The sequence below is a fragment of the Rissa tridactyla genome, chromosome 6 (assembly GCF_028500815.1).
Source record: "Rissa tridactyla isolate bRisTri1 chromosome 6, bRisTri1.patW.cur.20221130, whole genome shotgun sequence".
Classification (NCBI taxonomy): Eukaryota; Metazoa; Chordata; class Aves; order Charadriiformes; family Laridae; genus Rissa; species Rissa tridactyla.
Genome location: NC_071471.1, coordinates 68,444,816 through 68,515,733, shown reverse-complemented (window position 1 = coordinate 68,515,733; position 70,918 = coordinate 68,444,816). Strand labels below are relative to the sequence as shown.

The 70,918-nt window shown below is 45.4% G+C and overlaps 3 protein-coding genes across 3 annotated transcripts; all 3 read right to left on the bottom strand.

Moving 5' to 3' along the window:
- Window positions 1-15,274: 15,274 nt before the first annotated feature.
- Window positions 15,275-29,293, bottom strand: LOC128911163 (deleted in malignant brain tumors 1 protein-like). The gene is made up of 10 exons (XM_054205520.1): window positions 29,239-29,293; window positions 25,669-25,980; window positions 23,666-23,695; window positions 22,531-22,539; window positions 19,113-19,290; window positions 18,152-18,363; window positions 17,753-17,925; window positions 16,834-17,222; window positions 15,963-16,225; window positions 15,275-15,441 (listed from the first exon to the last, which is right to left on the bottom strand). The coding sequence occupies exons 1-10, from the start codon at window positions 29,291-29,293 to the stop codon at window positions 15,275-15,277; spliced, it is 1,788 nt and encodes a 595-aa protein (XP_054061495.1).
- A 4,920-nt stretch (window positions 29,294-34,213) lies between these two features.
- Window positions 34,214-54,040, bottom strand: LOC128911162 (deleted in malignant brain tumors 1 protein-like). Its single transcript, XM_054205519.1, has 14 exons — window positions 53,549-54,040; window positions 45,895-45,958; window positions 44,452-44,481; window positions 42,289-42,600; window positions 41,984-42,031; window positions 41,438-41,749; window positions 41,133-41,180; window positions 40,587-40,898; window positions 39,626-39,779; window positions 39,206-39,414; window positions 37,938-38,110; window positions 37,165-37,553; window positions 35,077-35,348; window positions 34,214-34,386 (listed from the first exon to the last, which is right to left on the bottom strand). The coding sequence occupies exons 1-14, from the start codon at window positions 54,038-54,040 to the stop codon at window positions 34,214-34,216; spliced, it is 2,988 nt and encodes a 995-aa protein (XP_054061494.1).
- Window positions 54,041-56,408: 2,368 nt separating this feature from the next.
- On the bottom strand, window positions 56,409-62,129 carry LOC128911161 (deleted in malignant brain tumors 1 protein-like). The gene is made up of 6 exons (XM_054205518.1): window positions 61,808-62,129; window positions 59,261-59,411; window positions 58,709-58,920; window positions 58,268-58,440; window positions 57,195-57,583; window positions 56,409-56,676 (listed from the first exon to the last, which is right to left on the bottom strand). The coding sequence occupies exons 1-6, from the start codon at window positions 62,127-62,129 to the stop codon at window positions 56,409-56,411; spliced, it is 1,515 nt and encodes a 504-aa protein (XP_054061493.1).
- Window positions 62,130-70,918: the final 8,789 nt, after the last annotated feature.

Genomic DNA, 70,918 nt, shown 5'->3' with positions numbered 1-70,918 from the left:
TACCTCCATGTATTAGCGTGAATTGGGCTGAATCTCTAGTCACGAAAATGTTTCTACTGGATCAATTTGCTTATAATCGGGTTTATTTTCAGTTTATTTGAATACCCGATTGTTTCCAAGCCTGAGGAGAGAATTAAAGCAGAAGACTGCTGGATTTCCAACAGAATGCATGTAAGGTGAGATTACTGCAGGGAAGATTTATTGTTAGATGGATTATATAAATATATTGTTTTCTGAAGAGTGTTTTGACATGAACAAACAGCGCTGTTAGCTAAGGTAAAAAGGCATGAGAAAGTCTCAGAATGAAAAAAATAAAGCAGCAGGTACCTGAGCAGACAACATTGGCATCTTCATTGCGGCCACAGTTATGTCTTGACTATCCGTTGTGGGAGCATTGACACAGATAAACTTCATTCCCTCAGCACTGCACATCGTCCGGGACAATAACTCCAGAGCCTTCCCGAAACTGGGCAGCTCCTGGTGGGCAGTCTCCAGGTGACCTGAGCATCACTCGTATCCCAGAAATCATGGCAGGTTGTTCCCCAGTGTCCTTCGTAAAAGTTTCAAGACATCCCTCGTTTCCCTTTCTGCCATTCTTCAGCTACAGAGATATTTTTAGCAAAGACAGAGCAGAAGTAAATTACACCCTGCCCTGACTGTAACCCTACACTTCTGCCAAGTGCAAGTCTGTGTTGCAAGGTGGACAAGACTTGAGAAACAGCTATTCTGCAGAAAAGGGCCATTCATGCGGCCTGACGTGGTACTTGGAGCAGGCAAACATCCCTCTGATGTTACGCTGTACTTGCACCACAATTAAACAATAAGGTACAGAGACCGGATTTTTGTAGGAAGGACAGAAGTGGCCATTTGCTCTATCCAGGTTCAGTGAATCTTTGGAGTAGCACAACATTTTCCGGAAGGCTGTGTTCCCTGAGAACCACTTCTAGAGAGTCTAAGTGGGCACGTGTGAGGGACACTTTGCCCTTCTGTGGTGAATTTCTGCCAGTGTGTCCAAGATTTTCATCTGTTTGCAATGGGATTTGCTGACAGTGAGGTAGGCTGAGGGAGTCTGATTTTCGTTCAGTGAGAAGTTCTGAATTGCACACCTTGCACCCTTTTTCAAGGTGGTTTCCCAGCATTTGAGTCCTCTATAATCATCTATGTCATTTGATGAACTATACCATGGCACTTTTCCATCCTCTTTGAGTAAGTGTTGTCTTTTTCTTTTTACGTCAAACAAAAGCAAAACATATTTACCAGTAAATACCCAGTTTTTAGAACAATCAGTGAAAGAAATGATAGGACTCAGGAGATGCCCTGTCTCCTCTAGAAGCCGTGGATTAGAAATGTGAAAATATGAACAACATGAAAATTGTTATCTTAGCAGCTTTGGTTGTATTTCAGAAAAAAAAATAATTAATTGCCAGCAGCAGCACAAATGCTACAACAGATCTTTGTGGTACCAAAATGTTACTGATGAGAACTTTGTACCTCAGTCTGCTTTCTGCAAGTAGTGAGGAGCCTTAGCAGATGTCCTGCCTCCTCTAGAAGCTGTGGATTATATTGGTTATTTTGTTCTAAATCTAAGTTCCTTCTTTATAATCCATCTTTAACTGTCTTAATCAAGACAAACATTTTAACTTGTGTTGAAAAGCCAGAGCTAGTGTTTATTCTTTAAGAATGCCTTCTAAGTTAACATAAAACCCAAACAACCCAAAATCTAGTTAAAAATCGTGTTCTGCAGAGGTACAGGAAGGGCTCAGTTTGAACACACTCCCAGGAATCTGGAAATCTGTTCTATAGCTGGTGGTATCTGATTTCCGTAGAATAATTATGGGAGTGACATCCCTGTGAAATCCGAAGTGTGAAGTGTTTACCAAGTCACTCCTTCCTCCAGTATCTTGCACAAAACATAACGCATCTCCTTTCTACGCTCCCGTCAATGTGGCTGACTCGCCACCAGTAGCACCTTCTGGGCATCCCAGACCAGAAGACCTTTCCTCAGGTGCAACGCCACCTCTTGGTCCCAGTAACCACCTCTGAGGCTTGTGGAGGAGAGCAGAAGGAAGCAATTGGGCTCTCAATTAACTTCTGCCTTCACTGTGCTTCTCTTGTGTCACACCCTGACAGCTCTGCTGGCTTTGTCGCTCTAAGACATGTCTCAGGCTGTTGATTAGCTTTTGCAATTTACACAATTCACAATTTTACATAAATAAAACCATACCAAATATAGCTGAGCAAAGCACGCTGACATCTCTGTGCCCACAGCGATGTGCTGACCATTCTGTATGAGAGCATTCCCACAGGTAGGATCCATTTCCGCGGTGCTGCACATCATCTAGGAAAATGTTCCTTGATCCTGGAATGAAATGTGCATTTCCCAGTGCGGGGAGATTTTCCACATCCCAGCTCTCTGCAAAAGATCTGCGCGTCATTTATGTCCCAGAAGTCATCACAGACTGTCCCCCAGCTTCCTTTGTAATAAGCTTTGACGCGACCTTCACATCTGTTTCTACTGTTTATCAACCTCATGGACACTTCTGTGAAAGAGAAGAGTGAAGGAGGTAAGCCATTGTAGGCCGTCAAACTGCTAAGTTAAAATTATGGAGTAGTTCTGGAGCTGATCCGGTATATCGTGGTCGCTATTGGATTCTCTCCTGGCCTTTCCCCTGCAGGGAAGGTGGAGAGAGCAATTTGATTAGTGCCAGCAGACTTGTTGTCACTGTTGGGCGATTTGTAATCACTTGGTGTTTCCTGGGTTGTTGTTTGAACCAAAGATCCCCTGCTTGGGGGGGATCACTGTTCACAGCTACCTAAATCAGGTTTTAATTCCCAGCTGAATACTGGTTATGAAATTAATAGTAGTGAAAGAAATGACCTATGTCAGATAAATGCTAGTGGGTATTTATCTATTGATATATTCACAATGAAGTACTAACATTAGTAGAGCAAAATCAAGGTTTTACTCGTGGAGACAAGTGTGACCAAGAGATGAGTTTAATCAAGACGAAGCACCACAAGTGTTCCCCCCATCCCTGGAGGTGTCCAAGGCCAGGTTGGATGGGGCTTTGAGCAACCTGGTCTGGTGTCCAAGGCAGGGGGGTTGGAACCAGATAACTTTAAGGTCCTTTCTAACCTAAACCGTTCTATGATTCTATGACTTTCTAATAACTAAATTCGCTTTTCTCCTTGCACTTTAATATCACTTTGAGTTTCATTAGAAAGTGGAAAAAAAATCTCTTAGATTTCTTTTGGTAAGGTAACTCTATCCAACAGATAAAATAAAAAATGCTGCTTTATGCAATGCCTTTTCTTTTTTAAGACTTTGGACTTTTAGTAACCTGGTCCAATGAAGAAATTTTTCATGGACAAAAAGTCCCATCCTTTCACTACTCTGGCAAACCAGATACATATTTCAGTTTCACTTATTAATTCTCCTTAAAGATTAAAAATCCACGGTAAGCCTCATGAAAGCTATGTAAACCAGTATTACTACTTTCATTGTTGTCAAAATATTCTACATTTTAAGACATTCTTCTCATGTGTAAACTATTGAAGAAACTAAATAAGATATAAATTGGTAATAATTTAAACAGGAAGTTGCTTATGCTAGAGAAAATTATTTCAAGGTAGAAATGGTTAAATAAATATGAAATTTAAATTGCCAGGTATTTCAGTTCCTATAGAAGCTGTGAGAGGAGGAAACAGACAAAATACACATTTTTGTAAAGTTAGCTATATTTTTAGAACAGGTTCTTCACTGAGAGGGTGGTTGGTCGCTGGAAGAGGGTCCACAGGGAAGTGGTCATGGCACCAAGCCTGTTAGAGTTCAAGGAGCGTCTGGAGGAGGCTCTTAGTCATTGGGTTTCGTTTCAGGCAGCCCTGCGAGGAGCAGGGAGGTGGACTCGATGATCCTTATGGATCCCTTCCAACTCGAGATATTCTATGATTTTATGATAGTACTTCATCTTTCTTTGCAAAACCTATTTTAGTTTCAGAAAGTGCTCAACAACTGGCTAATTGAGCTCTTTGTAATACATGTGTTCTGAAGGTGGCAAAAATGATGAGACATGAGATTATGAGCTGACTTTCCTTGCTAGCAACTTGAAAATCAGTGGAGGGCAGGATAAGACTTTGCAACTTTTTCACCATCTGACAGATATTAAAAAAAAGTTGCCAGGGTTAAATCTGGGTGAGGACCTAGAATGGCCAGAAGTCTGAGCATGGCACCAGAGCCCTGGTTCTTTCTCTTGCTCCCTGCCCCTGGGCTGCACAAGAGTCGCGACTCTAAACCTTTGGATTTGTTTTATCCTGATGATCTCACTCAAATAAGTAGTCTTAAGGCATTCAGTACGTGCTTTGTCAAGGTGAGGCATGTGGGATTAGGACCTTAAATTCGTGAAAAGTCTCCTGTGTGAAAGCTTGTTGGTTCTGTAAGGACAGAATGTACCTTGGGATCGCTTTTTAGTTCTTCTTCCTAGTCTTGGTAATAAGCAAATAGAGTTGGTTAATACAGATTACAGATGATTAAAATAATGTGATAATAGTATAAAAGCATTGGATGTACACTGAGTGACAAAGACTGAAATGCCCTAAAAGTTTATGAATCTTAGCGGAAGTTTGCAATGACAAATATTGATTTTTAAAAAAAGATAAATTCTCTATCTAGGAAAGAGCCTTGTTACTGGCAAGAAACCCATAATGCTGTTGAGAAAAGGGTTTTCTAGTTCATGGGAGCACTTTTTAATTTGACAAAATTAAAAATTAACTGTGACTCGTCTTGATAAAGCAAGGTTATTAGTGTGTACACAAGAAAATGACACTGGCATCATGGTGGCTGTCACACTTCTCTATACCACCCCTTGTAAGAAGGTTCCCACAGGCAGTTCTTATTCCCTCTGCACTGCACATCATCCTTGACAATCTTTCTTGGGCTGTGAGTAAAGGTGACATCTTCTGAAGATGATACAGCATGTCCACAAACCTACTGGTTGCAGACAACTTCTGCATCACTTATACCCCAGAAATCATCACAAATGGTCCCCCAGGTTCCTCTGTGGAATATTTCAGTGTGCCCTTCACATTGGTTCCATCCATTCACCAACCTCACTGACATTTCTTTGAAAGGAAAAAAGAGAATTTCCCTGAACCTGGGCACTTCACGGAAAGACAAAATCAGAGACTTATGCAGGTCGAAAGGGACCTTCAGAGATCTCTACCCTAGCCCCTGCTTGAAGCCGGTCCAGAGCAGGTTGTTTTGGGTCATGTCTATGAAAGCATTGAATACCTCCAAGGATGGAGATCCCATAGCTTCTCCAGGTCCCTGTTCCACTGTTTGACCACCTCATGGTAAAAAAAAATAATATTTTCCTCTATGTCAAGGTGGAATTTCCTGAGTCCTGACTTGTCCCTGTTGCCTCTTGTCCTGTTGCTGTGCACCTCTGAGAAGAGACTGGCTCCATCTTCTCTGCACCCTCCCAGCAGGTCACTGTAGATGGCATCAAAATGTCCCCTTCACACTCTTAAGACTGACCAAGCCCAAGTCCGTCAGCATCTCCTTGTACATCTCATACTCCAGTCCCCTGAACATCTTGATGTCCCTTTGCCGGACTTGCTCCAGGATGCCCATGTCTCTTTTGTATGGGTGCTCTTGTACCGGATGCTGTGTTACGAATGTTTCACCAGTGCTGAGGAAAGGAGAAGGATCACCTCTTTTGACCCTCTGGTGATGCTCAACGGGCATATTGTTGGCTCACGGTCAACTTGTTGACCACCAGGAACCCCAGATCCTTTCCTGCAGCGTTGTTGTCTATCCAGCTGGCTCTTTACTGCTGCACTTCATAGTCTTAGCTGATACTTAAAGATATTCTTAATGAAGGAGTAATTAGGGTGGTACAAAGCAGGTTATAAGACAGTCTTCTGTGCCATTCTCCTTTCACTAGTTATGTATGAACATGCTTTTTCAATCTGCTTAGGTGCTCCTGCTTTTCAGGGTCCCTGGGGCAAGGCCATACTCCTAAAGCACGTACCTACAAGACAGTGATATCCCTGAATAGTTCACCCCCTGTAGCACAGGATCCACACCAGTACTCCTCCAAGTAAACATTAGGTGTGAACTTTTGTGTAACTCTGTATACAGAAAGCAAAGCCTAACCTATTCCAACTTAATGTTTTGATGGATGTGATTTGGGGAAGTTCTTGACTTTATTCTCTGTTAAGCCCTAACAGAATAGAAAAGTTGCTCATCTGGTACCTGGACTACACTGGTCCCTACCTGGACTTCCCTATTTTAAAGGGAAGTCACATCCAACATCAAGGTGCTGGAGTGGGTCCAGAGGAGGGCAATGGAGCTGGCGAGGGGTCTGGAGCACAAGTCTTGTGAGGAGCGGCTGAGGGAGCTGGGGGTGTTCAGCCTGGAGGAAAGGGGGCTGAGGGGAGACCTTCTCGCTCTCTACAACTCCCTGAAAGGAGGGAGTAGCCAGGGGGGGGTCGGTCTCTTCTCCCAAGGGACAGGCGATGGGACAAGAGGAAATGTCTTCAAGTTGTGCCAGGGGAGATTTAGATTGGATATTAGGGAAAAATTCTACATCAAAAGGGTTATGAAGCACTGGGAAGTGGTGGAGTCACCATGCCTGGTGAATGAGGTCTTTTAAATGAAGATACGTAGGAGATGAAAATTACCAGGAACTTCCGACATCAAAGGAGCTGGAGAAAAAAAAAAAGAAAGAAGAGTGACAAAGCTCACATTTTGAACAACTCGCACTACATGAAAATGAGCAGAAACTATCTGTTTACCCACCCTGCCAGAAAAAAAAAATCTCACAAACTCAACTCTTGGTATATTGAAATTTTGTCCTTATAAACTTATTTATATTTTTAAATGCATAGTGGTATGTATTTTGCACATACAATGTGCAAAATATGTCTCATGAAATATGTTTTTCTACATCACATGAATAAATTGCTAGTTAGTTTCTCAATGACTCTTATGAACAACCAATAGAATTAATTCTTTAGCTAGGAAGTAATGGAAATGGCTAGATGGATAAACCTCCGAAAGGCATTATACTCTACAAAAAAAGGAAATGTAACAGTTGTGTTCCTTAGAGGTTATTATTTAAAGATTTTAAGTGTGGAGGCTAATGCATGGGTTACAGTATTCTCTTAAAAAGTATTTGGTGAAACGCAGGGGAATAGTTTGGGGGTGCTCTGAAGAACTTGACAATGATTTTGGTTCCCTTGGTAGTTTGATTCCCTTTTGCTGAGCAGCGGAATCTCAGTCTGGCAGATGTGTGCAAGATCCTATTGATCGCTGACGTCAATAAACCGTAAAATATCGATAAAATCATTATTCTTGATCAGATTCAATAAACCAGAAGTTATCTGCACAGATGACAGTGGCATCTTCCTGATGAAAACAGTGATTGATGCACTGTCCGTTATGGGAGCACAGAGGAAAGCTTCGCCCCCTCGGCACTGCACCTCGTCCAGGAGGATTTCCCCCATGCCGTCACCAAAATGAGCGTCTCCCAGAGCTGCAGAACATCTGTTCTACCCATTCACTAGCCTCAGGGACAACTCGTTGGAAGACAAAAGGTAATTATATCAACTATTAGAGTGACTGATGTGTTTTCAGTGACCCTGCAGTCTCAGGCTATTGGAGGAAATGCTTTACAACAGCTTTCTAAGGGGCCCATCAGCAGGGAATGTGTGCTCTAACCCGTGCTGCTCACCAGGCTTGAATTCCTGTGGTTCTAGGGCTGATTTTAAAGCAGCTTCCAAGGGTGAGGCGTCTGAGTGTCCTTGTGGCAGTTGCATAAAATTAGAGTAACACTGGCATAATTGCCATCGTCATCTAACGGGGACTCCAGCGTGTCATCTTGTGTTTTATCTGACCAGCTCAGAATAGCATAGCGGAAGGTCACTGCCTTCGGTATTTCACTTATTGAAGTAAAAATTGAACGCGTGTGGCCCCTTAGGGATTACTTTTGCCCTGGGTACGTATATACTGCGTGGGTTCCAGCTGAAGATCTGCACAGTGAAGACCACTGTGTTACTCCTTGGCTCTGAATTACTTACAAATTATTACATCCCTTGATTAATATTATTGCCAAAGCGCACAGAAACGCGGTCACAGACCAGCACCTTGCTGTAAGGAACAGATCTGCTCACGCTGGTGTATCCAAAGCAGTAATTCTGACCTAGGCTGTGTCTAACCTGCCGTATGTAGGCAGCTCACCAAGCTTTTACCAAATGCTCTTACCTGCTTGCTGAGGTCCCCTTTCAATATGTCATTTTGCCTAAAGTCTCTCCAGTGCGCTAAAGAAAGTTCATTAGTTATCATTATGTATTTTTTTCATACAATACATTCAAATACAATACAATATATTTGTTTTCTACATTACATTAGAAGAAATAATTAAAATGTTTGGTGGCATCTTCAGTCCTTCAAGCCTATGGAACACCCACGATGTCTACTGGTTTGAGTGGGCTTTGATACAGGTCACAAAATTTGCTAATATTGATTTTAGAGGAAAACACAAGAGAGAGGGAGGTATCGCTGAGCAGCGTAAGGCACAGTACCTGACCCCTGAGACATCCTTCGTTCAGCAGGAGCATCCAAACAGCGGTCAGCATGGGACTCTCGTTAACTGGGCTCCCTATAACGCTGATAAAACATGTTTCAGAATTTATAAGCATGTGGATTTAAGGGGTGTGCTCTGCAGTTTGACCAGCCTTATTATTTTTTTTAAGTTACTGATTTCATACAATGGAGGTCCTTTTAAAAACATTCTCTTAATTTTTTTTGGCAAGAGTTTGTTTATAATAGCTTGATTTTTCGATTACCTTAATTATTGTTTGAAGCCCTTCTCTTCTGTGGGAGCAGGGTTTAAACCCTGCCCTTGGCATATCCGATGGCAGCCACTGGCCCGAGAGGAACTAGCTGCATGCAGCCAGGGAGAAAACCAGTGATGCCAAGCGAAAAATGATGGCAGAATTTTTCCACCTCATTTTCTCCACTGTCCCGAAGTGGAGCTGGGGGTGGTTGTCTTCCCCCGTCCCCTCGCAGAAGAGTCCCCCCAGCCCATGTCCGCGGAGGTGGCTCTGCTCAGGGTCCATCGTGGTGGCTCTGTGGGCTGAGAGGGCTGCAGGGATTTGCCCGCTTGTGCTGTCCAGGAGCATGGACGGAGCGAGCCCCAGCAAGGACAGCCCTGTCTGGGAAACCTCTCAGGGTAGGGGTGCCACGAGCCAGCTGAGGTCCTAGCCCTGCGCTCCCGAGGCTCGCACAGCCATGCCCTGGGCACCACAGCACCTGCAGATATAAGCATTACCGGGCAACGGACCGCCTTATCTGCTAGGAAACAAACTGCTTTCCCCCCACCCTGCCCTTCCCCAAAATGCAATGCCAAATACCCCTCAAGACTGTACAAATTCCAGTCTGTATTTCAAACAGTTAGTTTTCAGCTTGGTCTGTAAGTGTCATCCCAGCTGTCACGCTTCACAGCCTTCGGGAAGCATCTCATGTGATGCCTGGATTAATCCTTGCGGCGCTGGCAGAGAGCAGTCCGCTTGTCTTCCTCAACAATACATTCCTTAGAGAAATCCAGTGAACTTTTATGACACAAAGAGGGCTTGTTCCGCGCTGGCAAGGCTCAGATCAAGTGTTTACTCTACAAGCACAGTGTGCGGCTTCCAAACGCGCGCGGCCCAAGCTGTCCCTGAGCTCTACGAGAAACTGAAGCAACAGGTTTTGGCCACCCTCCTGCAACTGGGGCTTCATGGTTGGCTTTCTGAGCCCGTGACTAAGGATGGCAGGATCCAGCATTTTGGAAAGAAGGCCTGGCTTTGCTACGTTAATATTAAGTCATGCTCCCTGCCATCTCTTTGCATGGGAAAGCAAAGCCGTCACATCAGCATAACTCAGTTTTCATCATATCTCGTGCAAAAAATCTCTGCTTGAATCCAGGATTAGCAATGGAAGAAGGTGACAATTAACGACAAATGCTTAAATGCTTCAGAAACACCTCGACATCCCTGGCCGAACCTGTGTATAAACCTTTGTGACCAGGTAACTTCAGCAAACCAGGAGCCCTCAAGTCAGGATCCTTTTGTGTTAGCAACTGCTCAGGCACAGAAGAAAATTCAGTCTTTGTACAGAGTGCCCAATTTTACTCAGTGCCTAAATTAAAGAGCAATTAGCAGAAGTGATGAAGGATATAAGGCAAAAAATAACAAGGTCTTGACATGCACTGGGAAGTTATCTGCATGGTAGGAGCAGGGACGAGAAGGAAGGAAAAGAAGCAGATAAGGAAAAATTCATATGGAAAAACGTTAAGGGACTGGCTTCATCTCCATTCCAGTAGCTGGGTTTCTTCTGGGCTTTCATCCCCATCCTAGTAGATGGGTTTCAGCCTCTAAGGCTACCAGGCAACACTCATCTGACTGCAAGTGTTCAAACCCCACAGTTTATCTATTCTGTTTAGATATTCCGTGCTCACACGCCCACGGAAAAGTTCCTTGGGCTCAACAGGTTTGTGTGGCCATGTCTGAGGACAAAACACAGCCCTCACAGTCTTCAAACAGAAGGAGGAGGAAAGAGAGAAGCCATCTTTCTGAAACTATAGTTTCTGAAAACTGGAAAAAAAAAATACAAAAAAAAGATGATGGGGGTCATTCAAACTTGGCAGGCTCTTTAGAAGAGCAGCAGTACAACTAATTTCTACATTCCAGCCCGTGACTGATTCAATTATTTCATAAAGAAGAAGGAAAAATCTGCTTGGATGGGTACCAGGTGATTCAGGGAAAAAGAGGTGATCCAAGTGTTATTCTAGGAAAAGAAAACAAATCTCACTCCCAATGATCCAGCTGGATCACTGACAAGTTTCCTCAGGTAGGCATGACTTCATTAAAATATGCTTTCGATGTCATAGTTCTTGAGTCTGAGATAGAAAATCTCCTAAAATACAGAAGCTGCTGTGAGAATTTCAAGATCTCTTTAGTTTTTCCCAGCTAGATATAAACTGCCAAAATGAATAAAAATTAAATTTTAAAAAAACAAACAAACATGAAAACAAAACTACCAAAATAAAGAAAAACAAATAAATGAGGAAAAATCTCTTCTCCTTGTAACATAAGGCGTTGGACAGAAATTGTGCAAAACAAAAATGTGCTTGGGTTCAGGGAAGCTGGAGAGCAAAGGATTGCAATTCTTTTTATCTTGAACTGGTCAAGACAAGGAAGGGCGGGGGTGGGTCAGCCTCAAGAAATGCGTTTGGTGTTTTCTCTGAGTTTGCGGAGCATTGTGGACAATTCGGCATCCCCACCGCGGTGGCTGTCTGCCTCATTTCCCGTTCAAGGTAGATGCTAGTGCAGTCCTGGTAAAGCAGCTTGCCCTTGGCTGGCGAGTCTGATGGAGTTATTTAAAAAAAAAAAAAAAAAAAGAAAGAAAATGATCAGCCGAGTGAAAGTGATCTCCAGCGTATATTAATTTAGTTATTTAATTGGAATTTTGTGCAAGTGCTCAGTCTCAGGCATTAAAGGACACCTAAGTCAGAACTGTGAGCAGAAGGTGCTTAATTCAGCTTGGTGCCAATGAATATCTGTGGGCTTCTGTGGCAAGGCATGGGGAGAAAGTAATGAAAACAAGAAAAATTGTGTTTCTTACCCATACCCTGCAAACCCAAATTAGCTTTTTTTTTGCTTTCAATCTACAAAACATGAGGATTTGTTAATAACAACTGGAAAATGAATCTACTTGCTAGCTATGGGATCCAGAAACAAAACAATGTTTATTTATACCCAGTTATAAATATTTTTATAGTATTTTCATGGGAAGGAGGACTATGGAGCTGAATTATCTCCTTCATAATCCAAAATTAGAATAGAAAGATAAACAGGACACCAAAGCCCAGGAAATTCAGTATACAAACAAGCAAACAAGAACTTTGTTTCTTTAACCCCAGTGCTGGCCAAATGACAACACCGGGAACTGGCAGGAACCCATAGAGTCTAAACAAATTTTTTTTTCACTAAAAACGGTGTACGTGTTTGAAACCAAATTGCTATGGATCCATTCGCTTTCCATTAAAAAACCTTCTTAAGTGCCGCTTCCGGGAAGTTCTCCAGGAGTTTGCAGTTTCGTTGGAGTTATGAACACTTGTAGCTACGTGGTCAGGACATACGAGGTGTAATTCAGTAATTATCCCCTGCCAACAGAGCTCACGCTACACAGGTTGACGCTGGTAAAGGATTTTAGCATGATGTTGCAAGCAACATCTTTGGTTGATGCTGAGGTTGTTGGTTGAGTACATACTACTGAGTACACATGTACCTACTGCATGGGTGAGTAGTGACAGACACACTAGGAAGAAATTAAATAATCTAATACCAAAAAGTCAGACAGCTACTCAAAGCAAAACCCTGCCCAGTGGTGGTTGGTTTTTCTTCTCTGATGATGGAGTAGGTGACAACAGAAGCTTCACTGCAGCCTCCAGAAAGCTCATTTAAAAAGAGCAAAGGCGGTGGCCTCCCCGCGCTCCTGGATCTCGACATCCCCGTGTTTGCAGGTACCAGGCGTCGCTACGTGGTTGGCATAACAGCGATCCCACACCCAACAAATAAACAAAAAAACAAAAACAAAAGACCAAACAAACACTTTTAGTTTACATTTTGGCTTTAATTCTCTGTGTTTTCAACTAGGACATGAAAGGCAAAAATCCCAGATCTTGCTTTTCATGTTTTCGTGCACCATTGGTAAATGTTTATGCGGGATTTGGCTGTTTGCATTTCCAGCGTATTTCAGCCTGATTTATGAATGTGCACAACACACTCTGAAGTCCTGAGAAGCCAAACTCCTCATAATGACAAAGCATAAAACCATGAGGGAAAAAAAAAAAAAAAGAAATTAAATAATTTTATTGTGATCAGCAACCAAAAGTAATAAAATTGGAAAAAAACCTCTCCCTTCTGGAAAGGAGACATGAAATGTCTTGCAACATTTCAATGATATTTTGTTGAGTCTCCTGGCTGAGATTTGATCTCTTGGAGGAGATTTACGTTAGGATATATGTCAATGGGAAGGCTTCAAATTGATTTGACAAGCCTTTATGTCAAATTGTGTGATTCAGCCTTAAATATTGCAAAGAAACAACCTGTAACAGCTCGGTATCTTTTGAGTTTGGATTTATTTAATCTAAAGAAATGAAAACTTAATGGAAAAAAAGTCGGTCTTCAACTAGGTAGAAGAGAAAGGGGGAAAAAATGACTCCCCGTGGCCAGGAGGGACAGGGCAAGAACTAATGGGCTTGAACTGCAACAGTGAAAATTGAGGATAGACATTGTGAAAAGCCTTTTCAATGGTGATGCTAATTTCAGTAGCGAGTCTCATTAAGCATGAGAAGAGATTGCCTAGGCAAGTTAGGGAAACATCTGTTGGGAAGACGTTGGGCTGAGGTGGTGGTACAGAGGGAAGCTCCAGCTGATATGGTTTTGGTGCTCTGGGTGAGCGGCAGTGCCCGTGGCCGAGGAGGAGGTGGCACGGGGGTGGCTGGCACGGAGGATGGAGGCAGCAGCAGGGACCTAGCAGCTCTGTGGGAAAGGTGCTGCGGTGTTCGTGGGGAGAAGTGCCACATCGTGGAGCGAGAGGGAGACCAGGGCTGCAGCAGGGATCTCAGGAGCAGGAGGTGCGTATCTTGAGACGACAACAGAAATAGCAGCAATGGTAGTTGCACTAAAATGGTTGAGGAACTTTTTCTAGACCTCTCAGGGCACGGTGATTTCTGCGCTCTGTTGCTTCTCAGCTTTGCAAATATGTCTGTCATCGCTGAGGAACCAAGGAATCTTTCAAGGCCTTCCCTGTGACATTTGAACGCCTTTACCTTTGCTGCTAGATTTTCTTTTATTTTTCAGCCACCCTTTACGGTTTAACTCTGTTAAAATGCCTTGCTGTAGCCGCACACACAGAGGTGGGCCCAGCACTCGTACAAAACAGGGGTGCCTCACACCTCTTCGCAGCAGTACGTGGAAGTGTTTCAAAATACAACCAATGGGCAGAAAATTGAATACTGGAGGGAAAGCTTTCTCTCCAACAACACGGAGAAACACACTGGCTGTAGAAGACAGCTATTCCTCACTGGCGTGTAGGGGTAGTTCCCGTCACCTTTCCTGAGCTCCTCACCTTTGGGGATGCTGTGGGAAAAGCAGGGGACGCAGGGTCCACTTGGGTGGGAGGGGATGCTGAGGGACTAGGTCAGCCATCTGCCCGGCAGGGAACACAGGGATGGGGGAAATACGGAGACACAGCTCCCGAGGAGTCCCCTGAACAAAGCGGGGCATTTCGCTTTTGTGCGTGACATCCAGGAGGAAAGTGATGGAAACCAAAAGAAAAGGCATTTCCAAATCAAGCGTCAGCAATCTGGCTTCCTAGGGGCAGATATTTTCTGTAGATTTGCATGTGCAGAAAGAAAAAGAATTGGCTCATTCCTCTTGAAGCCTACATGAAGGTATTTAATTCTGAAATACCATAAGTAGTATTGCAGAAGCGGGGGCTTAGTCCATCACTTGGCAAATTTTTAATCCAACAGACCACACTCTTCCACGCAGTAAAACATTAGTTTGTGTTTTAATCACAGAGACATTAATTTGAAAGACAAAATAGAATTACTGCTTTGTAAACATTCCTTCCTTTGATTTTAAATTACACTGCCCACATAACAGATTACTTTAGCTTGGAAATCTCTGCATTTTATAAATAAGCACAGATCCAGTATTGTTTCAATGAGAATTTTAGCATTAAAAACAACGCTCAAAGTTATTAGAATATTGTATAGCTACAATTCCAGATGCCATAGTAAGATCAATATTTATATTTCCTTTCCAGACATGACCTACTGCTTCTCCAAAAATTAAATCTCCTTCCCTTTTAATAAACCTTGAAATATTTATTGATGCCTCATTTGTATTTTCTCTCCAGCTCATGAAATTTTGAGGCATTAGATAAATGGTCTTGGAAGGATGTGAGAAGAGAATTAGAGAGGAGAAAAATGACATAATGATTGTGCCGAACAACTCGTGACATGAATGTTGAAATTACTTCTTAATCATTTAATAGGTGTTAGGATTAGAAAGTTATTTTATAACACTGTAACAGGCTAGGATTTGTTGTAGATAAAGATATCACAGCTTCTTACAAATGGCAAATACGCGACTGTCATCAATGAAGCATTTTGTGACGTTTGCCCTGTAATCGTTTAGCAGATGCTGCTGACCTTTGATCTCACATTATCCTCAGCGAAAGCGGTTTCTTCAGTGCAGGTCTCGCAACAAAACCGGCAAGAACAAAAACGACCACTGCCAGGACGGCGACAGCAACAACAAGTGGTGGGAGGGGATTGTCACCATCAGCGGGAACAACCTGGGGATGTGGCACAGAGACGTCCAGCCCTGCAAGAGAAGGCAAGAGGGGGTTTGGTCTCAGGGCACAGAGAGCTGCTGCGTTAAAAGGGATGGTCAGAAATAAGCTAACTTCTTACAGATCCATTGATTTCAACTATTTGAACAGGCTTTATATTAGCAGGGACGGCAACTTAACTAAGCAAACTTCATAAGCAGAAGGCAACTGAAGGAATGAAATGTTTCTCTGTTTGCTCCCAGGTGGCCATCACGTTACACAATCAGACAGGAGCTAATTAGTTCAATGGAGTTATAGCACTAAAACGGGTTAGACACTACCTCTCCTTTGGGACAGCCAAAGCAGCTATACTTTTTATACACGCAGGCAAAAACAGGGCATTTGCAAGGTGTTGAAAGAAGAAGAGATTTGTATATATTTGTGCCAGCCAAACAATCACCTTTTTATAGTGAAGTTACAAAAGCAGATTTCAGCGACAGAGGTCAGAAACGCAGAGCTATGGCTTTTCTAAGCAGCCTCAGCGTAAATATGAGAGATGTTCATTTGACTTTACCAGCATTCCTACTCCCTTCTCGAAGCTTGAGTGACCCGACAACCACATTCACTTTTTCCTCGGCAGAACTTGTCCCTCTCTTGGACCTGCTGATGCAGCCCCGGTAGCAGCGGGAGGAATAGTCCCCGAGCCTGCACACCACCAGCTCACACTGCAGGTAGACCAACGCGTGGCGGCTAATGAACTCGAAGGCATTAAATTTGAACCGAGCAAAGTGGCCGTAGGGGGAGTGGTACGTGGTGTAGGAAGAATCTCTAACGCATCTAGAAAGAAAAGGCAAAGAGAATTAGTCTGCATGGGTACATGCATGTACGTTCCTGCAAAAATGCAATAAATTAAAACAAAATTCTATCATTGCCAGGTACTAAGAACACAACGGGATAAAAATGCAACTTTTATAGCATAATATAGACTTTTAAAATATAGGCTTCTTTAAGCAACTAGAGCATTGGCAGCTCTTTATTTTTTTCCAAGAGAAGAGAGTGGTGAAGAGGGAAGGACAGACGCTTGCTAATGTCTGTGCTAAGGAATGAAAATAGTTATTCTAACGCTTGACCTGTTTTTACTAAAATATTTAATGCCTAGGATGATAGATTCCTGCTGCCAGTTTTCACTAGCTCATCTCATCTACTTCACTCCCACTAGTTTGAATTTTGCGTATAGGATAAGGATAAAGTAAGCGAAACGAAAGGTCTAAATGACATTTCTTATTTCCAGGCTCATACTGTAAATATAAAAAAAAAATCAAAGAGCACTTCTGACATTCTGTTGATAATGAGTTCTAAACCAATTCAGATTGGCTCTATTCTTTTTTAACAAATGCAGAAAGGGTATTACAGGTATGCTTCTAACGACTTGAGAAAGCTCTTACCCATTCCTGATTATGTCATAGGCCAGAGAGTTAAAATCATGAGGATCAGGTGATGCCACACATGTGTCCACAAAGATGGTCAGATTTTGGTCAGAGTTGTGAAGAGAAGCTTGAACGTACACGTTTTGGTTCAAGTCAATGTAGTATGGAGAGTCGTGCACTTGCCGCAAGAATGATGAGGAATCATAAAAACCGATGTGCATGTCATATCTTCCAAACTGATTTTCATTCATGTCCACAGTGTCCTCAGCAACGTACATTATTTGCGTCCATGCGTTCTGTAGCATTTTGCAACTAATACGTAAGTGAATAGTCTTTTTCCTCCTGATTATGTGCCCAGAAGATGTAACTTTGATCGTGTTGGAATAGTTAATTGTATCATTGTTCTCCTGTTTAACATGGGATTTAAAACGAGGAATTGTATTTTTGTCATGTTGCATGCTCTAAGCTTTGATGGAGTAATACCCAATTTAAAAATGCAGATTCATCTTAAACTTTTTAAACCAAGAAGCTCTATGTTGGTCTTTTCTGATCACATTGTAAATAAACTTGCTGAAGTGTGTAACTGAACAGAAATAAGCGGAGAAAAACTCTTTGGTGAATCCAAGGCAGACCCAACTCATTGAACATCTGTACAAAACACCAGTCATGGAGTACACACTCATCCCAGTCCTGCAGGGCACTTACAAGGCTACATCTACTTTAAATCATGCAAAGTTCATATAACTTCCTCCCGCGCTTTACTCCCTAGAACCTCATTTCTCTTAAGCACGGGGGTTCCCTAAGGCATGGAAAGCTAAAGCACTAAAAACCTCCGGGTCTCGTTGGTTCCCTTCTTTGCCCTGTGGACAACAATGGCCCTTTCATGACTCTTGTCAAAGCGGGTCCTGCAATTCAGAGTGCACAAGGGTGAGCCTACCTCTCGGATCGTCCCACAGCCGTTGTAGGGAATGTTGAATATGACCTCGTGTGACGTGACTGTTGGTTGACAGCGATTGTCGTTCAGGGTGACCATCTGCGCCGAGTAGCCTTGAGACTGGAGGTAGTCTCTGCTCACCACCGCACGCATGTAGTCTGGCAAGCACAGAAGGGCTGGTAGAAGAAGATACAATATATTAGTGACTTCAGGAATTTGTTAATGATCAAAGGTTGCAATTCAACCAAATGTTTTTTCTTAATTTAGAAGGTAGGCGGTTCACACACCAACCCATCATATTTCATATGCATCCTTTCATTTCCCTAACATCTTTAAACACCAATAAACTTTAAAAACCAATAAACAGGCTTGTCTGTTGAGAAACACCGACCGGGAACTTACTAGTGTTGTGATCTGCCGGAATGGAGGAGTAGTGAGCCTGAAACCCTCTGAAGGTGTATCTAGAATCGCTATGAAAGCGAACGGTCATCATGTTTGAAGAGGATGTGTACGTGGGAAAGGAACCAGAACAAAGTCTCCCAAGAAGCGGGGAAGAATGTGGAGGCCCATCATAGACTTCAACGTAGTCATACTGGCATCTGCCACTTTGCATCCTGGTGAACAAACAGCACCTTGTGAAATGATGAGGGGACTGTAACACCTCTCTTATGGAGAAAAGCTGAGGGATTTGGGTCTCTTCAGCCTGGAAAGAAGATGCCTGAGGGGGGATCTTACCAACACTTGTAAATACTTAAAGGGTGGGTGTCAGGAGGATGGGGCCAGGCTCTTTTCAGTGGTGCCCAGCGACAGGACAAGAGGTAACGGGCACAAACTTGAGCATAGGAAGTTCCACCTCAACATGAGGAGGAACTTCTTGACTTTGAGGGTGGCAGAGCCCTGGCACAGGCTGCCCAGAGAGGTGGGGGAGTCTCCGTCTCTGGAGACATTCCAAACCCACTTGGACACGTTCCTGTGCCACCTGCTCTGGGTGACCCTGCTCTGGCAGGGGGTTGGAGGGGATGGTCTCCAGAGGTCCCTTCCAACCCCGACCGTTCTATGATTCTGTGATTCTGTGAAATGCTTTTCAGAAACTCTGATTTAACTGCCTAATGTGTGATAAAATCTTTCAGCACTTAAAGTTTTCACAGCAGAGGTTTTGCATGTAGCTGTAGCAGAAAATTGTGAGCAGAAAATACCACAGTAATCCAGATTTTGTTCTGATCTTCCAGCTGCTGGATGTTATTGAAAGTATCTTTAAAACTGGGAAGGTTGCCTGTTTCAAATAAGGTTTCAAACAAGGTTTCAAACTTCTCAAATAAGTTTCGACTTTGCTGTTTGCCCAGGGAATCAATGTTTTACTTACGCAATATCTCTAAATGTGAGCATAACACGGAAATTGTTCTCTACTTGTATTTCCCACACGCAGTCAGTGTTGTTTGGATAGCTTCCAGGGTAGAAGGGGCTCTGCAGCGTCCCAGAGGAATCTGAGATTGAGCCACCACAAAAATAAGGTGCTGCAGAAAAAAATGGAAGAGGATTTACTTACAGGAAATTACTTATTGTAATTTGCTTACAGGACTCTATAAAATTGTACTGGAGCTGTAGGTGTCTCATCCGCAGCTGCTGAAAAGCAGGTCTCCCGCTGGCTGCAGGCGATGCTCCGTATGACTCAAATCAAAACAAATATTTGGTTTTGCTTTAGCTTTACTTTCATGTTGCATTCGGGATTCCCTGTCACATCCGTGGTGTCACACCACCCTCTTCAGGCTGGGCTGGTAACGCCTGGACGCTTTCTGCTCTGTTCTCTCCTTTCTGCAGTTGAGATCTGATGTGGGAGGTGTCCTGATAGTCAAAATGGAAATGCCTTCCTGAACAGACGGCATCCCCTGGTTACTCTGCTGCTTCTCTTTATTCCCCGAAGGACGTTGCAGGATAAATAAGTTGCAAGTCCTCTAGGAAACTCTAATGTTATGGTCTCAGACTGAAATAAGCACTCCGGGCTGCTGGGCCAAATCTTAAATATGTCTCATTTCTCCTATAAGCGTAATTGCAGAAAGCTTTCATGTCCCTGCCAGCACGAATGACATAACATTCTTATGTTAAACACACAGATAATCCTAAAAGTTTCCTTATAGGCAGCGAGCACAAGCTCTGAACTTAATTCCTACAAGATGTGAGACGTAAAGGCAACACCCTCCCCCCGCCATTTTATGTTCTTGCACAGGGACCCCCCCCCCCCAGTGCAGCGTACTCTTCCCTGCCTCAGGATTTTGGGATTCTTGGGCTATTTTAAGCTTGGGAGCATCCGCTGTACCCAGACACTGCCCCTTTCCCTGGTCAGACTGAACAGGTTCTCAGGGACCTCCACTTTCATACCATTTGCTACTGTGAATGGTCAAGCCCTTAGTCTAAAATCTTCTTTCTACGACAGAAATAGCAGGCTGAAGACAGTAAGACCTCTACTAAGCACAAGAACGAAAAACTACCCATTGCACGCAGCTTCTCTGTTAAATGACCTGTGACTCTGAATGAAAATAGAGAAAATTCCGATTAAACTGGTACGGTTTTGAAAAGGAAGCCGTATTTTTTTAAGGAAACTCTAAAAGAATACAAATCAAGTTATACCGTCAGGGAAGTGGATAAAGACAAAGATGGAAAATGAAAAAAATTCAGGAGAAAACATGATTTATGAGTGCTGTATAGAAGTCATAACAATAAGGAAACTCACACACACAAAAAATTAATGTCGGTAAAATTACACTGTGCATGTACCCCTGGCATGGTTTGATGCCATTGTGCTTTAGATCTTCGGTTCTGAACAGAGTACAATCACCACCCTGCCAAGACTGATATATGCGGTTAAAAGTTAAGAGATTTTTGACAACGCTTCCTAAGCCTTGACCCAGCCGAAGAGCCCGGCGAGGAGATGGCTTGCCCACAGCCCAACCAGTGGAACTGCAAAGTAAGCGTCACTGAGATGCGAGGGAATAACACAGCCTTTCTAGGCATTACCATGAAAGTTTGAAGTGTTATTGCCATAGAAACAAAAATCAAATTTAAAACAGCCCAACAGGGAGACAGCCCACAAATTAAAAAGGTGAGAAGAGCCAGGGAAGAGCATTACCTGATGGAGGTGTCGGGGTGGCCAGAGCAGCTGTGGGTGTGGAGGAAGAAGAGCCACAAGTGAGACGTGTTGCTCAGGAGAAAGGTGCTGTGGCAGAGACATGGCCCCACCTCGGGGCAGAGGGTACCATGACGGGGATTGTGGCAAGGGGATGGGGACTTGGGGGACCATGAGCTCCATGGGAGAGCTGGTGGCCTCTGGTGCCCACGCACCTGCACAGATGACACTGGCATCCTCCACGTGCCTGCAGTTGTGCACGCCCCAGCCGTTGTGCCTGCACATCTGGAGGGAGGGCTCGTCCCCGCGGCACTGCACATCGTCCAGGAAGATGCTCCCAGAGCCGAGGCCGAAGTACGCGTTGCCCGGGGCAGCCATGGGCTGGCCACAGCCCAGCTGCTGACACACCACCCGGGCATCACTCAGGTCCCACTGGTCGTCACACACTGTCCCCCAGCTGTTGCCATTGTACAGCTCCACGCGGCCTTCACAGCTGTTCCTCCCACCAGAGAGCCGCAGGTGGGCACCTGGGACACGGCACATGCCACCGGGTCAGGGTCCCACCAGACTGACCCCCACAGCCCCCACCTCCCCAGCTGTTCTGGATATTTGACCACAGTGACTGTGAGTTGGGGTGGTGCAGACCTGAAGGGACCAGGGGAGGGCAGTGACTGAGCAAAGACCCTGGGCGTGCAAAAGGCAGGTGCACAATGAGCAGAGACCTGCTGAGGAGGTCCAAGGGAGCTGCCTGGTGGCCCTGGGGGCTGGGACATTTGCAGAAAACCCCTTTGCACTCCTTGACCGTGGCCCATCCCCTGAGAGGGGCCACTCATGCACCCTGGAGATGTTTGACTCCATGTGACCTGACAGGGTGCCTGCAGGGGTGCTGGCCACCTGGGCTTGCCGTTGCAAAGCCAATGGTGTGCCCTGGGATCAGGGCAGCGACCCGCATCCTGGGCTGACCCGGCAGGCATGTGGGATCGAGGGAAGGGATTGCTCCCAACCACTTGGCACTTGCTGCCTGAGAGCCAGGAGCCACGGGGTGGTTGGCAGAGGAGGGCTCGGACACATCACCACTGCTGCAGCTCAGCTCCTTCCCGGCAACAGCCCCCAAACCACGTGGCCCCTCGCCACAGGCAAAGGGGAGCAGCAGCCCTGTGACGGGAAGGCTCAGGCCAGCATGTCCCCCCTCCTCTCCTCTTGTGCCAGGCTGGGGCTCGTTGCGAGGCTGGGAATAAGCTGGGTGGGCATGAATTACCTGTTGTGTATGGCCATTCAGCAGGAGGGGTTGAATGTGCAGCTGCAAGGAAGGAGATGGAGTGAATGAAAGGGCAGCAAATGCAGCAGGCTTGTGGCAATGGATGGACATGGATGTGGACATGGACATGGACATGGACATGGAAATGCAAGGCTGGAGCACTAATGGGTGAAGAGACCATGGGGCTCTGTTCTGTCATTCCCCCTCCAGACACCAGCATGACATGCCCCCAGTGCTGTCCCATCCTCCCCACGCCGTGATCCCACAGTCCTGCTTTTTGCCACTGCACCGAGCACCTACACCTTCGATTGTGGAGAGCCTGCTGTGCCCTCTGTGTGCAAAACTGGGACTTTTGTATGACACATGCTTCCAGCACCAGGCAGCAAAAACCCCCAACCTCACCACTCCACCCTGGCTCTACCGACAGAGGTAAGCATGGCTGCACCCAAGGGAGAGCACCCAAACCTGCCCCACGGGACCCACAGGAGAGCTGGTGGCCTCTGGTGCCCACGCACCTGCACAGATGACACTGGCATCCTCCACGTGCCTGCAGTTGTGCACGCCCCAGCCGTTGTGCCTGCACATCTGGAGGGAGGGCTCGTCCCCGCGGCACTGCACATTGTCCAGGAAGATGCTCCCAGAGCCGAGGCCGAAGTACGCGTTGCCCGGGGCAGCCATGGGCTGGCCACAGCCCAGCTGCTGACACACCACCCGGGCATCACTCAGGTCCCACTGGTCGTCACACACTGTCCCCCAGCTGTTGCCATTGTACAGCTCCACGCGGCCTTCACAGCTGTTCCTCCCACCGGAGAGCCGCAGGTGGGCACCTGGGACACGGCACACAGGACCAGGTTAGGGTATCTCCAGACCAGCACCCCGTGGTCCCTAGATGGGCCCCTACAGCAGGGAGCCTGCATGGGTGCTGCATGGCCAGGGACAGGTCTGGGGGGCCTGAATTACCTGTTGAATATGGCCAGTCTGTGGTGGGCACCAGAGCTACAGATGTAAGTAAGAATTTAGTGTCAATGAAAAAGGCTCTGAACACAGTCACTGCATGTCATGCACCCCAAAGTAGCCTGTCTTCATGGAGCCCCTGTCCTATGGCACTTCAGATCATACGAAGGTCTTTCATTCAATTGAAATGACCATTGTGACTTCTCTGTTTCACACAACCACCTGCTCCCTGGGCAGGAACCACATGCCCCTGGAGTTCTAACTTGCATTACAAAACACTTGATGCAGCAGCTTTCTCTTTTCCAGTCATGTCCCAAATCCCAGAGCACATCTAAGAAATGGCAGGGACTGGAGGGGCGAAGGAAGAATGATCCCTTGTTGTAATCCCCCCAGTTGCAGTGAGAGGAAATCCCTCTCTGAACCGTTTCCTTCACCAGCAGTGGCTACAGAGGTCTTGGCCTCAAGCCTCGACCCCCTAGTTTACCAGCTCTTCTCCATGCTCTACTTGCACCCTCACTGTGGACTTGGGTGACACAAATGGCCTAACTGGCTAGGGTCAGGGATGGGAGACTCCATCCAGTGCAGTCAGGTCTGGGAAGGGAGATCAGGGGCACTAAGGAGATCAGTGAGTGACAGTGGAGAGGGTTACCTGATGTGCTCCCCTCTGCTGTAGTAGCCATTGTCGCTGTGGTGGTTGTCTCTGCGAGGGTGGTCATTGCTGCTATGGAGGTTACTGGCGCTGCAGTGGTTGTCTCCACTAGGTGGGACGTCACTGCTGAGGAGGTTGCTGGTGCTGCGGTGGTTGTCTCTGCTAAAGAGGCTGTCTCCGCTATGAGGGCTATTGGTGCTGCGATGGTCGTCTTTGCTAGAGAGGTCATTGGTGCTGTGGTAGTCGTCTCCTCTGTGGAGGTCGTCGCTGCTGTGGAGGTCGTCTGCAGCAATGAGGTCATTGCTGCTGGGGTGGTTGTCTCCTCTGTGGAGGTCGTTGCCGCTGTGGGGGTTGTCTCCAGTGTTGAGGTCGTTGCTGCTGGGGTGGTTGTCTCCGGTGTTGAGGTCATTGGTCCTGTGGAGGCTGTGTAGCTTGTAGTGGTCTTTCCTGTGAATATGGAAGAAAAACATCACCCACATGAGGACCGTGCTTGTGCAATGGCTACATCTGTGTGTGAGCAACAAGCCCAGATCCTCAAGGATGAAGTGAACTCAAGACAAATTACTAAGATGCCATACTCCATGTTTACTGGAGAGAATGGAGGTGGGTAACAGCCAATTGAAAATTTTTTCTTGAAAGTGGTATTTTCAGATGGTGACAGCAGGAAAGGTACAGATATGGCATCTGCTCCCAGCACAGGACACCACGGCCCAGGCATGGCCAGATTCTGTCCTCTACAGGCTCCTGCCATGGAGCTGGGAGCTGTAGGGTTGCTGGCAGCAGCAGGGCTTGGACCTGTCACCATTGCGGATGCCCTTCTGCAGAGGCTCAGGCCATCCCCAGGAGCAGCCTGGGCAGTGGCCTTTGGGGTGGTGCTTGGTGCAAAGCCGGGAGTGGATCAGGCCGTGGTGACTCACCTGTTGAATGCAGCCAGTCTGTCGTAGACACCGGAACTACAAATGGAAGCAAGAAATAAATGACATTTTAAAAGACACTGGACACAGCACGCATATTGTAACAGAGGCATCGGAGCACGTTTTGTTGTTTTCTCCTAAGTGCAAAGCACCGGTGCAGCTGCCATTTTCTCCTAGCATGAATTCAGGTCTCTAGGCTCTTCCTCTTTGAGTAAACGTGGAAAACTGCAATATATATAAAACACCTGAACAGCCTGTTGTCATCAGCCATGTCTCAGTTCGTAACGATCTGTTGTTAGTACAGGAGAAAATAACATACAAGTGAACTACCTTTTCTTAAAAAATAAGGAGAAAGTAAAGTCAGAAAAGAGCAAGGTGACAGAGTACTCAAAATGGATGGATATTTGTAAAGGAAAGAATATTAATGGACCTAAACTTGAAGGAAAACTTGATTAATACAGAAACAATGCAAAGTGTGCTGTCAGCTATGGCAGTGTGCGCTGTGACTGAAGTTATTGTTGCCCATAACGAATGCATTAAGGCTTGTGATAAGAAGATGAGTTTCACCTAAGCCCCTTCCTCCCTGATGACCATTGCCTATCAGACATAGCTTTGCCTCTAGTTTCGGCTTGTTTCCTTATTCTCTTTGTCACTACGGGGTGATTAGATGGAATAAAAGTTCTGCATATTGCAACGCCTATCTGATCCTTGAGAATTTAGTTGCTTTGCATGGGGTGAGCAATCACAGTTTGTATGCAACCCTAGTGAGAAAAACATGACTTTGGTTCTGCCAGGTCATCAGAGTGAAAAGACAGATTCTGCTTTCTGAGAACAGGCCTTTTCGGAGGGACTGTGCCATTCCACAGATAAAAAATTATTCATAATAAAGCAGAAAGAAAGATTAGACATATATCTGATACATCTGGTGTAACTTTCCATACGTCTGCATACCCCCATACCAACACATGTATATCGAGTGCAATTTATAGCAAAATCATTTAGAAAAGAAAAATGTGACAGCACCTGAACAGACAACACCAGCATCTTCATAGTGGGCACAGTTGTGTATCCTCCACCCAGGGTGACTACAGTGCGACAAGGAGACCTCATTTCCCCTGCAATTCACGTTGTCCAGCAGGATATCGCCCGAGCCTTGCCCAAAGTAAGCACTTCCTGGAGCTGCAATGGGCTGGCCACATCCCAGCTCCCTGCACACAACCTGGGCATCGGAAAGGTCCCAGTAGTCATCACAAACTGTCCCCCGCCGGCCGTTGTAATAGAGCTCAACGCGACCTTCACATCTGTGCCTTCCATTCACCAGCTGGAGACGGGTGTCTTTGGGAGAGAGGGATTTGAGCACAAACACAGTCAGACAGATAAGCTGGAAGAGACCTTAAGAAGTCATTTATTCTGCTCTCTTGACCCATCGTTCCTAGTAGGTGCTTGGTGTTGTGGTTTCAGTTGGGATAGAGATAACTTTTTCATTAGCAGCTGGTATAGTGCTGTGTTTTGGATTTGGGATGAGAAATACTTGTCCGGTAAAAACTGGTGGGTTTAGTTATTGCCAAGCTCCCATGGACTTTTCTGCTCCTTGCACCACCCCACCGGCGAGCAGGCTGGGAGGGCACAAGCAGCTGGGAGCCAACACAGCTGAGACAGCTGACCCCAACTGACCAAAGGTCTATTCCGTGCCATACGACATCATGCTCGGTACATAAAGCTGGGGGAAGAAGGAAGGGGGGATGCTCCAAGTGATGACACTTGTCTTCCCAAGTAACGGTTACGCGTGATGGAGCCCTGCTTTCCTGCCGATGGGAACCAGTGAATGAATTCCTTGTTTTGCCTTGCTCGCGTGCGTGGCTTTTGCTCTACTTATTAAACTGCCTTTATCTCAACCCACGAGTGTTTTCTCACTTTTACTCTCTCCCCCATCCACACTGGGGGGAGTGAGTGAGCGGCTGCGTGGTTCTAGGTGCTGGCTGGGTTTAAACCACGACACTTGCCTAGCCCAATATTAAATGCACCTTTTTTCTTCCCCTCTTCCAGATCTCAAAATCAGCCGCATGTACTTTATGCAAGCTTTCTACAGAAAATTTAAATAGCAGGCTAAGCACAAACTATTTCAGCAAGAAAGGAAATTCTTTAATAATAAGAAAAGCATAACAGGAAAGCAAAGGAAAGAAAATGAATATCAGTATCTGGATGAAATCTAAGTAAAACTGTCATAAGAAAATATCACTGATTTTATTTTTCACTTTGTTACTAGGAGAAGAACGGCATGTTTTAAGAAGACGTTTCATGTTTGTGTATTTCTCTTATTCATCGCTGTCAAAATGTTTTATGCTAAAGAGCAAGGAGACACTCTGCATTGAATCCCACTGGAGTTTAGGATGTACAGCACAGCTTTCCTGCCCTCAACCTCTGTCTTACCAGAAGCGTGTATGTGTAGCACTTCTATGTGGTGTACAAAGCCCCTGCTGACCTGGGTGCAGGGGGAAACACCCAAGCAGATCACCGAGGCTTCGGGGACACGGCAAGAGGCAGGTTCGGCAGCCGGGACCGGCTTTTTGTGAAATCTGTGCTCATGGGGCTGCTACAGTGCTGCCATATAAAAATTACCAGGCAGGTAATTTACATCACATAAATATCGCAAGATGTTATGCACTACTGAAGGATAACAAGCAGTGACCTACTTTGCTTAAAATGATGTCAAAATTAGACCAAATGAATCCTTCAGAAACGCTTCAGAATTTTACAGAAAACAATAGCCATTCTTTATTCCCCTCCATGCTTTATGGAATCTACCTAGAATTTCTCTTCTTCCTCTAAAACTTTTAGGAGACTTTTAAGGACCTAGAGTCCACACATCACAAACAAATCCTGTAGTTTTTAAGAGTAATTTTAGTGGAAGAATTCCACTAAGTGTTCAACAGAAAGGAGAATGCTCTCAACAGGATTATAAGAATTTCAATAGGAATCCACTGGCTTTATTTCTTACATGCCTGTAAAATGTTATTAGAGTTTGAAATAAAGAAATACCTAATAACCTATCATGTATACATCTGATAACTGCGTTCATCCACGTAAAGCCCATCTGCTTTGCAGTTTGCGTTAGCTTATTTAGACATTCTGCAGAGAACAGTATGAAAGTCCTGATTTTAGAGATCCATTTTTGGTGAAGAATTTTGTTAAAGACTTTACCGCTAAGTGTAAGAGAGCAAATAAATCTTGTAACTTAAGATTTGCAGTATTTACACTTTGGAAATGAAAACGTGCACGCTGCACTTGTTATACTCTTCATTTCTGCCAAATACATATTTAGCTTGTTATTAAACGCTGAATAAGTCATCCAAAGCAAAACAAATCTAAGAAGTTAACAGCTCCAGGATTTCTTCACTGCATCTAATCCTTTGTTCTTGGACTAGAAGAACAGTCAAGACAGTGTCCAAACTAAATTTGCCCCTATTTGTGTGCATTTAACTGGCGGTTCGAAGGGAGAAGCTACAAAAGCGCCCCTTGACTTGTCCCTGATTTGTTCCTTCAAATGCCTACTTGGACATTTTTGAACCACACTCACGGGGTTTTTGAGAAGTGGAACAGCAAACCTGGCAGAAAGTCAAAGTGGGATTAGGAAATTAAAGCTGATCCAAACCAGTTTTATTTGCTTTCCTTCAGGGTCTGTCATCGCTGTGAGAGCATAATGATCTGCTGGGCATGTAATTAGAGAGGTTACATCCTGCCTCACACTTTAAAGGTATCAAAAAGACAAAAGCACAGGAGCCAGAGGCAGGGGCTGGGGAATGAAGCCAGAAGCAGAGAGAACTGGAGCAGCAAGAGTAAGATGGTTTATCACCAGGCAAGCAGAGGACAGGTGAAGAAAACTGGATGAGGCGAGTGATGGCAATATAAATTATCATAACGATGCTTAAATAACTAGTTAGAAAAATAATCTGCAATTGTTCTAGGATATACATAGAATTATTCAGCTCAAAGTCACCCAAGTCAGAAACTAATCGTATAAGGAACAAGTCAATGACAAAAATAAAGTTGAACTAACAGCGTTTCATGTCATTCATTATTTTTAGATGTCCCTCATTTATCCCCAGTGCCAGATTAAGAAAATTAACTCCTTGTTATATTTCATTAAATTGTACATAAGATCAAGAAAAATCAAATACTACAAGCAATATTAAATAACATATGTATGTGTTCATATACTCTGGAATAAATATCCATTTAAAAAATAAATTCTTAAATATTTCTTAGATCAAAATTCTGGACCTGAAAGTTTGCCTCATTCATAACATACCCACAGGCACGAGTGTGCGACGACACAAGGCACTAAGACAAGTACTACCCGGTGGCAGCAAATGAACTCCACTAAACGTTTTCAGTCATTCTTATTCACAATGATGGATAGTTCACAATTTTAGTAGAACAAAATTGTGCTATCTCACCCAATCTCTCTTTTAATCTTTTGCCCAAACCAATACCAGCATGATTGTGATTTCTATTTGTGGAATCAACAGAGAGGATCCCAACCAGTCTTTACAATTTTTTTTATGTGCCCTGGAACAAGTCTAAGTGCTTTACCTGATCTGGCCTCCAGAACTGCTGCACCTAACAAGAGTAGCCATGTCAAAATCATAGCGGTACCCATCTTATCAAGTGCTGCTGATAGAAAGGACCATCAGAATATATAGTTTATTGCTGAAGGGGAGTGGCTCTACGGGTGTTCTCTTTCTACAAGAGAACCATAAAACAACCACAGTCCTATGATCTGAAACAAAAATATGTTTGGTTTGTTATTCACTATTTTGTAACTTCCTGGGTTTTGCAGAAAGATAATATCTCAAGAGTAACATTTTCCATTGCCTGGAAGGAAATATTTATGCTACTCTAGGTTTCACAATCATCTCGTTGTACAAATAAAATGAGTTCCTATCCAAAGATACCTTTCCATTCTGGCTGTTGAATCTCAGTATTTTTCTTTTATGAGGAGATTCCTTGGCAGGTCTGGGGAAAGTAGTGGAATGTCAAAACTCAAATGGGTTTCCTCCAGCAAAGTAATAAAAGAGCTTCATAACTTGGTTCCAACTAGTGAGGCAAGTCTCCCTGGGGAGCCACGAGTCTCTTACAGGTTTGGCATACTCAAATAAAATAAGACCTGGTGGCCCTGTTCAAGCATGACTGGGGCAGTCTCTGAACATAACCCACCGGAACTGTGGCTGTTGCTGAAAGCAAGATGAAGGTAACAGAGACACACTTAATCGTGAGGGCTGCATCCTATCAAAATTGCTGGCTCCACCACAACATCAGTTCCTCTGCCATCAGCAGCAGAGCCGACAACAAGAAGGTTAAGATAGGAGGTGGCTGCAGCTCAACGTAGGAGCCACTGGAGAGGCAACGTGGTGGAGATGTGAGGAAAGGAGAGGAGGCAATCAGTGGTCCTGGGCTGACCTACCAGTCCAGGACCTGGGGAAAGAGAGTTGGGGTGGTGCAAGAAGAACTGACTGAGAGAGGTGTGAAATATTGCTTGCTAGTTTTCTGTGCTTGAGAGCCACAGCCAGAAGTGGAGAGGAGCTCATACCATAGTGTGTGATTGATAACTTTGCCTCAACACATGGGTAGTTTGCTCCAGATAATTAAGGAGAGAAACTGAGCCAAGCCTTGTAAGCAAATCACTATGAGATACCTGAAGAACTTTGCAGTTGAAGTCAACACCTCCAGCCCCAATATGAACCCATTCCTTTTTGGCATTTTTAAGTTCAAGTCAAAACTCTAATCACTGAGAGATTGTTAGATTCCAAGAAAGTGTTAAGAGAACCAGGGCCAGCTGACAACTTTTTGTGAAAACTGTGCAGACAAATCAGTGGATTTTATGCATAGTTAATCAAATTACAAAGGTTGCAACTTAGCTTTATTCTAAAATTTCCTTTGATCCTTTGAACGACGAAAGGGGAAAAAAAAGGTTCAGATTTCTATTAAGAATCTTTCTTAATATATTCCTTGTTTAATTTTGCATAGTGAAAATTAACAGCTGTGTCATTCTTTGAAGGAATGAGTCCAAAGCTCTTCAGCTACATGAAACAGTGCTTAATTCTCATTCATCACTCTCTTGCCAAAGTGGTTACTTTCCTGTGTTTCTGTGTTTTAACCATTGAATGAGAAAAGGCTGATGACCGTCCTAACACTGAAGAGCCAGAATATTGGTTTTCACCTGATTCCTACCTCTACACCCTTGGATCACATTATCAGGAGTTAAAATTTGTAGCACAATTGTTGCCATATACAAATTTATTGCCTCCAGGGCCAGTCACCAAGGATGAAGACTGAAGTCCAGGAGCCCAAGGGAAAAATGACTTAGAAGGTCTTTCCACAAAGGCCAGCATCACTGGAATGGAAGAAGGAAGTGCAAAACCCAAGAGGCCAAAGATAATGCTGGAAGCCTTGAAAGTGAACGCTGAGAAGGGTAAATATGTTTCTTCTTTATACAAACAACCACATTCCCACATGAATGAGGAAACGTACGCAAAGCCTGGTATTCACTATTCATATTCTTCTGGTTTTGACATCTTGGCAAGAAGCAGAAAACGTCCAATACATTTGACTGACTAATCAAGCACGGTAACCAGTGAAGCAAGAGTAAGTGATGGACAGAGATCCTTCTCCAAACTCTTGCAATAATTGAAAAGGGCGGGGAGGTAGGGGAACACGAAAGTGATTCCCAGGTGATTCAAGTGAAAGAAAACCTGTCAAAATATCCAGGTAAATGAACAACCCTGATTAATTATTTCATCACTATGTTCTTCACTAATTAATTCTTTACTAAAACTTCAAAGATCTAGATATTTCTGAAGAACATGACTATCAGGCAATCTCTGTAGACTAGGAATAGATTCCTACTCTGTATATGTTCCAATTAATTTGAATTAATTAATTAATTAATGCAAATACCATACAGCACGTTTTCGTCTTTCCCATTGGCTAGATAAGTCTCTTTCAGTAACACATTTTTGCTCTTTAGGACTTCTTCTGGCAGCTTGAAGTGTTTCTCAGCACGTTACTCTGTGACAGAAGCTCCATCAAGCTTTGAAAACACTTTCTCTTCTACTGACTATTGTCAGGAGACTTCTGCAGACACACTGGCTTTTGTGAGGTCCAAATGGAAACCATTGAAAGGTTATAGAAGATTAATCAGTTTTCACCTGTGACTATAAGAAAGTATCTAGACTGGAATGAGGGTATTCACAGGCTTCTGCACAAAGAAACGATGGTTTGAATTCATGCGTTAAGATGCAGTGAGGCAGCGTAGTCTATTTTATCAGGTTCCTTGATGGCCTCTTGGGTTCTGTTGCGTGTGAAATGTGAAGTGTGTCATTGCAAATCGATTTGCATTTGTTTAATGGTGAGGATCCAAATGGATCAGAACTGTCTGCCACCAAGAGTCAAATCCACTGGATTTACCAGTAGAAGCTTTCCCGAATGCAGTGGGGCAGGAGGGGGGAAGGAAGGTTCTTGGCAGAGGCACCATTCAGGAGGCATATGTACTTGAGCATGACCCTTTCCTCATCACCAAACCCAGTTTTCTTGAATCCTGCATGTCTGTAATACCTGTGGATTAAGGAAGGAGGCAGGAAATAAGAAGGATGAGTCTGAGACACCAACTACTTGAACAGTTTATTGGTGTTTTCTACAGCAACATTTAATATGGAAACCACTGATCTTAGATCTTCTACCTTTCATTCTGATTCAAACGTTGGTATATCTCCACCTGGGATCCCTGGCACAGAACAGTATGGGAAGGCTTATCTCTGAACAGTATAGGCACGTTGCAGGTTGGAGGCACCAACATCCTAAGTCTAGGATCTGTTTGCTTGTCTGATCAAAATAATATTCAGAGACTAGAAGAAGAAAAAGTGTCACCAAGCTATGCCCTGAAAAATGGTGGGGTAGCATAACCGCAGCAGCAAGGCCACAGCAGGGGCGGGGGCAGGAGAGAAAACAGCAGGTCTGGGAAGAGCAGAGGGGAAGGTCCTCTCCTGGAGAGGTAGGAAAGCCCAGGTCTAGGAAAGTTTTCACTGTGCTGGGCAGGTCACTGGATTTCTCCAAGCATGGGCAATCTCTGGTCCACACACAGAGGACTAGATGAAAGGCAGGTCGGCCTCCTGGATTGCTCTGCCCTTCAAAGCTGGCTGTAGGCACAGAGGAAGGGAGGACTCTCCTCAGGCCTTGTTCCTCATGTGTGGACAGCAAGATTCACTTCCATTCTCTGTGGGCAATGCCAGTCCCTGCCTGTATGGTCCCTTCACAGCACGGAGAGATGACGATAGGCCTGCCAGGGGTCACCAGGAAAAGGCAGCTTGCAGTCAAAAATGGCACAGGCTGTAATGATGACTCCTGTCAGAGCTGCCCGCATCCTCCTCGTCAGGTCAGGATGTCGCCCTGGCGTAGAGCTCGCCTTCCCCACACGTCACTGCTTTGTCTCTCGCTCACACCACACATAGTACATTACACTGTTCCCAACGAACTTTCCCCTGTCATTGCTGGCTAGAAAACAGGAAAGACTAAAGAAGAGCATTTCTCAGTCAAAGACCAGTGACCTTTCCGCCTGCAGTAAGTAGCTTCTTCCAAACAGATTCTTACTTTAATATTTTTTTGTTTTGTTTTCGCATGGGGATAGGAGACAGGTCACACTTCCTTATGGCAACTTACGTACATTTTCTCTCCACCCCCCTCCATTGCAGGTGTAGAAATGCGTAAGAACGTGAGCAGAAATCATTGCTTGGCAAAGTCATTTTGTCAGAAGCCACGTTCTCCAACCTGATAATGCATTAGCTGGCAGTTCAGACGCATAGATGGTGTGTTGCAAGTACACAGAAAGAAGTATTGCTCAAAAAACCCTTTCTTTCCTGCTTTTTTTTAATTACATACTTACACAACAGATGTGTTTATATTCATCCACTATACAAAGTGTTATAAATGGCCTACATTTTCTCAGGGAAAAATGTAATTGTGAAGAACCATACAGCCCAAAATAAGGAATGCTGTACAGGAGCAATTCCTTACATGCAGCCCCTCTGCATTTTCATTTATGGCTCATTATTGAGATATTTTTACTGCAAGGAAACATTTTTCTGGACCTGTTTTCCAGAGTATCTCATGGTGCTACACAGGTGTTCCATCTGCATATCAGCAATGGCAAAATAGGTCAGTTCTTCTTTTTCAAGTCATCTAAGTTGGTCTTCTCAGACAGACACTCAACCAGGATCTCAACTGAGGTGCTCTGAAATGTCCAGCGTTGAAGACGGTAGCTTATTCGGATGCCGGGATGGAAGAATCAACCTTTCTTTAGACCTTAGGTGTATGTGGACTTGAGGATTTTAAAGCCAGGTTCCTTTTAAGTTCAGTTCATGGTAACACCGGTTTTTACCTCAGTACAGCACGATCTTCAAACAAGATCTGGATGGTGGAATAGTCAAGTAAGAGTTACCCTCTATGCAGACTGCAAAACCAAATCGTGAAGCTGATGACTGGCGCCTTCCACCTGCAAGCCTTGGGTTGCCTCTCACATTATCTGGTAGGGGATGGGTTGCCGCAGTTTGCGCTTCAAAAGAAATCCTCCCACAATGAGAACAGCAGCTACGAGCACCACGATGGTCACCGCCAGAGGAGCGTGGGAGCTGGCAGCAGGTGCCGGGCTCTGAGAGTCCCCTTCCATTTGGAAGGCAGAGGCCACTTCTGTGCTCAGAAGAGAAAGAGAGAGGCTTGCATCTGTTTTCCTGAGCTAGTTAATCTCAAAGGTAATTAGGCAAAGAGAACTGGAATTAAAATGTTGCAATCTGGATTTGATCAGAAACCAAATTGTTTTATTGCATATTGTTTGACCAGTGATCCTGCGGCCATGCCAAACAAGTAAAAGATTATGGCAAGAAATTAAAGAGCAACAAAGAATTTGCAATGATTACACTCTGAGACTATAAAATGCTGTTTCCTAATAGCGGAAACAGCAGTTATAGGGCACTGGGAAACAACATTTCCCAGGGGACCTGCAGATTGTTTGCTAATAAATAAGAGACGTGCTTTGAAAAATTAATATAAATCCTGCGAGGATAAGAGTTACATCTCATCCCTCTTCCCACAGAAGAGAATCAATTGCGATTTTTCATGTGCAGAACAAATAATGGGTCTAAACTGTGACAGAATGGAAGCAGCTTGCAAACGTTACAAAACAATTTTATAAAAATTGTATAAATTTGATATAAATTGTATAAAAACTGTTTTGGAAAAAAGTCATCCATGTGAGAACTATATCAGAGTTACGAGCAAGCCAGCAAAGGCGTATTTCAGAGCTGGATTTCATGTCCAAGCTGACATGCAAACATAGAGTAATGTACAGGGACTTACGTTATTTGAGTTATTTAAACTTACCAGCGTTCCTGTTCTCAGCGGGAGCGTCCCGAAGCCGGACAGGTCCAATAACCATATTCACTTTTGCATGGGAAGAACCAACATCCCTCTTGAACCTACTGGTGCAGCCTTGGTAGCAGCGGGAAGAGTAGTCGTTCTTCATGCACACCGCCAGCTCACACTGCAGGTAAACTGACGGGTATCGATGAATAAACGAAAAAGCGTTAAATGAAAAGCGAGCAACGTCTTTGTATGACGAATTGATAGTAAAGTAGGTAGGATCCTTAACACACCTGGAAAGATATAGAATTAACAGATTAGCTATTGTGAATAGAAACACTATGACACAATCTCCCTGCAGTATGTTTCATGCTCAAATATAAAACCAGAAGGTAAAAGTATAAGAGAACTCAAAAGGATTAAAAAAAAAAAGTGTATTTTTAGCAAGGAGGGAAAATAAGAGCCAAAAAATAACCAATGGCGGTGGTGATTTCTACCACACTAACGTATATAGCACAGAAATTTCGTAGCTTAACAAAATTGATGTAAACATGAATAGCTGAAAAACAAGTAGCGGTTCTGCTGGTTTCTGTGTTTCGGGTACAGGTGAGGACCTGTTTTGCATTTGCAAACAAGGCCCCTGGAGATTGTTGCAGAAAGAGAAAGGGCCCCTTTTGACCCTGGAAGGACAAAACTAATTCTAATACGCATATGTTTGGGGAAATAAACGTGCTCTTTAGTCCTTTGATGTTTGTAGAGTACTTTGCTTGGGGCATCTCAACACCTGGCAGAGGTCTCCAGATGTTTCACAGACCAAGTTGCTTGGGTAACTTTACTGTCAGTGAGTTTTACTTCCTAACAATTACTAGCCTTACAGGTTACCTAACTCAGATCCTTCTTGTACTCAGATCATTCTTGTTTAATTTAATCACCACGCAAAAAGATCACAATAATTCCCCCACAATTGTTACCCCAGAATATTTCAAAATGGTCATTAATTATCTTTATGTCTCCAAAAAAATTCCATTGTGCTCATTTCCCTAATAAAGACCCCAGGGATTTTAAGTCCTCTCATTCTTAGTTTATTTTATACTGCAGTGATACCCCAACACGTCTGATATTATAGGTGGATACTATTGATTTTAGATTCTGTAAATACATTTGCTTTTGACACAGTTCCTTTTCACACGAATAAAAATTAACTGGAAAATGATCAGAAACTATTTGCTTCATCTCCCTGGTGACCGTGCTGCTCACAAAGCTGGACAGACCTTCTGTGTCCTGCTTAATGGGTATGTGTTTTTATGGATAAAATAAAAAGAAACCCCAACACGAGGAGAACCTTCCTAAGATTCACACAAGGTGTAAAAGGGAGGCCGTTCACCCAGCAGGCAGGAGGCACTGTGTCGCTTCGTCAGCCTCTCACGGACTGGCTTCCAGCTTAGCAGGAGGTTACTACACCGCTAAGGTTACTGATGTCAACACCCTCCCAGGGGACAAGAGGAATTCAAATGCCACCTAGCACAGAAGGGGAATGAACTAGCATGAGTCTTGCATTCCTGGAACAAAATGGGACGCACTGCAGTGCTTCTAGCTCCCTGGTTTTGCGTTCTTTATAAGAGTCCACGACTTTTAGATTTCAAATCAAAAGGCATTTTGTAGGCAAAATCAAAACATTTTGTACCCAATTAAGCAAAATGGTTTAGGTTTTTAGACTAGCAAGAAAAGGCTAAGGAATTTCTCTTCTTTGTGAACAGACTGTTTTGTATTCTGGTTATGATGCTGCAAAACTCAAATTCTGAAATATGGAAACGCAGAGCCACCGACTTCCCTACATTTCATGCATCTATTTCAGAAACAAATACGGACCTCGGTTTCTACACTGCCTCCCTGAATGAAATCTCAGTGCTCGACTGCAACTTCTGAATGGCATTTCCTTGTCATATTATATCTTATTCAGGCTTTGCCAAAAAGTCTTTCTTAGAAGTATATTTGTACTGAGAATTGTAACCAATGTACACTGGCCCTAAATCACCACCTTCATAAACTGAGCTCTTTTAGAACTATTCATACAGATACTTCCTAAGTAATTCCTTAGAAGGTTCTTACCCACTTCTGATCAAGTCATAGGTCAGTGCTTTAAAATTGCTGGGATCAGGTGATGCCACGCATGTGTCCACAAACAAGATCAGATTCCTGTCAGAGCTGTGAAGAGAAGCTTCGAGGAACAAATCCTGGTTCAGGTCAACGTAGTATGGAAAGTCATACACTGGCCACAGGAAAGACGAGGAATTGTAGAATGTCAAGTTCACTTCGTATCTGCCATACTGGGTTTCGCTGGCATTAATAATGTCGTTGGCAATGTACATTACTTCCACCCAGGTGTTGTGGAGCATTTTGCAGTTGATGTGCAAATGAAGGTCCTTTTGCCTCTTGATGATGTGACCAGAACCAGGCACTTTTATCACATTGGAGTAGGTGATGGTTTCATTGTTGCCCTGTTTGACACATTAGATGAGTACAAAATTATCTCGTGTAGTCATGTTGACGGTGTATACTACAAACTTCTGTATGTGCCAGATCCTAGTATTAGTCAGAAAGGACATGTCATACTCAAAATACCCAAACATCCTGGATGTTATTGTTCACTCACCTTATTCTCTAGAACATCACTCTGAAATAGATACAGGGATTACCTACATCCTGGGAAGGAGAAGTAGGAATATTTAACAAACCTTAGCCTCCAGAAATACGTGCTTCTTTTCTGTATTTTGAATACCTGCAGGTTACAACACCCTTTGCAAATCATGACAATTTTCCAAATGTATATTAAGTTTCCAAGCCCAGACTTGGAGAGCTCTCCAAAATATGTTAACACCAACCTGTCTACGTGTACCACAGCCGTTGTATGGAACGTTGAAGGTAATCTTAGTCGGTGTAATTGTTGGTCTACAGTTAGGGTCGGACAAGCTGATGTTCTGCACTGAGTAGCCCTGTGACTCGAGATAGTGTCTGTCTACAACTGCACGCATGTAGTCTGGCAAGCACATAAGGGCTAGGGAAGAAAATATGAATTATTAGTGGTTTCAGGTACTCGGTAATGCTTGCATGCTACAACTTCAACAAATGCAATAGCTACTACCATTTAGGGCAGAGAATTCATAAGCCAAACCACTTATTTTAGATTTAAATATGAATAAGCCATAGTCTCTGACAAATTTCAGCTGATCTTCAGTTACTCTCCTCACAAAAATATGTAGTTTACAACAGGCTTTTGCTGAGACCTTGAGCCTGTATCACCACTCACACAAAAATGTCAAGAAATGGGAATTTTTCCTGAATAAGAATCCAAAAGCTACTGTGGAAGGTACAGCACTAAACACACACACTGGCTTGCAGAAACACTGTCTGGGTGGGAGGGGATCCTGAAACCATCTTCATGGTGTTTCACTCAGTCCACGATATGAAAAGCAATGATCCCAGGGAGAGTTTGGCCTTTGGTAGAGTGAGACATCTGATGGTAGGGACCTACTGGCAACACACAACCTCTTGAAAGGCAGCTACCAAGACAACAGAGCCAAATGTGATCGCCGTTGTTTGTGCCTGGGGAGGCTGTGAGTGCCCATTAGATGAACTTTCCCACTGGGACTGCAGGACAGACCTGGAACAGGTCACCCAGAGAAGTTGTGGCTTTGAAGACTTCATCCTTTGAATGTTTCTAGAGACTCAGCTAGACAAGTTCATAACGGACCTGACCTGGTGTTGGCAATGGCTATATTGTGAGTAGTTGGACTAGCCTCCAAAGGTCCTTTCTAACCAATATTTCTACAATGCTATGAAAATCTGTCCACAAAGGTAGAAAAAAAAATAATGTATGAATTATGAGGTGACAAGAAGAAAGATTGATTTAGACTGGCCATCATAGAAGACATCTAAAGGCAATTAATTTGATACTTGAAGGGTTTTTTTAAAACGAAAACATAATTATTGTCTGAAAGTGATCAGTCAATAACCAGTTATGAAATTCAAGCGAGAACATCATCTATGTAGGAGTAGTTCAAAAACATTAACAAATACTTATTTAGCAAATAAAAACAGACTACAAAAGCTTCTGAGCAAAGAAAACATTACAAACAGAATGGAAGCTTACTGGTGTTCTGGTCTGCTGGAAAGGAGTGGTACTCAGCATAAAAGCCTCTGTTGGAATATCTGGCGTCACTGTGAAATCTGACAGTCATAAAGTTTGAGGATGAGGTGTATGTGAGATTAGAACTAGAACAAATTCTTCCAAGCAGAGGAGAAGTATTGGGTGGCCCATCATAGATCTCAACATAGTCATTCTGGCATCCACCTTGCAACCTGAGGAAGAAACATGAATATATAGTAAAAAGCATTTGGTGAACTTCGGTTTTTAAGTGTTGAACAAATAATAAACTAAGATACTTCACTCACACAATTCCCATGTTATATTAATAATTCACTTATAAGCTTGGGAAATGTGTTTGGGAACTATGATCGTAGGTGAGATTGGGGATGCATTTATTGCCCAAGCAGGAAGTGGTTTACTTACTGAATACTCTCAAATGTGAGCATAATGCGTAAATTATTCATTACTTGTATTTGCCACAAACAATCTGCATTATCTGGATAATTCAAAGGATAAAAAGGACTCTGAAGTGTTCCGGAGGAATTGAAAAGTAAGTCACCACAAATATATTTTCCAGCTGAAAAAAAATGAAAGAAAATTAGATATGAATGTGATTCATCTAGATTTACTTCTGATCAAATGAAAATACATTTCATGTATCCAAGCCATAGCAACAGGAGGTTAAATCTCCAGAGAAACCAAACGGTCGTACTCCTCTCACTCAGGCTACAAGCGTGATGATCTCTTGAGAGAACTCTGACTCTTCCTTGTTATTTTGCATTTGGTAGGTTTAAGGCACAAACAGGTATGACAGAAAGCAAGAGCTGCTGGCTCGAATAACATAAAAAGTAGAGAAGAAAGAAGAGATTTCCCACAAAATCAACACAGTCTGAAAGCAGTAACAGAATCAGACAGACAAAGGGGACCAGCATGTAGGATTTAAACAGTCAGTACCAATAATGATTTTTTCCAAAAGTATTGCAATATGCAAATGATAAACTCCAAGCTATAAACTGGTAACCAAGCTATAAACTGGTAACTAATACACCTCCAAAGTAATGCATCGGACAGATGATAAAAGGAGACACACCTGGGCCAGTCAACGGTGGACTCTTGGTTGTCGCACCTGTTAGGGAAGGAAGAGAAAGAAACAGGTGAGGACCTTGTGGATGAAGGAGCACGGCCAGGTTTTCTCCCAGCTCAGGAGATATTGGTGCCACTCTGTCACAAGGGCAATGGAGCGCCTCGGGGTCTCAGCAGGGTGCTCTTCCATGGTGGGAGCAATGAAAAACACAATCTTTGAGAACATCTCCAACACACTTGTGGCCAACGAGGGCCACTCTCTGAGAGTGTCCCCGTATTTAGGAAGGAAAAGCAATGGTACCTGAGCACACAACACCAGCATCTTCACTGTGCTGACAGTTATGGACACCCCAGCCACGGTGGCTGCACCGGAAGAGGGAGGACTCGCTCCCTGTGCAGTCCACATCATCCAGGTAGATATTGCCAGTGCCTTGTCCGAAGTAGGCGTCTGTTGGTGCAGAAACAGCAAAGCCACATCCCAGCTGCCTGCACACAACCTCGGCATCGTTCAGGTCCCAGGAGTCATCGCAGACAGTGCCCCGGCTGCCGTGGTAGTAAATCTCTACGCGCCCCTCACACCGGTTTCTGCCGCTCACCAGGCTCAGGGAGGCACCTTAGAAAGGAGGAGACAGGGAAAACCCTCTAGCATGCAGACACCCTCTCTCGCCGGTGCATTGGCAATTCTCTATGAGTTTCAGGCCGCCAGGACTGTCACCTTCTGCTTAATTAGGCTGTGCGTTTCCCTGGCTCTGCTCTCCCATGGAGAAGACCAAACCCCACCCTGGGAATCACCAATGGGTACTGCCAAAAGTAACGGCCAGAAGACACATGACAAAACGAGACCCACCTGGAGGAGCAGATGCTGTGAAGGTGTCTGGAGTTGGTCTTGTGGCATCTGTTGGAGAAGAAGAGAAAGAAACAGGTGAGGACCTTGTGGATGAAGGAGCACGGCCAGGTTTTCTCCCAGCTCAGGAGATATTGGTGCCACTCTGTCACAAGGGCAATGGAGCGCCTCGGGGTCTCAGCAGGGTGCTCTTCCATGGTGGGAGCAATGAAAAACACAATCTTTGAGAACATCTCCAACACACTTGTGGCCAACGAGGGCCACTCTCTGAGAGTGTCCCCGTATTTAGGAAGGAAAAGCAATGGTACCTGAGCACACAACACCAGCATCTTCACTGTGCTGACAGTTATGGACACCCCAGCCACGGTGGCTGCACCGGAAGAGGGAGGACTCGCTCCCTGTGCAGTCCACATCATCCAGGTAGATATTGCCAGTGCCTTGTCCGAAGTAGGCGTCTGTTGGTGCAGAAACAGCAAAGCCACATCCCAGCTGCCTGCACACAACCTCGGCATCGTTCAGGTCCCAGGAGTCATCGCAGACAGTGCCCCGGCTGCCGTGGTAGTAAATCTCTACGCGCCCCTCACACCGGTTTCTGCCGCTCACCAGGCTCAGGGAGGCACCTTAGAAAGGAGGAGACAGGGAAAACCCTCTAGCATGCAGACACCCTCTCTCGCCGGTGCATTGGCAATTCTCTATGAGTTTCAGGCCGCCAGGACTGTCACCTTCTGCTTAATTAGGCTGTGCGTTTCCCTGGCTCTGCTCTCCCATGGAGAAGACCAAACCCCACCCTGGGAATCACCAATGGGTACTGCCAAAAGTAACGGCCAGAAGACACATGACAAAACGAGACCCACCTGGAGGAGCAGATGCTGTGAAGGTGTCTGGAGTTGGTCTTGTGGCATCTGTTGGAGAAGAAGAGAAAGAAACAGGTGAGGACCTTGTGGATGAAGGAGCACGGCCAGGTTTTCTCCCAGCTCAGGAGATATTGGTGCCACTCTGTCACAAGGGCAATGGAGCGCCTCGGGGTCTCAGCAGGGTGCTCTTCCATGGTGGGAGCAATGAAAAACACAATCTTTGAGAACATCTCCAACACACTTGTGGCCAACGAGGGCCACTCTTTGAGAGTGTCCCCGTATTTAGGAAGGAAAAGCAATGGTACCTGAGCACACAACACCAGCATCTTCACTGTGCTGACAGTTATGGACACCCCAGCCACGGTGGCTGCACCGGAAGAGGGAGGACTCGCTCCCTGTGCAGTCCACATCATCCAGGTAGATATTGCCAGTGCCTTGTCCGAAGTAGGCGTCTGTTGGTGCAGAAACAGCAAAGCCACATCCCAGCTGCCTGCACACAACCTCGGCATCGTTCAGGTCCCAGGAGTCATCGCAGACAGTGCCCCGGCTGCCGTGGTAGTAAATCTCTACGCGCCCCTCACACCGGTTTCTGCCGCTCACCAGGCTCAGGGAGGCACCTTAGAAAGGAGGAGACAGGGAAAACCCTCTAGCATGCAGACACCCTCTCTCGCCGGTGCATCGGCAATTGTCCATGAGTTTCAGGCCGCCAGGACTGTCACCTTCTGCTTAATTAGGCTGTGCGTTTCCCTGGCTCTGCTCTCCCATGGAGAAGACCAAACCCCACCCTGGGAATCACCAATGGGTACTGCCAAAAGTAATGGCCAGAAGACACATGACAAAACGAGACCCACCTGGAGGAGCAGATGCTGTGAAGTTTTTTGGAGCTGGTCTTGTGGCATCTGTTGGAGAAGAAGAGAAAGAAACAGGTGAGGACCTTGTGGATGAAGGAGCACGGCCAGGTTTTCTCCCAGCTGGGGAGATATTGGTGCCACCCTGTCACAAGAGCAATGGAGCGCCTCGGGGTCTCAGCAGGGTGCTCTTCCATGGTGGGAGCAATGAAAATCATGATTTTAAACAAGTCTCAAAAACATTTTCTCTTTAGGCAAACACGTGCTAATTTGTTGTTTTCCCGGAGAGGTTGTAGGTATCCCATCCCTGGAAACATTTAAGGTCTGGTTTGACAGGGCTCTGAGCCATCTTCTAGTTGAAAATGTCTGCGTTTATTGCAGGGGAGTTGGACTAGATGATCTTAAAATGTTCCTTCCAATGCAAACCATTCTATGATTCTATGATTCTACGATTCTTCCTGTAAATGGCTGCGTTTTAGTGAGACAATAATTTGAGAAAGCAAGTTATAAACAAATTCAGGTGAATTATGTTTTACCTAGAGAGATGCACCTTTTGGGATGCAACACAATCCACCCTGGGGCTTTGTTCTCTCCAGGTTTGCATGCCACATGCCTGGTAGCCCCAAGGGCACGACTGGCAGACCAATGCCCTGCTCTGGGGCATGTGGTTCACAGCACCGTGCTTCTACCTGTCCCACCTGCCACCAGGCAGCTTCAGACCCCCAAGGTGGGATATTAACTAGTACAACCCAAAAGTAACACATAGACAGAATACATGAAAAATGCAGACACACATGAAAACATTGGCATGGTGGCACTTTCAATCGTGATATTTGCAACTGTTAAGGTAAGAATAAAAAGAAGCAAGTGGGCAACTTTTTATCTTAATAAAAGAAGAAGAATGTTCTTTAAAGATTTTAAGTGGTTTACCTGAAAAGGCACCCAGGAGTGTTGCATTTAAGAGGAATAACCACAGCAAGTTCTTGGTGGTACCCATCTTGTTAAGAGATGCAAACAAAGCAGAGCATCGGAATTTATACCCTGCACCTCTAAAAGGGTGAGGCTCCCAAGGTCAGTCTGGTCCATGTTATGTATGATCTCTTATGCAATCTTTTTATGACTACCTGATCTTTACAGAGCCATTACATATGAATGGTAAAGTTTCAGTTTCCTGGATAATTTGTGCTACTGCCCTTACTATAAATTATCTTAACTGTATGTGCAGGTCCAGCATTACCTTTGGAACCAGACTGGTGAATTTACGTGTTTCATTGCCCTCACCATCCCAATTTCACCTATTTACTGCTTCTAGCTAATGACTTAATTAAGCAGACTAACGCATTGCAAGGTGAGGCAGCAAATTCCTAGCACGCTTTCTGATAAAACCTTCAGCAGAGAGCCCTGATCTCATAAGCCTTTATATTTCTGATGCTTACCACTTGAAATTACAGGCTGATTTCCCTGCTGCTGGTATACACAAACAGCATGTCATAAGTGGGATTATGTCAGGTATCAAAAGTAAATTAACGCCAGCTCTTTGTAACACGCTTAAGTGAACTTCATCTGGGGGCCTCTGTTGAGCTGCATCTGGTTTTCCAATGTTTTCCCTCAATTCCTTACCTGAATTTGCCAGCAAGACTTCCTTCAATCCTTTGAAACAGAAAGTTTATAAAAAGGGAAAGTGGTGGTGCAACGCCCCCTCCTTTTGGCCACTCAGTACTTGGTGCGATTCCCCATCCCTGGGCCGCATACCAGCCCAGAGGATGTCAGGCATGAACTGCAAAAGGTAAAGGACCAGAGCATTGAGGCACTCCCTTAACATGCCTGGCTCCTGCTTCCCCTATCGCCTGGGACTATGACTCCCTGGCAGCCTAGTACATCTGTACCTGGATCGTGACCCAAAGGGAGGTGATACGAGAACTTGCAGATCTAGCAACTTCTGGACTTGCACAGCTGTTAGAAAGTACCAGAATGTCCCATCGTCCAAGCTGGGTCGGAGTAGATAAATATCTGATAAAAGTCAATTAACTCAGATCCTATAAATAGTGGTTCTATCAAGACCCTTTGAGCTCTCCTGGATGTCAGTGGGCTGTGACCAGCATCTCCCGAGTCGGGACGCCGCTCAGGCAAACACCTCGAGGGTTAAAAGGCCAGGGCGAGTCAACTCCCCTTGAGTCTCAGTTATCGCCCGCTGGGGAATAGCTGCCGATGCAGTGTGGATATTTACTCCAAACTCGAAGAGGGAAATAGTAACTATAGGCAGACTTCTCTCTCATCTATATATACATATTACACATTAGCTCTTACGAGTGTGGGTGTTCTTATACTTTACTGGATCCAAATATTTGTCCATGTACACATAAAAAGGGCACCCATCAGCTCATTGGCGTCATCCACTGAGAAGGGAACTTTGGTAATAGCAGTTATAAACTCGGGTGTGGGTGTGGGTGTATGACCCCTCAAGTGGTGTGCGCTTGTATGTTTGTGCTTATACGTATATGTATTGATTTGGGATACCTTATAGTAAGTTAGTGTGAATCTTGCCATTTTCAGATCTGTAATTAAGTCACTGTTCAATTACTTTGTTAAATCGTCTTGTAAATCCTTAAATCAGTTAATGATTAAGTGCTGCTAAAACTCTTGATCTAGCTCAAATCATTAATAAATTTTGAATTGCTACTAAATCATAACCATGTCAGATATTTCCTTCTGCGACAGGGAAAGAAGTATGGGTTGGAGTAAAACCAAAAGTCCTGTTGAAATGGTTTCCTCAGTTGGTCTATGTGAGGACTTAATGGAGTTACAGTATGCTTAGGGCACAACAGCCCACAATCCTATCCTGCTAATCTGCTCGCTGGAGTCATTATATTGCACTTCTACCGTTTCTCCTCATCTGTTGAAGAGATATACAGACCAGCTAGAAACAGGCCAGTTGTTGGTCTAATATTCTACTCATTACACTTCATCCAGGCTATACCTCTCTGTTCACTTTGGCTATGACACAAACAGCAACCAAACCACAATAATTGACATAACTCATGATTCCTGCTGGTACATTCCAACCTTCCTCCTGCAGAAAAACACAGCTTGAGTCTAGGGAGTCCTCTTTCCGCAAAGGTTCACAGCGCTAGAACAGAATAGAGACAAAAGGCCAGAGTCCAGAGACAGAATCAGAAGCTGTCAAAGCAGTTGCTGAGAGGAGCAACCGAACTGGAGGACAATGGTAAATACAACCGATTGTATTCATATGTTAACAAAGAAATGTAAGCCTGAACGTTGCTACTCACAGCTCTACTGTTCCTGACTTCCTGACAAAAGCAAAAACAATACTGTGTGTTCGGTGGAGCTATCACACGCTGTGATTGTGAAGCAGCTGTGGGATGATAACCCTGCCTCTACATTCTTGAAAAATAACACCTTGGTACAGACCAAGGGACCCAGGCAGCTGGAAAACAGTCTTGCAGAAAACGACCTGGGGGTCCTAGTGAATGAACTGGCCATGATCCAGCACTGTGCCCTTGCAGCAAAGATGGACAATGGCATCCTAGTGCTGTGTTCAGAGGAGTGTTGCCAGCAGGTCAAGGGAGGTGATCCTCCCCCTCTACTCAGCACTGGTGAGACACATCTGGGGTGCACATTCCAGTTCCGGGCTCCCCAGTACAAGAGAGACATGGACATACTGGAGCAAGTCTAGCAAAGGGCCACCAAGACGATTAAGGAACAGGAGCATCTCTCATATGAGGAGAGGCCCAGAGAACAGGATGCTCAGTGTGTACAAATACCTGATGGGATGGAGTAAAGACACAGCCAGGCTCTTCTCAGTGGTGCCTGGTGGCAGGATGAGAAGCAATGGGCATGAACTGAAGTACAGTAAATTTCATTTAAATATAAGGAAAAAGAATTTCACTGTGAGGGTGGTCAAGCAGTGGGATAGGTTGCCCAGTGGGGTTATAGATTCCTCCATTCTTCGAGATATTCAAACCCAACTGGACACAGTCCTGAGCAACCTGCTTTCTCTGACCCTGCTTTGAGCAAGGGGATGGATTAGATGATCTCAGATCACCCAGCCTTAGCTGGTCCGTGACACTGTGAATAGGAAATTTATGAATGACATCAAGGAGATTCAAGAACAGTGGAGGACGAAGCGCGTTGTGGTTAAATTTATGCACAACAATTAAAACTGATAGCATGGTTCTTTAACACAAACTTGGCTGTCTGAGTTCTTGTCAGTCCTCACCAGTTCCAGCTCCCTGGTACATTTCTGACATATCCAGTAAATGTTCTTTGATTTATGAGAGGACCTATGTCATCAGGTTTGATATCAGGCACCTTTGATTTGCAGCCTACAAAACACCCGTGTCCTCTGTACAAAATACACCTTAGATTACCTCTCCTTTCTATTGCACGTACTAACATCAGAGCAGCAGGAAGTTTACTGCAAAAATAAAATACTGTAAAAAACTATAAATAAGCTGATGTATGAGGCTGCATTCCTGACAGAGTATCAACAATCTGTTGCTGTTCTCACATCAGCAGAAAATGGAAAACTATTGCCTTGTCTCTTGATCATGTATTACTGAGACAGAATACATGGGATGGAATTTGCATTGCATAATACAAAAGACGTCAGGCAGACAAAACCTAAAGAAGTCTGTCTAAGAAAATCAGCCTCAGTTAACTTACAATATCTTCTATCAGAGGTCAGCTGTTTGCTGAACAAGTTATACTAAATTATATTGTTATGCTTGGATTAAAGAAAAAAATATTGTCTTTTCAATAAAAATTGCAGGTCCAGAGTACCAAAGATTGAACTTTTCAAACACGGTTTTCGTATTTAGCGACACTTAGAGTTCTTAAAGATTATAGAAAGCTCTGCCATCTCCCTTGATCAATTATTTTCTTTCAGTTTCAGAAAGAAAAAATTAAAAGATTTTATTTAGTATAGCACTCTGGGTTCTAGATCCATGGACTGGTTTCCTGCCATGTGCTTCTTGCAGGAGGGAACTTGAACACATCAGTCTTCACATTGATCCTTTGTATCTGCCCAGGCATGCACTGCAGGGCTCAAGTTCTTAGATCTGTTCCCATCCATCCCATGTTGTACACAGACAGGTAATACCCCATCAGGAGACCACCCAATGTTTCTCAGACTTTCACTCTTAGCCTGCTTTCCCTACAACAGGAGAAAAGTTCAGCTGTAAGTCTGAGAAAGTAGAAAAAAAACAATCAGAAATCTCATGAAGAGCAATATACAGGTGAAATAAATCCGTATGCCATCCATACCTAGAAGACGGCTTGGAGTCCTGTCCAACTTGACCTTGAATGTTTCCAGGGATGGGAAAAGAGCTTATGCATCAGGATTAAAGGGATGACAGGGAGAGGTAACATTTCAGTGGGGGTCTGCTACAGGAGGCCACCTGACCACGAAGATCGAGCAGATGAGGCCCTCCATAGACACATACGAGCAGCCTCGCGTTCACAAGCAAGCCCTGGTCCTCATGGGGTACTTCAACCACCCCAGTATCTGTTGGAGGGACAACACAGCAGGGCATAAGCAATCCATGAGGCTCCTGGAATGTGTCAATGATAACTTCCTTCTCCAAGTGATAGAGGAGTCAACAAGGAGAGGTGCCATGCTGGACCTTGTTCTCACCAAAAAGAAGAGGCTGGTGGGAAATGTGAAGATCAAGGGCAGCCTTGGCTGCAGTGACCATGAGATGGTGGAGTTCAAGATCCTTTGGACAGCAAGGAGGGCGCACAGTAAGCTCGCTACCCTGAACTTCAGGAGAGCAGGCTTTGTCCTCTTCAGGGATCTGCTTGGTAGAGTACCGTGGGATAAAACCCTGGAGGGAAGAGGCGCCAAAAAAAGCTGGTTAATATTCAAGGATCACCTCCTGCAAGTTCAGGAGCAATGCATTCCAACAAAGAGAAAGTCTGTCAAAAATGCCACAAAGCCTGCATGGATGAACAAGGAGCTCCTGGATAAACACAAACAGAAAAAGGAAGCCTACAGTGGGTGGAAGCGAGGACAGGTAGCCTGGGAGGAATACAGAGAAATTTTCTGAGCGGCCAAGGATCAGGTTAGGAAAGCTAAAGCCCAGATAGAGTTAAATCTGGATGGGGTGTCAAGGGCAACAAGAAAAGCTTCTACAGCTGTGTTGGTGACAAAAGGAAGACCAGGAAAAATGTGGGCTCTCTCTGGAAGGAAATGGGGAACCTGGTCACCCAGGATATGGACAAGGCTGAGGTACTCAACAACATTTTCTCCTTGGTCTTCACTGGCAAATGCTCTAGCCACACCGCCCAGGTCGCAGAATGCAAAGGCAAAGACCGGGACATTCTAAGGAACCTGAAGGTGCACAAGTCCATGGGACCTGATGAGATAGATCTGCGGGTCCTGAGGGAGCCATCAGTTGAAGTTGCCGAGCCACTATCAATCATATCTGAGAAGTCGTGGCAGTTCAGTGAAGTTCCTGCTGACTGGAAAAGGGGAAACATAACCCCCACTTTTAAAAAGGGTAAAAAATGAAGACCTGGGCAACTGCAGGCCTATCAGTCTCACCTTTGTGCCTGGCAGGATCATGGAGCAGATCCTCCTAGAAACTCTGCTAAGGCACATGGAAAATAAGGAAGTGATCGGTGACAGTCAACATGGCTTCACTAAAGGCAAATCATGCCTGACAAATTTGGTGGCCTTCTATAACGGCGCTATAGTATTGGTGCATAAGGGAAGAGGAACTGATGTCATCTACCTGGACTTGTGCAAAGCATTTGATACTGTCCCACACGACATCCTTGTCTCTAAATTGGAGAGACATGGATTTGGCAGGTGGACTTCTCGGTGGATAAGGAACTGGCTGGATGGCTGCACTCAAAGAGTTGCAGTCAACAGCTCGATGTCCAAGCGGAGACCAGTGACAAGTGGTGTTCCTCAGGGGTTGCTACTGGGTTTTTTGGCTTAGAGATGCTTTTTTTACTCGTCTATTCAAACCATCCTTAGATCTTTGAAGCGGTTTTGGTTGAGTGATTTTTAGTCTTCAAGTAATGCCAGTTTCCTTTCTAAACTTTGCTGAGATAAAATCTACCAGATGTAGGGGAACCTGAGGTAGCTGGCTGCTGAAAGAGGAGGTGTGAGCCGAGAAGACAACATGGGTCCACGACTTCCAACTTTCTTCAGTGTTACCATCTGTTCCCCTTCAGTCCCTTACCTTGCCTTCAAACCAGAAGGAACAGCAGGAAGGAAATGATACTGCCAGTTGCCAAAGGGAATTGTTCAAGGAAAGTAATCACCTCATATGCAAAAATACCTAGATGCATGAAAAGCCATATGCCTTCAGAACAGAGAGAGTCCACCGGGGGTGTTGTGCTGCGGCTGTGTGCCATGTAATTCATGTATAAACCCAAGGAAAGCAAATAGGGAAGTAATATGCATTTCTTTCTGTGTGAAAGATTATTTCAATATAAGACACAGAAAACATGTCAGTCATTTAGCAGTTTCATGGTGATTACTTCTCAGCACCATCCACTTATAGTGTGTTGCTCAACTTCTGTGCTACTTTACAGCTGATACAAACCAATAAACAACAAAGTCCTCGTACACAAAGCTAAAAGTGACCTGTGTATACCATTTTGTCTAAATGCTTTTAACCATTTCAGCTCCTTTCAAGAATGTGTTTCCGTGTCTGGTTTTATCTAGTCTCCATATTTTTCCCTTTATTCTAACAACTTGACAAAAATAATGTATTTATGAAGCCTTTTAATGACTCTGTGGCATCAAGCCCTACCATCCATACAGACAGAGTCGTATGAGAAAATTGCACAAACATATCAAACGAACTATATTATCATGGATAATGGAAAAATTCCATAAAGAAATTTGCCCCCCGTACTAAAGACCAGCCAAAACACAAGCTCCTTGCCAACACTTCTCTTCTTACAAACTCCATGCAATTAGCATTTTTGTTAAGTGTTGACCAAAATGTGCTATTGAGGAGGCTGTTTATAGCTACTGTTAATGAATATACAAATCTCTCCTTATGTTTATGTCACTGAAGCAGCAATAATACTGCCTGCTGCGAAATTGTTAGTGATTTACAGTCTTATCCTAACAGGATAATGACTGTTTAACTTTCCACAGCTTGATTCTGCATAGCATCTTTTCAAAATCGGATTTCTCACCAAAAACATCCATCTCTTCCAAAGGAAAGCTTGTACATTTCTTGACCTGGTAATACAACTGTGGAGGGTTAGGAAGACCACTTGCATGGGTCACGCGCTGTCGTTCATGCTGCAGAGAAGATATTTACACCTGGCATTCTGCTGATAAGGTGACTGGTACGGCGCCTAGCAAGTTTTACGGATCTAGAAATAAATTTAAAAAAAATAGGATTTATAAATATGATATAAATATGATAATCTGTGAGGCAATGGGAGCATAGCGTTTACTAAAGGGATGGGCAAATATAAATACACCTCACCTGCTCCTCTCCCTGCTGCCCATTAAGTTGTTGAGGCCCCATCCCTGGAGGGGTTCAAGGCCAGGTTGGATGGGACTTGGAGCAACCTGGTCTAGTGGGAGGTGTCCCTGCCCAGGGCAGGGGGGTGGAACTAGACGTTCTCTAAGGCGCCTTCCAACTCTAACCATTCTATGATTACTAGGCATTCTATAACAATTTGTAGACAGGGAAAAGAAGTTAGTGAATTTTTCCAGGGTAGATGAAGTCCATTTTACACATACATTGCTGTATTAGAGATTGCACTATGTATTGACATTTAACCAGGAGGCAAGATAGGTTGTTAAAATCAAACATTAGAATGAGCAACAAAATTTTGCAAATGTTTAACTAAGCTATGTGCATGACTTTTCTGAGATGAATAGTCTCCCAAAATCTTCAGAAATTATGGAGGTAGTTAAATGTTTGCTTTAATCTCCGCAAGATCAGGCCTCCGATACACTTCTCAAAATCCATTATGAAGATATTTGCTGAAATGCTTACTGCTCAGCTGATGCCCTCAGTTTATAAATTTCACAACCAGGGTGCACACGGAGGCCAACATACCTCAACCTCCACGTTGGAAAACTCCCAATGGCCAAACCAGACTGTACCATGCCTTTCTACAGGGCCTGGCACAGCTGGGGCATGACCATACCACCACCAAGCAGGAGGTTTTGTTCTTTAGCATGAAGAGAAAACACAGGAACGCTCTCAGGCAGCAAGTGTCTCCAGGCTGTGCTTGCCATTGCATAAATAACATTTAAGTGTTAGTATAAAGAAGAGAGCCTAGAAGTTGGCCGTGGCATAACACATGGCCTGGCACTGGCCGCATTAACTGGCTGCCCAAGTGCTCACAGCCTGCTGAAAAGGCTAGGCAAGGCTCAGCTGCCTAACCCAGCCACTTCAGGCCTTGCAAATGTATCCTTGTAAGATACAGAGGAATCATGTCTTGGTCTATTTGCCTAAAAGAAGCAGAAGGAAAAAAAGGGGACAGGTGATGGAGATATCTTCAAGTGAGGTGATATAAAATATCTTCTTATGGCTTTCACTGACATTGAGTTTTATTAGATTGATTGTAAGCTCAATAAATACAGTCCAAGAACAGTGTGAATCTATAGAAATGTTTAAAATACTCTAAAAAGATTCTGCACTGTGTTTGCAGATTATCTGTTATAAGAGTCTCATACATCTCATCCCCTGTAGGACCTATATTTTATTCCAGAAGATTTTACTGTGCTGCAATTGCCTTTGGACTTGGCATTCCCTTGTTCACGTGAATACAACAATACAAAGAGTCTACTCTGTCTTGTCATAAGGATGCATGAGTCATCCCTTAAAAAAGAATAAGACAATAGCCATTGACTTATTCCATTGTGCCCTTTGTAGCTGCCACTCTTCAGTGTAGGAAGATTGGTCTAGTTTTGAACCAAGAACCTGAGCTAAGAACAGTAATAATTCAGGCTTTTACTGGACTGAGAAAAAGCCTTGAAAGAGAAATAAAAACTAACGCAAGTATTTTAAAATAAGAATTAGCACAGCACTTAAGGAAAAAGCGATTATAAAAAAAAGAAAATGTAAGAGTAGATGTTAGTTATTAACAATCATTCTTTGTATTTACTAAGAGCACTTCAATGACTATACCCTTTGACCTGAAATTTGAGATTTGATATAAAGATGGAAGAGACTCGATGTACCTAACCAAGGAATGGTGGGGAAAATTTCAGACCTTAGTGCAAATATGACACTGTAAATATCGCTATAGGGATGCTCATATATTTTCCATATTTTTGCACCAGTATTTAATAGAGGGGGTTTTGCTGCAGTTAGGTAGGTTGTAGTTTCATGATAACACAAATTCATTATAGCCCTTTAGCTAATCCACATACTTTGGTCTTAAACATTAAGTACTTGCGAATCATTAAACTTCCATCCAGTTCAGTCCTCAATCTATGTTGTCTTTTAGCCCTTCTTCAGAAACCTTCCACATTAGAAAAATTTCCTCTGGCTGTATGCAATTACGTTATGGCAGTGGCAATGTGATACGCCGAAAGGCGTTAAAGCCTGATGTAGTTTTTTTCCCCTTGGGAAGTTTTGAACTTGGTCCAAAACAAAGAGACGGTAACAGTAGCTATGTTTGCCCATTCACAGCACCGATTACACCCAAAAAGATTAGTTTTGCTTTCTCCAGTATCCTGACGTTTTAAATGTTGCAATAAAGGTACCAAAGGTCTGTTGACTCTGGTGGAGCTGCCCTGAGAGCTGCCATTGAAGTTCATTTCCACCTGCCTTGGCCACAGTCCAAGGCCAGCCTTGATCACGCACGATCCAACGCTAAGGATGAACATGCACTTTCCAGAGACATCAAAGCAAAGCTGCCCTGCAATGAGGGCCCTGATGAGGTGTGCTCCGTGGCCAACAGCATTGTGCTTTGCCTCTGCAGTCACCAGAGGCACAGCATGAGAGCAGCCTGACCCAGGCAGGCAGCCACAAGCAGGGGACAAGGAAGTACAGTACTTCTTCAAGGCACCAGCTTCTTCAAAGATCTTTCCAGAAGCTGCCTCCTGAGGGCCAGGCAGACGAAGATCTCCTGGTATCTCAGTCCAGCATGGACCGTTCCCAATAGTGATTGCTGTTTGGGAAAAGAGGAGGAGGAGAAGACTTGCAGTTGGCTGATGGCTGTGGTGGTGGTTGGCTTCTGGAAGCTGCAGTTGCATGGTCAAGACCGATGCCGTGTCAGTTTATGCTGTGTCAGTTTGTTCTTCTCAGAGCTCAGTGGTGACCAGATGTTGTGTACAACAGTCGGTTACCTGGCTGGGCAAAGTGTGCTGGGTCACCTCTGCAACCCCTATGGCACCGACCCAGCAGAGCTGTGCCGTGCCCCGAGGAGCAGTCAGAGCTATGGTATTACCCAAAAAAGTTACACTGACTTAATTTGACTTTATATGTTGATAAAGAAAAAAACCAAAGGAAACACCAAAACTAGATGTGGGACTTTTAAGTCATTTTCCAGAACTGCTTCTGGCTGACAGTGAAGTGCTAGGTTAGGCTGTAGCAGTAATTACACCATTGTGGTAATAGAATAATAAGGTTTTGTGCGAGTTTTACAGAGGTGCCTGGCTTAGGCAGTAAGTCATAGACAGAAACTATTACGCAGGGCTGATCTCGCAGCAGATCTAGACCACAAATCAGATCTTCATGGATTTTTCCAGAACCCAAGTATGTGATGTTCCTGTCTTCTTGGAGAAGAACCACACGTAAAACCAACATGTTGCTTGGAAAATTTTCTTTGTTACAGATGAATCTCTTCAAGGCAGCAAAACCTTGAGCTCAAGTGCAGAGACACTGTTGGGAATCAAGACTTCCTGATTTTGCAATTACATAATTTATGTTGGAAATCAGCCATAATGGAAAATAGCTGAAATACCTTATTTTCTCAGCAAGAAGGACCTCCCTAAAGAAATAGTCACAAAACACTCAGACATTATGTACGAGGATCCATATGCCATCGGAAGAATCATTTTTCTCTTTGTCATGCACGATTGCCTGGGTAACTTTAGCTGCATAAAGCCTTCTCCATCTGAAACATTTCATTACGCCATGCAATTTTCATGCAAAATTTAATCTCCATTTTAGGAAATCAGCATTGATAGAAAACAGGACCTAAAAGCAGGCTTAGGAGCGTACAACAGTAATACTTGCATTCAAATATTTTGCCTGCTAGCACTGATGGCAGTGGAAACAGAAAACATTAGAGTGCAGTTTGAACAGTGCTGGCCTTGCCTGAAGGGTAGATTGAAATACGTACATCTCATCCCATTGAGATTTATTGAAGTACCTTTCAGAGGTACACAGATGGGCTCCGTTACTGGTTATCACACAGCACACATTGTGGGATGTACTCCCGACTGCCCTGTGGAAAGGAAGGACTCTTTATCCTAACTTACTTCTGAGGAAGTGGGAAACAAACCCATGTTTGCTGTGGAGCAAGAACTGGCCAACTGGGTTCCCCATAACCCAGGCTGTATTTTTTCAATAGCAGAGTCAAGATATCCATCTTGAGAGGAGGAAGCTGATGTATCAGTTACTGTGTTAAGATTTGAGGCCCTAATATTGCAGGTGGCAACTAGTTTGAGGCTATTGAGGTTATTGGATTGCAAACTTTCCCTGGTCTTCTGGCTTCCTTCTATGCTGAGCTCTTATGTCAAGCCCCCCTCTCTTCACAAGGTGAGCCATCACCACAGAAAGCATTTCATGCTTAGATTTTAATCTTGAATTGTCAATGAAATTGCTCCATGCAAGAAGATTACTCAGTCCATCAACTTACTCAACCAATGTGATCAGCTGCAGGTGTTTACCAAGGCTTACATGACCTAGTATGGAATTGGGTTCTTCACTTTATGTTTCAAAAGGAACCCAACAAGAGTGAAAAACAACTGCCAGGAGCCTGACAGCAATAATAAGTGGTCGTGAGAAACATCAGCTGGAGCAGGGGCTGAATTCATTTCTCACGGATAACAAAAGGGTCCAACTGTGGGAAGGATGAGAGGACCTGGTTACATTTGATCCCTCACCTTGTTATTTCCAAAACATTAGATCGGGTTTCAAGATCAATCACTTTCTTGCACCCTGATACATCCAGGGCACTCTAGATACACATCAAACAAAAGTTATATTAGTAGAGCTTGCTTATAGAACTTAAACTGCAGCTTAAGCATTTCAGTGTTACCATTAAGAAAAAAACCAACAAATAAAAACCTTGGAGATCGCAAATTTGTCTGGGAAGCTTTCAAACTGGCTTTTCAGACGTGTCAGCTACAAGTCGCAGGCAGTTTGGGAACAGGCGAGTTCCACAGAGCTGCCTGTGCCCCGTCTCGTCAGACTGCCCGCAGAGCTGCTGAATTAGCGTTTTTATGATGTGCGAATACAACTGATGTGAAGTAGGATTAATAGGCAAGAGTCAATTAAGCACATGCTGAATGTTTATTGTTTCATTCAGAATTATGTTGGCATTTACAGATGGTATCTGCTAAAGGAGACAAAGTTATATTCAAAATCACGTGCATTCACGTTTCTCACGTGCATTCAAGGTTTCTCGGTACCACCTTCCCGAAGCCGTATTGGCCCAGCCACAACAGTCACCCTTTCTTGGCCAGAGCTTGCCTCTCTCTTGGACCTAGTAATACAGCCTTGGTAGCATCTGGAAGAATAGTCATAGGCCCTGCACACCACTAGTTCACATTGCAGGTAAACCGATGGACCGTAATGAATAAACTGGAAGGCATTGAATTTAAACCGGACCACGTGATTGTAGGGTGAATAATATGTAGCATAGGTAGAATCTCGAACACACCTACAAAGAAACAAAAAAACCTCTCATGAATACACACCGCAATCAGTCATTTACACACAATATAACACATAACATGAAAAGTGATTTTTAAATGAGATGAAACTGGTTCAGACACCTGCAATTAGGTAGGAAAAGCAAGCTGCCCTTCTTTGGCAGCATTGAGCCATGTTACCTCCCCTCAGCCTGTCCTGTCTAGAGACCTCGTGGTTTTATGTTTTTCTGAAGGCGTTTTATCCTTACCTGAGATATGTCATTGTTACATCACTATAGCCATTTAGTCTCTTTGTCAGGTTTAAGCTGGGGAGTGCGCGTGTGTTATATTTCGAGTCAATCCATTCCCCTTCCCCCAGTAAACCCTAAATGCCCACGTTCATGGATTAGTTAGAAGCTGGCATTAATGTATGCTGTACTCACACTATTCCATTAAAAATAATTAAAAAACAAGACAAAATTAAAAAAGAAGAGATACAGGGGTTCAAAGGCAGTTCTATCTATAGTTTTAAGGCATATGAGCTTACCCATTCCTGATTATATCATAGGTCATTGTTGTAAAATTGTGGGGAGTGGGAGACGCCACACATGTGTCCACAAATAACACCAGGTTTGAATCGGAGCTGTGCAGGTAAGCTTCAAGAAACAAATCCTGGTTGATATTAACGTAGTATGGCGAGTCATACACTGGCCATGAGAAGTACGCAGAATGATAAAATGTAAGGTTGACATCATATCTGCCATACTGAGTTTCGTTGACTTCGAAATTGTCCTCCGCAACATACATTATTTCTGCCCATGTGTTCTGGAGCATTTTGCAGTGAATATGCAGGTGAAGGTTTCTAGTTCTTGTGATTACAGTACCAGAAGAGGATCCTCTAATAAGGTTGGAATAGGTTATTGTATTGTTGTTTCCCTGTTTGGCATATAAAATAAAATGCAAAATTAATTAATATAGTCAGGTTTCCTATTATGTATTCTAAACTTTGCTATATTCTTACAGCAATGTGCGCAGTGAATGCATTATTTCCCAGAAAGTCTACCGTGGAGAAGTCTGAACCTAGTAATTTCTGTTCTCAAGATAAGAATCCGTAATCTACATGTAATATTCAGCAACTACAATGTGGACCTGAGAAAACTACTCACACTACATGTAGACATAAATAATTAAATACAATCTGTACAATCCTTTGAACGTCAAATGCCTGAAGGATCTGGTCCAGAACAGTATTTAAGCTTAAATCTTACTTAAAACACAATCGGTCATATTTAGTAACAGCTTTGAGACTTTTTTAACAATGACACTCAGCTTGGGACCTTGAAAATGTTAAGTATTTGCTTCCTACCACACTTTATTCTTTGGAAGATCAATAACAGGCTATGAGTGAATACTGTGGCAGCAGATGCAGGAACTATGACTGTCAATAAACCTTATCCCTCGGGAGAGGGAGAGGTAGCCCATAATCACCAGGACACTTCCACTCTCTGCAGACCCCAGCACAGATGTCGATTTGGGCTGGTTTTCAAAATGAATTATTTGGTTTGAATTTTTATACACTCACAATATTTGCACGTTCTGGTGAAACATTTCAAGTCATACCTCTCTCACTGTGCCACAGCGAGTGTATGGTATGTCGAATATAACATACTCCGATGTAATGTTGGGTTTGCAAGAGGGGTCATTCAAGGAGAGTTTCCAAGGAGAGTAGCCTTGTGACTGAAGGTAGTATCTGCTCACAACTGCACGCATGTAGTCTGGCAAACACGACAGCACTAGCAGATGGCAAAGAAAATACGTTACAAGCTCATTGAAGTGACTGAAAAAGGTTATACTTAAGTAAACAATATTTTTTGCAGAAGCAGCTGATGTTGCAGAAGGAGTTCAGAATCCAAACCAAATACTTGCCTCTCTATGAAATACTACAGATCTGATTAAAAATAACATAAAATGAGTGATTCATTGAAGTGGTACAACAAAATTAACACTCAGTGAATTAGGAAATAATTGAGACGCAGGTTTCTGTTTTAAACATGAACTTACTAGTGTTCTGATCTGCTGGAGTGGAATAATAGTCAGCCTGGAACCCTCTGTATGTGTATCGAGAGTTACTGTAAAACCGGACAGTCAGCAGGTTTGAAGAAGACTTGTACGTGCGACCATAACCAGAACAAAATTTCCCAAGCAGAGGAGAGGTATAGAGTGGCCCATCATAGACTTCCACATAGTCAGACAAGCATCTGCCACCTTCCATCCTGGGGAGCAAACATGAATATTTAGTTAAATGCTTCTTGCTTCTTTTTTCTTTTTTTTTTCTCTCTCTGCATTTATTTATTTTTTTAACTCCAATTAACTGTTCATAGCAAAAGAGTACATTTTACTGCTATGACTATCAAATCTTTGGAAAAGAAATTACAGCCTCCGATTTCTGTCTCATTAGATGACGGCCACATTGTTGACTACATAAACAAAAATGAATACATTTTTAATCTGAGATGTACTAAAAGCTGTGAAAAACATTCTTGAAATCGAGTTTAGTAATTCCAAGGTGTAAATCTCATACACCATCTTCCCATGTAATAAATTTTTACTTACTGAACATCTCTAAATGTGAGTGTGACAAGGAAGTTGTTCTTTACTTCTATTTCCCAAACACAGTTAGCATTGTTTGGATAATTTCTGGGGTAAAATGGACTCTGTAATGTCCCAGATGGAGAGGAAAGCAAGCCTCCACAAGAGTAATCTTCTGCAGAAGAAAACATGAGAAAAAAAAAAAAAAATATATATACACACCATTTAAGGTTGCTTTTGGAATATGTCTATGTAGAATTTATAAGTCTAAAATTTAAAGGCAGTGACTTCTACCAGCTTCAGTGGGCTTTCTATTAGGTTCATGTATCATCTGAATGCAGATTAGGAGATGCTAAGCACACAGAACAGCTTTTATAATGCTGATCTTCACTGTCTGCACCAGCAGGATAGGGTATTTGTCATAGAACTGCACCGTCATTGGGGTTGGACCTCCGGAAATCAGCTGTTCCTTGAAAAATTCACAGCTGAGCCTGGTTCGCCTCTATTACAATTGCTAATGACCAAAGAGAAGGAAAAAAAGGATCAAAATTACTTTGTTTATGAATGAGAATGCTGAAAAATATCCAATTCATAAACATGAAGCTCTTCTGTCACAGTCAAAAGGCATGTATAAGATTACATACAGATCAGTGCAGCCTAATCAAATAACATGGGGATCAAGTCTAAGGAGTAAAACAGAGTCATGCAATTCTAGGATAGTTTTCAGTACACGCTCAAACTACTCTTAGAAAACAGAAACATGTAAATGGACGCCATCTTTGAATAATATTACAAATTAGAAAAACACACATTTACTTATTTTAACCTAAAGAAATGCAAGATGCCTGCATAGAAAGATCTACGGAGGACTAAGAGGTTTTCAATTATTTTCAGTTCTTAGCAAACACGAAAAAAAACATTCTCTCACTAGCTGACCTATAATTCACTATGTAAACAAATAAACATTTAAAATATGCACTATCCTCAAATGATGTGCTTAAACAAACAGCTGAAATAGGCATCAGAAGAATAATGATACTTAAGAAGTGGTCCAAAACAATGCTTCCTAAGCACTTCTGAAATTACTGCTCAAGTGCAAGGAAGCAAGTGACTACACGAGGTGTGAAATTAACTGCACGGTTATTTTGGGATAGTTTGAGGGATCCTTATATTGGTATTCAATGAAGAGGAAAAGAAGCAAAATTCTGAGCAATACCATTCTTCTCATAGGCTGCAACCATGACGAAAAAATTCCTCTGCCTGCACTTGCAGCCACACACAAACTCAATACGTGAGCCCCCATCTGGGGAGCCCATACCAGATGCTCCATAGAGGTTCTAAATGAAGATCAGGAACAACTTACTCACTATGAGGGTGACTGAGCACGGGCACAGGTTGCCCACAGAGCTGGTGGACTCTCCATCCTTGCAGACAGCCAAGAGCCACCCAGATGTGGTCTTGGGCAGCCAGCTCTGGATGGCCCTACTGTAGCCAGGGGGTAGGACGAGATGTGCCCCTGAGGTCAGTCCAACCTCAGCCATCCTGGGATTCTATGATCCACAACTGGGGGCAGGAGCTACTCAGACCCCTCACAACCCCTCTGGACATACCTGAGGTTGTTGACACGGTGGGCATCGAGCTGGTGCTACCTGGTGCTGCAGGGAGAGAGCACCAGGTAAGCGAGCAGCATTTTGCAAAGAGAAACGACCCTCCAGGAGTCTCCCCTCCCCAGAAAGGGCTCCTGGGGCACTGAAACCAGAGACCCGCAGTCACCACCTGGATGAATGGCAGGTCCCTGTGGGGCTGCACCTCAAAGCCCTCCCCCTCCACCCCACCAACCCAGAGCTCAGGGAGAGAGCAGGAGGTGAGCGAGCAGGCTTTCGCCTCAGAAAAAAGAGCCCAATGGGAGTCAGCCCTCCCCACGGGAACCCTGGGACACGTAAACCTGAGACCCACAGCCGCACTGGCACCTGGCGGGACCGAGTGAGACCAACCCAAAGCATCCTGTGCTTGTGTGATCCTGAGCAGGGGCAGGACATAACCAGACCTCTCGAGCCCTCCAGGCCCTGCCTGAGGTCAGCAACAAGGCGGGACTTGACCTGGAGCCACCTGGCGCTGCTGGCACAGAGCAGCAGCCGCGCTGGCTCCTCAGCGACTCCTCAGCTGCCCAAAGGAGTTCACTGCACTGCGCATGAACTCATCGGCCCTCTTGACTGGGGGAAAACAAGCAGTAACCATGAGCAGGAACCTTGGCCTCTGCAGCTGCAGCGACCAGCGTGCCACAAACGAGCAACGCCTCTGCCTGCAAGAAGGACCCTAGAAACCAATGGCAGTTCAGCAGCAGCGCTGGCGGAGGAGGAGAAAGCCCCAGCCCTGCCCATCGGGCCAAGAAACAGTGTTGTGGCAGCGGGCTGGTGGCAGTCCTGCCCAGAAAGAAGCCCCCGACCCAAAACGCCTGTCAGTGGGGCCGGGGGCTCTGGGTGCCACAGGTGTCAGGAGCCGTCAGAAAGCCCTTCAGGAGGAGTTTGGGGTTCTGCCCTGGCCAGGAGTAAAGCACAGCTCGGGCCTTACCCGCGGTGCTGCTAGAGGCGGGAAACGAGGAGTAGTAGGCCTGGAAACCTCTCCTGGTGACGCTGGAGTCACTGCGGAACAGGATGGTCATCTGGTACCCAGATGACTTGAAGACACGATGGTTGTTCTGGCAAACCTTCCCGAGCAGTGGGCTCCCAAGGTACTTGCCGTCGTACACCTCGATGGCGTCGTACTGGCAGCTGCTGCCTTCCAGCCTGCGGAGGGAGAGGAGGGTCTGTCTGCACTGTCGGCTGTGCCACCTCCCAGCAGGAGCGCTGGCAGGAGCTGCAGGGCTCAAGCAACCCCACCCCGTTCCCGCCATGGCCCCGGCACACGCGCAGAGGCCACCAAGGCTCCGCCATGGGGACGAAGCCGCCCCTGAGCCCACGGCCAGCACTGGGCACCCTGCCCACACCACAGCTGCCACCCCACCGGACTCACTCGACATCCGCAAACTGGAGCTCGACTCGGAGATCCAGCTCCGGCAGCTGTATGTGCCACACGCAGCGGGCGTTGTTGGGGTAGGAGTTGGGGTAGCCCGGGCTCTGGACTGAGCCAGACCAGCCCTGAAGCAAGCCACCACAGGAGCCGGTGCCTGCAGAAAGGAGCAGAGCCCAGGGACGGGCAGAGATCTCTTGAAATCCTGTCTCCAGAAGCCATCGGAGAAGGGCATGGCCACCAGCATGGAGGCTCGGCCACAGCCCCAAGGAGACCCTCCCTCCCCGCTACGTGGCCGCACCCCGAAGCCTCATCCCTGTGTCCCCCCAGCCCAGAGCACAGGTTGTGCTTGGCTCGGGCAGCAACACCATCGGTGGGGCCAGGCCGTCCAGTGGGACACCTGTGACAGGAGATAACCACAGCCCTCAACCCCTACGGACCTATATGTGGTCAACGACACGGGGGGAGTTCAGCTGGAGTTGCCTGGTGCTGCAGGGAGAAATCAGCAGCATTGCGCCTAAGAGGGACAACCTGCGGGGAGTCAACCCCCTCCAAAAACCCAGCCTCTTTCCAGTGGTGCCAGGAATGGCTCCAGTGGTCACGGGCACACACTGAAACACAGGACGTCCCCATCAACATCAGGAAACACTGCTTCACTGCGAGGGTGACTGAGCACGGGCACAGGTTGCCCACAGAGCTGGTGGACTCTCCATCCTTGCAGACAGCCAAGAGCCACCCAGATGTAGTCTTGGGCAGCCAGCCCTGGATGGCCCTACTGTAGCCAGGGGGTAGGACGAGATGTGCCCCTGAGGTCAGTCCAACCTCAGCCATCCTGGGATTCTATGATCCACAACTGGGGGCAGGAGCTACTCAGACCCCTCACAACCCCTCTGGACATACCTGAGGTTGTTGACACGGTGGGCATCGAGCTGGTGCTACCTGGTGCTGCAGGGAGAGAGCACCAGGTAAGCGAGCAGCATTTTGCAAAGAGAAACAACCCTCCAGGAGTCTCCCCTCCCCAGAAAGGGCCCCTGGGGCACTGAAAGCAGAGACCCGCAGTCACCACCTGGATGAATGGCAGGTCCCTGTGGGGCTGCACCTCAAAGCCTTCCCCCTCCACCCCACCAACCCAGAGTGCAGGTCATCTTCCGCATTGGCAGGAGCTCCCATCAGCAGGGCCTCGCATGCCCATGGAGGAACACCGTTGTTAATCACTGGGATGCTGGGACAGGGTAAGAGCCTCAGCAAGTTTGCTGGGAACACCTGCCTGGGAGGACCAGCTGATCTATCAGAGGGTCCTGCTGCCATCCTGAGGGACCTGGAGAGGCTGGAGAAATGGGCCCACAGGAAGCTCATGCAGTTCAACAAGGAGAAGTGCCACGTCCTGCTCCTGGCTAAGAACAGCCCCAAGCACCAGTATGCACTGTGGGCCGCCCGGCTGGGAAGCAGCTCTCCAGAAAAGGTCCTGGGGGTACTTCTGCACACCAAGTTGAACATCAGCCAGCAACGCTTTAGCAGGGGGTCCTTGGACTAGGTGACCTCCAGACGTCCCCTCCAACCTCAGCCATCCCAAGATTCTCTCATCCTCAGCAAGGGCAAGAGATAAGCAGACCCCTTGTGCCCTCCAGACCTACCTGTGGTTGACGACACGGGAGGAGTGAAGCTGGAGCTGCTTGGTGCTGCAGGGAGAGAGCAGGAGGTGAGCGAGCAGGCTTTTGCCTCAGAAAAAAGAGCCCAATGGGAGTCAGCCCTCCCCACGGGAACCCTGGGACACGTAAACCTGAGACCCACAGCCGCACTGGCACCTGGCGGGACCGAGTGAGGCCAACCCAAAGCATCCTGTGCTTGTGTGATCCTGAGCAGGGGCAGGACATAACCAGACCTCTCGAGCCCTCCAGGCCCTGCCTGAGGTCAGCAACAAGGCGGGACTTGACCTGGAGCCACCTGGCGCTGCTGGCACAGAGCAGCAGCCGCGCTGGCTCCTCAGCGACTCCTCAGCTGCCCAAAGGAGTTCACTGCACTGCGCCTGAACTCATCGGCCCTCTTGACTGGGGGAAAACAAGCAGTAACCATGAGCAGGAACCTTGGCCTCTGCAGCTGCGGCGACCAGCGTGCCACAAACGAGCAACGCCTCTGCCTGCAAGAAGGACCCTAGAAACCAATGGCAGTTCAGCAGCAGCGCTGGCGGAGCAGGAGAAAGCCCCAGCCCTGCCCATCGGGCCAAGAAACAGTGTTGTGGCAGCGGGCTGGTGGCAGTCCTGCCCAGAAAGAAGCCCCCGACCCAAAACGCCTGTCAGTGGGGCCGGGGGCTCTGGGTGCCACAGGTGTCAGGAGCCGTCAGAAAGCCCTTCAGGAGGAGTTTGGGGTTCTGCCCTGGCCTGGAGTAAAGCACAGCTCGGGCCTTACCCGCGGTGCTGCTAGAGGCGGGAAACGAGGAGTAGTAGGCCTGGAAACCTCTCCCGGTGACGCTGAAGTCACTGCGGAACAGGATGGTCATCTGGTACCCAGATGACTTGAAGACGCGATGGTTGTTCTGGCAAACCTTCCCGAGCAGTGGGCTCCCAGGGTACTTGCCGTCGTACACCTCGATGGCGTCGTACTGGCAGCTGCTGCCTTCCAGCCTGCGGAGGGAGAGGAGGGTCTGTCTGCACTGTCGGCTGTGCCACCTCCCAGCAGGAGCGCTGGCAGGAGCTGCAGGGCTCAAGCAACCCCACCCCGTTCCCGCCATGGCCCCGGCACACGCACAGAGGCCACCAAGGCTCCGCCATGGGGACGAAGCCGCCCCTGAGCCCACGGCCAGCACTGGGCACCCTGCCCACACCACAGCTGCCACCCCACCGGACTCACTCGACATCCGCAAACTGGAGCTCGACTCGGAGATACAGCTCCGGCAGCTGTATGTGCCACACACAGCGGGCGTTGTTGGGGTAGGAGTTGGGGTAGCCCGGGCTCTGGACTGAGCCAGACCAGCCCTGAAGCAAGCCACCGCAGGAGCCGGTGCCTGCAGAAAGGAGCAGAGCCCAGGGACGGGCAGAGATCTCTTGAAATCCTGTCTCCAGAAGCCATCGGAGAAGGGCATGGCCACCAGCATGGAGGCTCGGCCACAGCCCCAAGGAGACCCTCCCTCCCCGCTACGTGGCCGCACCCCGAAGCCTCATCCCTGTGTCCCCCCAGCCCAGAGCACAGGTTGTGCTTGGCTCGGGCAGCAACACCATCGGTGGGGCCAGGCCGTCCAGTGGGACACCTGTGACAGGAGATAACCACAGCCCTCAACCCCTACGGACCTATATGTGGTCAACGACACGGGGGGAGTTCAGCTGGAGTTGCCTGGTGCTGCAGGGAGAAATCAGCAGCATTGCACCTAAGAGGGACAACCTGCGGGGGGTCAACCCCCTCCAAAAACCCAGCCTCTTTCCAGTGGTGCTGGAGAAATGGGCCCACAGGAAGCTCAGGCAGTTCAATAAGGAGAAGTGCCACGTCCTGCTCCTGGCTAAGAACAGCCCCAAGCACCAGTATGCACTGTGGGCCGCCCGGCTGGGAAGCAGCTCTCCAGAAAAGGTCCTGGGGGTACTGCTGCACACCAAGTTGAACATCAGCCAGCAACGCTTTAGCAGGGGGTCCTTGGACTAGGTGACCTCCAGACGTCCCCTCCAACCTCAGCCATCCCAAGATTCTCTCATCCTCAGCAAGGGCAAGAGATAACCAGACCCCTCGAGCCCTGCAGACCTACCTGTGGTTGACGACATGGGAGGAGTGAAGCTGGAGCTGCTTGGTGCTGCAGGGAGAGAGCAGGAGGTGAGTGAGCAATATTCTTCCTAAAAGGAACATCCTGTTTGGAGTCACCACTCTCCAAAGTGAACAATGAAACCCAAAACCCGCTGTCAGCGGTATAATGTGGCAGGACTGAGCAAGATGCCTGCAGTACCAACTGCCCCAGCACTTGCTCAAGGTTTCACCACTGCAGCAGCATTAAGACCATCTCCGAAACTCTCCCACAGAAGAAGCAGTATATAATCCCAATGGATTCCAAGTGATCTCGCATCTCCCTAAGCATCAGGGATGTTACCCAGGGTCTGTAAGTGCAGCCTACGTTTGGGTCTTGCCCTCTGATGGTGACAGAGCATCCCAGAGGCAGAGCACCCCAAGGAGAAGGAGGACATAAACAAAAATTGCTGGTTACCTGTTGGCGGAGGCACCGTTAGTCCCGAGTCTGGAAGGAGAAAACCAAAGGGCATGAGACACTCAGACCTCTTGGCTCCCCTCGGAGCACACACTCTAAGCTCATGGAGGGCTATTGAAGGACCCGTGGGGAGGATGGCCTGGCTCAAAACCACCCCCCTTCTTGCACCCTGCTCTGCGCAGAAGTGGTCACCTGAATCCCAGGTCTCCCGAGCACAGTCTGCAAGAGCAGCCAGGGTGCTCCCTCTGAAACATGGGCCCCTGCATCAGGAACATGGACCCAGGACCTGCTGCTGCCCTGCAGAGCACGGAGCAAGGGCTGGCCAGCCTTCGCCCAGCCTCACGCAAACGCCAGATGTGTTTTCTTCAGGAGAATGACACCGAAACGCAAAAACCCACCTGAGCATATGACAGAAGCATCCCCGTTATAACAGACAGAGCTGTAATCATAGGGGCAATACCACAAATAGTCTTCATAGCCCGCACAATCCACTGCCGTCATCATGTACCAGTCCGAACCGCTCGAAGGGAAATAGTCCATCACACCAAGAGGTGAGCCGCAGCCAAGCTGCCGGCACACAACCTGGGCATCTTGCATGTCCCACAGGTACCCACATACTTTCGTCCAGCCTCCAAAATAGAAGATCTCCACGTTTCCTGCACATCTGTTTGGCCCACCAGTCAGCTGCAGCAACAGCTCTTTGAGAGACACGAAACCCTTGGTCAGGCCAGCAGTGTTCCAGTTTCATGCAACGCCATTTCACAGGACAGTGCAAATTCATAGAACCATAGAATCATAGAATCACAGGATGGTTTGGGTTGGAAGGGACCTTAAAGATCATCTGGTTCCACCCCCCTGCCCTGGGCAGGGACACCTCCCACCAGACCAGGTTGCTCCAAGCCCCGTCCAACCTGGCCTTGAACCCCTCCATGGATGGGGCAGCCACAGCTTCCCTGGGCAACCTGGGCCAGGGGCTCACCACCCCCACAGCAGAGAATTTCTTCCGGATATCTAATCTAAATCTACCCTCTTTCAGTTTAAACCGTTACCCCTCATCCTATCACTATGCTTCTTGATAGAGTTCCTCTCCATCTTTCCTGTAGGCCCCCTTTAAGTACTGGAAGGGACTATAAGGTGTCCCCGAAGCCTTCTCTTCTCCAGGCTGAACACCCCCAACACTCTCAGGCTGTCCTCACAGGAGAGGTGCTCTAGCCCTCTGATCATCTTCGTGGCCCTCCTCTGTCCTTCCTGTGCTGTTCTCATGTCGTCCCCAGAAACGGCTGGCCCCTGACACCCAGTGGCATCCACTCGCAGCACAGTGGTGGACCAGCAGCCCCTTCTCGAGCTCCCACGTTGCGGGACAGAGAGGCTGGGGCAGCAGCAGCACACATGTCCCCATGCCCGAGGCCGCAATGAGGGCTCTGGCAGACAGACTCACCATCAGCTATGATTGTAGCTGTGGAGGAAAACAAGCAGAAAAAAACACATAGAGAGCAGCCATATTAGGACAAATGCCTTTGGAGCCGTCAGCGCACTTTACCCTTTCCCCAGCGAGTCAAGTCAAGTCCCCAGTGAAGGGCACAAGTGACAGAAGATCGCTTTCTTCCTAGCAAGGATGCTGGCTGCTGGGGGGCAGAGCCATCCCCGAAATCCCAGCCCTCAGATTGCTTCGTTCTTGCACACACCCCTGGCCCCAGCATAAAGCAAACACATGAGCTTTTTCATCGCACAAGTTACTTCCCAAGAATAAATACGATGGTAAAAACATAAAGCTATCACCACCATATAAAGCAAAAATCTGATAAACTCTACTTACAAGGAGCAGCCTCCGTTGTTGTTGAGGGAGCTGTACTTATTTCTTCTAGAGAAGAAAAAAACATACATGATACCATCTGGGGAGGTCAGCAAGGCAAATATAATTTAAAAATTCCCCAAACACCATTCCAGCCTCTGGCAATTTGCATCTGACAAACTTTAGATGCAGGAGGTTTCTTTCCATTTTAGTAGACCTCAGCAATTTTTTCCTCCGTTAATCATCAAATCTCTTCGTGAACCCACCAAAATCTGCAGCTGACCCAGAGAGTGCCAGGTGCCCTTGAAGTGAGAAGAGTCCCTCTTTGCTTGCTTTGAACAAGGTATCTGCTGGTTTCACCTGATCCGGTCAGAAGTTGACGGCTCTGCTTCTTGCATGAGAATAGGCTGTGAACAACTGTCTCTTCCTCCCTTTTTCCATACCAAGAACAACGATGCCACCCCAAAAATCTTAACAGAAATGAAGATGGCAGAAAACTACCTGGGGAGCTGGTCAGAGCAAAGCCAGCAAGGAAGGGAGGCTGCACATCCCGTTATCTTCCTTCATTTCGCACAGCCGCAGACAAAAAGGGGGTCTCCAAAAGCTGTGACAGGTGTTATTCACATTCCCATCATATTTAAGCTACTCTCATTCTCTTTCCCTTCCAACACCACTGATTTAATCCATAACCTTGCTGCTGATCACAGCTGGTGGCATAAACTCTGGATCAGCAAAGAGTTTTCCCTCCTAAGGCTCCTGTACAGGACAGCTGATGGAAGAAAGCCCTCCAGCTGGCACCAACAGATCGAAGGTGTCCCATGGGACAGGGCTCTGGCAGGCTGAGAAAAGTGATCTCCTTCCTAGTCTTTCCTTTTACCTAACCTAGAGAAGTAGATTTCCTGAGATTGGGCTTTATGGGGTTATTCAAGCCCCAGGGGAATGACAGCATCTAGACCACCATTACCCTTCTGCGTACAACTCTCCAAACGTCCTCAGAGGACCATGCAAAGGTTTTTTAAGAATTGCTTCATTTGAATTCAGCTACACTCTTAGATAGTTCTATGTCCTTCTTAAAGTGGGTATGCATTTTATATACTGGAATACTGAACGGGGTATTTCAGAAGGATGTAGGTGTCCCTTGGCAGAAGGCATGTACTGTCAAGAAACAACTCAGCTCTAACTGGGAAACTGTCCTTCACAAAATGCAGTTCTCTGAGCACTAACAATGTCTACACACGTGTTGCTGATCTTAACATAGAAATTATTAAGTTGGAAAAAACCAAGCAGCTATCAACTAAATGCTAATTAATAGGTGAGTAAAGATTAAAATCTACATGGCTGGAGACGATTATTATTCACATCACTGGTCACACACACCGGTAAAAGTTGACAAACATCTCCAAAAACATAGCTGTGAGCCAGCTCATCAAGGCAACACCAATAAATTCAGCGCGTACCCATTAAAGGTAGATTTTTCTATTTTTGTGCATAATCTTCATAGTAGATCAAAATCTCAGCTTTAGGGAAAAAAATATAATTAACAGATAAATGTTTAAAAGGATTTAAAATAGATGAGTGTGGCTCTTTAAAAACTGGTTTCAAAACACAAACCAAGTCGTTTCAGTGTTTGACTTATTTTAATAATTGCAGTTACTGAAACAAAACTGGTTTCCATGTTGTCTTAATCACAGTGTCACTGCATTACTTTGTAAGAATTGCAGTTTCGAAAAAGATGAGCCGCAGGGTCTGGTACGAGCACGGTAGAGCATGGAAAAATCAGGCCACAGGATCAGGTGACAGCACCAACCCTATAATCAAAATGAACACGGGCATCTCCCGGGGCAAGTGAGGTCCTGCTCTGTCTCTGCATACACCACTGGAAAACAGCCTGCAAACCTGCGACCAATCAAAATTTGTCTGTTTAAACGATGGATAACTTTCCTCTGCGCTTTCAGATAGTCAGAAACTGCTGCATTCATACAGCCTATGTTTTTCACGTGGCATTGTTATGCTAAGGTTTTAGCCCAGGCACTGATTTGTTTAAGCTCTTCCTTGCAGCAAGGACTTGCGTTCTTTCTTGGAGAAGAGTGACAGAGACGTACAATTATATGCTGCATTTTAAGTGCGTGCATATGCTGCCACGTGGAGTCTGCATGGGCACATTTCAGCATCTGGGAGCCCAGGCTGAAGGACACTGAACCCTTGACTATACCAGTAGGTTGGCTACGTCTGCTCTGACTGGACTAGAAAAAGTTTTCAAATGCGAGCGTTCATCATGGAGAGAATATTTAGCAATGCCAATTCTGTAAACAATATACATTTTTAGATAACTTTTAGTTTACCTGTTGTTAGAAGCGTTACTGCTGTAGAAGTTGCTGGTATCCGAGACGAATACGGTGTTGCCACAAGCAACCAAAAAAGAAAAAAAAAAGTTGACAGATTATTACATGAATTAAGTAATGTGGATGGAAAGTTTGCGTGCGCAGGATCCCCTGGGCTCACTGACAAAGGGATGGCTGCTGACTTACAAGGGAGTGGATTAGGTCCGACTACTGTTGGCCGTAACAATCCTGCTCCATGGACAGCCTGGGAGGTGGGAATATGCCTTCACTGACTAATATCACGTATGACAAGACCTGCAACACTGGCCTTTAAACACACAGTTTATGTATTTAAAGTGATTTCTGGATTTAGAGGAAGA

What these genes read in the sequence shown, in the direction of transcription:
- LOC128911162 (XM_054205519.1), bottom strand. Translation starts at nt 54,040, where the DNA reads ATGCAACTGCAGCTTCCAGAAGCCAACCACCACCACAGCCATCAGCCA. An exon ending in TGTTTTTCTGCAGGAGGAAG is followed by an intron (nt 44,482 to 45,894) that starts GTTGGAATGTAC and finishes TCTGTTTCAAAG; the next exon opens with GATTGAAGGAAGTCTTGCTG. An exon ending in TATGACTTGATCAGAAGTGG is followed by an intron (nt 35,349 to 37,164) that starts GTAAGAACCTTC and finishes ATATCTTTCCAG; the next exon opens with GTGTGTTAAGGATCCTACCT.
- LOC128911161 (XM_054205518.1), bottom strand. Translation starts at nt 62,129, where the DNA reads ATGGCGGGAACGGGGTGGGGTTGCTTGAGCCCTGCAGCTCCTGCCAGC. An exon ending in CTCACATTTAGAGATGTTCA is followed by an intron (nt 58,921 to 59,260) that starts GTAAGTAAAAAT and finishes TTTGCTCCCCAG; the next exon opens with GATGGAAGGTGGCAGATGCT. An exon ending in GCTGTGGCACAGTGAGAGAG is followed by an intron (nt 57,584 to 58,267) that starts GTATGACTTGAA and finishes TATGCCAAACAG; the next exon opens with GGAAACAACAATACAATAAC.
- LOC128911163 (XM_054205520.1), bottom strand. Translation starts at nt 29,293, where the DNA reads ATGATTTTGACATGGCTACTCTTGTTAGGTGCAGCAGTTCTGGAGGCC. An exon ending in TGCTGGTGTTGTCTGTTCAG is followed by an intron (nt 23,696 to 25,668) that starts GTGCTGTCACAT and finishes TGATCTCCTTAG; the next exon opens with TGCCCCTGATCTCCCTTCCC. An exon ending in GCTGTGGGACGATCCGAGAG is followed by an intron (nt 17,223 to 17,752) that starts GTAGGCTCACCC and finishes CATGTTAAACAG; the next exon opens with GAGAACAATGATACAATTAA.